We start from the raw sequence: 72,089 nt of genomic DNA, 5'->3' as shown, positions 1-72,089 counted from the left end.
TAGGGTTGCAAATAGCTAGACTTGGGCTCACGGGCACTCGAGACCGGTGAGTCATATCCATGAGAGGACGTGAGAGCTTCCCATCTACTATTTGTGGATGACCAATAAGGTTGGTGAGTCCGGTGGGTAATATCCGTGACTCTAGTGTGAAGGATACCAGAAAGGATCTCGGGATGGGAGGAATGAAAGTATCCGGATCTGACTTGATACGACTGAGTGGATGACTTGCATTGGGCTAGGCTTTACCTTGACATGCGCCAATATTTAGACCAAATGGTGATGTGAGAGAGCGGTGACCAAAACCCCAACCATGGATTGTCCGAGAGGGATGCAAGACCCAATTCCCCTCGGTATTGAGTGACTGAGACTTACCTAAATAAGTATGGTGCTATGACTTAAAGCATGTCTACTATCGAGACTAGCATTCATAGAGTTAGAATCATATTTACATCATGTGTTTCATATCATATTGCATCATGTTATGATTTGTACTTATATGCTTATGAATTATGGAATAACTACTTCGCTGAGTTCTTTTGAACTCATTCCTTTTGTGCAAATGTTTGTTAGACTATCCCGCAGGTGTTGAAGACTCCAATGGTGCACCCTATGAGACGGACTAGGATTCCACATACTACCCTCCGGGTGGTAGCTACCATGAAGATCAGGGTTATCGTGCTGAGGAGGATTACACTGCGTACCAGGGTTAGCCCTACTGTGGTGAGGGAGCGGTTGTGCTGGGCTTTCTTCATCCACACTTATGAAGATATAATTATTAAGATAGAAGAAACCCTTGCTTAGTTCCCCACCCCCCTGGATTTTGTTAAACACTGGGATATGTAATTAACTTTCACTGAGTTACTCTTTAAATGTTGGATTGTAACTCAACTTGATTTTACTACTTTCCGCTGCCATTGAGAGAGTGACTTCCGCTCATTTTTTTCTTTCTTATAATCATACTTATACACTTGGTATCTTTTATTTCTGCACTCTGATTATCTGTTTGTATCTTATTCATGATATCTTTTAATTATTGCTTTTACCTTGATTGTTATTGTTCATGATTTTGGAAGAAGGAACTCTACCTCAGACCCACAAGAGATGGAAGGAGAGGTATATTGCATGCAAGGTCTCATCAGGATACATCTCCTATGTTTGGTCGTTCCTATCCCCGCAAGATATCAAGAGGTTGAATGATAAGCCCTCTTTAGGAAAGAAGGAAGAACGTTTTTTCAACATTTTCCTAAAAGGAGAGGGGGGGCCCATTCATGGTTGTGAGATGGACTATGAAGCTTCCCTTATTCTGTGGGGGGGGGTGATGGCTGGTGAGCCCCCTAAACCCTTTTTCTTTCCCCATGACCGAGATCGAAACTATATACATCCGCTTACTAAGAAGTTTTGTCTTTTGTAGTTCCTGCTATGTAGATTGACAGAGAAGCCCTGCTCCAGAGGTACAATATGTGAAATCCAGCCCAAAACCTAAATTAGACACCCTATTTGTTTTGGATGAAGAAGAACGTGTTTGATGTTTGACCTTGAAGTTGGACCTTGAGTATAGTGTTGATATGTTTAGAAGATCCTAGAAAGTCAAGTAGGATTTCTCCCTTAGTGTAGATCTAAAGGCCCGAAGAGAAGTGAACGTCAACTATGGGCCATAGCAGTAGAAGACATGGTGTTCAACTCCGAACCCATGGAGTTAGACAAAGATGCCCCATACTTGAAGACCTTGGTTGATTTAGAAAAGAGACTACGCCTTGATGAAGAGAAGATTGGTTGATGACCTTAGAGTTTGGTTAGATATGATTCGAAGCCATTTTTCCATGCTAGGTAAGTTGTAGTTTATGTGTTTAAAGTTTCGTTTGATTCTGAGTAGTGAAAGGCCCTCAAATCCCTGTTTCCGGCTAAGTTGACAGTCTAGGTCGACTGCATGGGTCGACTGGGCTAGTCTACCCAGCCAATTAACCCAAAGATGCTGAACTCGAGCAGAATCTGTTGTTTAGGTTATATTGCTATATATACCTCATAACTTCGTGATTTTAGTATCCCTAGCCTCCAAAACACTTAGAGAACGAAGGGAACTCATCTCCAAGCCTCCATTGGTGTGGAAGAAGCTCTACATTCAACTCTCAAGCTTTCTCTCTCTTGTTTTTCAATCAAAGGTTAGTAATCTTACTTCTATGTTATTGATTCATTCTTTCCATGATCTTTCTCTTCTCTAATCTGAGATCATGAGGAAGATATTGCATCTCTGCAATCATATCTTCTACAATCTCTTCTCATTCTATATGCTATGATTTCATATTCATTCTCAACATGATTTTCATGATTTCTTCTTAAACTATGATCATGTTCTTATTTTGATTTCTTCTAGCATATTAGATGCATCTCTATGATCACTCTTACTCTTGATTTACTGTGTTCATGTACTAGAATGAGATCTCATCATCTCTAGTTCATCTCTTTCATTCATAGCATGTTTTCAATGAAAACTATGATTTTTACCAAAATAGAAAGTATGATTTCAAATTAGTAAGTAATCATTTTAATCGTTGTTTGATGTCTAAAATATGTTTTTTAGTCGTAGACTACTGTGTTAGACATTCTCTCCAAGTTTCGTAGTATTCCGGATTGTATAGAATAGATTTCGGATCAAAATACTATTTTTGGATTCGGATTACTCTTGGGCAGACTACCTGGGTCGACTGGGTCAATCAACCAGCCAATCAACCCGCAGTGACAACAACTCCGTTTTTTATCCAATTTGACTCCAATCTTTTGGAATTGCTTCCTATAACCTATATATGTTTTGTCAAGCTTGTTTAGGTGATTTTGGATCTGTTCTCTGATCTCTTATTTGAAGACTATAAGTCCGGATTACGAGGTGAGTATTCCAATTCACAATATACCTATTTACATGTCTTTATGTATTATGATATGAATGCATGATTTAACTACTGTTGTTTGGTTTTCTTTACATCATGATACTTCTGCAACTACAGTAGATTGTCCACATTGTTAATTTCATATTAAAATTGATTATTGATTATGAGTATGTGTTATGGACTATGATGTGGATATGGATGTGAATATGACTTGTATGGAATAATGATGTGATGTGGATGCCTAGGTCGTAGTTGTGGAATGGGTAATGCCCTATTGGTGTTTCTGTCTTTGGACATCAGTGGAAGTGGTATGGGACGCTTTCCTATGGTGCCCCTTGACTCTTTCCCTAACTACTGGTTGACATACCTAGGATTGGTCTAGCAGTGTTTGGCTAGGAATACCCCTGTTATATCAGACCCAATTCGGAAGGGTAATGAGACCGAACGACCCGTGGCAGCAATGGGGAATCATGGGCGCTCAAGACTGGTAACCAACATGTGAGGGGATATGAATCACATTGTGGGGGCCATTTATGGGTAGGGTTGCATATGGATAGACTTGGGCTTATGGGCGCTCAAGACCGGTAACAAACCCGTGAGAGGACATGAGAGCTTCCCGTTTACTATATGTGGATGACCTATAGGGTTGATGAGTCCATATTTGAGAGAGTCGAATACGCTGACTCAAGTGTGAAGGATACCGGAAAGGATCCTGAGAGGGGAGGAATAGATGTATCTGGATCTGAGTTGATATAACTAAGTAGATGACTTGCATTGGGCTAGGCTTAACCCTGACATGCGCCAGTACTTAGACCAATGGTGATGTGAGAGAGCGGTGACTTAACCCCCAGCCATGGATTGTCCAAGATGGATGAAGGACCCTTTGCCAACCGAGATGAGTGAATTGAGACCTACCCAAAGAAGTATGGTGCTATGACTTAAAGTATGTCTGCCAATACAGACCAACATACATATATAGAGTTAGAAGCATATTTGCATAAATTGTTTCATATCATTGCATATATGTTTGCTTGTGAATACATGTGAAGATGCTTATTGTGTTTGGTTTACTTGCTAAGTTCTTTTAAGCTTACCCTTTGGGGGACTTGTTTTTAGATGACATTGCAGGTACGAAAGAGAACCCGTGCCCCAGTATGGAGGACCTTTCCGTACATGGTACAGCTCCGGATGTCCTTGGACAAGGTAATGAACAGTGAGGCAGCCAACACTCGCATTTGGGTTGCACTGACGACTCCTATTGATGGCAGCCGGCTGTCACATCCTCCCAGCCGGTACTGTAACTGGCATACCCGAGAGTGTGATCCACAGCCCGAAGACAGGTACCGAGTAATCAACCTCCCACATATACAATAACATGATCGTGAACAATAATAATCGATGTGCGAAAGATAAACCATAGATCCAAATAAGGAAAGAATGAATCATATATAAATCAGAGTACTAAATATAATCAGAGTGTCTAAATCAAATAAGTAAAGTGAGGCGAAATACCACTCTACAACCAGCGGAAATGTAGTTCTAAAAGAGAAGAAACAGAATGAAATCTAATCCCAGTAGCAGGTACAATAGGTAACTAAATTGTTCTCAATCTTATAGACAATATCCCTATAAGTATAAATCTCATAAATGGCACAAGGGCGCTTCCACTCTATGGTCGGACTAAGCATCGTACGGAGCATAGCCACTCGCGGAATCTTCAGTGTAATTGTCGTAACCGCAATCACTTTCCTGGAGATATGCCTCTTCTCCTTGCGCTTCTTCATACGAGCAATCATGATACTCGAAACTCCGTAGAGTAGTCTAACAAACATTGTACAAAAGGAATGAGTTTCAAAGAAACTCAGTAAGGCAGTTAAATCCATAATAACATAAATGGCAGGATTACAAAACAAACATAAATGCAATATGGTATGAGACAAACAATGAATGTATGAATCTAACACTATGTATGCTGGTCTCTATTGGCAGACATGCTTTAAGTCATAGCACCGTACTTCTTTAGGAAAGTCTCATTCACTCATCATCAATTGGTAATGGGTCCTTCATCCCTCAGGATATTCCATGGCTAGGGGTATAGGTCACCACTCTCTCACATCACCATTGGTCTAAGTACCGGCGCATGTCAGGGTTAAAGCCTAGCCAAATGCAAGTCTTCTACTCAGTTACATCAAGTCAGATCCAGATACGTCCATTCCTCGCCCCGGCGATCCTTTCCGGTATCCTTCACACTAGAGTCCTCATAGTCCCCGACTACGGACTCATCAACCCTATTGGTTATCCACATATGGTAAACGGGAAGCTCTCACGTCCTCTCACGGGTTGGTTACCGGTCTTAAGCGCCCGTGAGCCCAAGTCTAACCATATGCAACCCTACCGATAAATGGTCCCCACAATGTGATTCCTGTCCTCTCACGGGTTGGTTACCGGTCTTGAGCGCCCATGAATCCCCATTGCTACCAAGGGTCGTTCGGTCTCAATACCCCTCCGATTAGGGTCTGACATAACGGGACATCCTAGCCAAACACTACTAGACAGTCCTAAATATGTCATCCAACAGTTTAGGAAGGTGTCCAAAGGGCATCTCCGGAAACATCCCATAATATTCCCGTAGTAGTCCTAGGACAGAAGTGTCAAAAGGACACTTCCCCTTTCCAAACCATACTTAATCATACACAAACATAAATCCATAACATCACATATATGGTAACTTCATATATGGAAAGAAATCAATAATTACATTCAACTTGTGTATAACTGGTAAGTAAATCATACATGAGTCAATTTAATATAAACAAGTAATGCTACTGATATCAAGAAAGTACCACAGTAGTATAACATTGTAAGAATCTAATTAAAGAAATAAATTAACAAGATTCAAATATAGAAACTAAGATATGCAATTTATGTTGTTAAGGAAGTAACCATCCTTACCTTTTATAACTTGCAAAGGAATCTTAAGAAATCAAGTAAGATCTTGACAAACTTGAGAAGAAGGTCCTAAACAAGTGTATACAATATATTAGGAAAGATCCCTAATAGAAAATGTTGGAAAATGCCAAGTCAGCATTTGCCACATCAGTCTCAAATCAGTTTTGATGATGACAAACACTCTACTAATGTTTCCATGAAGATATGTTTTTTGTCCAGCTCATCACTGCAGAAAATCTCGATGTAAATATCCGGTTCAAAGAAAATTCCGGAGAGTCAAGCTCAAGATCAAACCATCTTAGACAAATAACCAAAGTCAAGAGGAGAGCATCAAGATCACTGATCAAGATCAAGTCAAAGACCAAGTCAAAGATCAAGACTTAGGCTAAATCAGGGCTTAGGACACCTTTGCATACACACACATGTAAATACATCCATAATATGTAATTCATGTTACTAGAGTGACCTAGGACGTGTTAGTCAGGTTTACAGCGCTTAGGATTGTCAAAACGATCTAAAAATCCAAGCCATATCCCAGCCCAAAGTTGTTTAGAAAAACAGAGCCCAGACGGATGTCCGTCTGAGCAGACGGACGTCCGTCTGTTTTCAGAACTCTGTTTCTCAGAAACAACAGAAGGTCAGACGGAATTTTCGTCTGGCAGACGGATGCCCGTCTGAACCAGTCCAGGGCAGACGAATGACCGTCTGAGCAGACGGACGTTCGTCTGTTTTCATAACTCTGTTTCTCAGAAACAACAGAAGGCCAGACGGATGCCCCCGTCTGGCAGACGGATGCCCGTCTGAGCCAAACTAGGCCAGACGGATGACCGTCTAGGCAGACGGACGTCCGTCTGGCCCAGATTTGACTATAACAGCTAGTTTAAAGAGAATATCTTCTACAGCTGTTTGTAACGGATACCTTTGAGACGGATGACCGTCTGGCCAGACGTCCGTCCGTCTGCCTGGAACAAAATCTCGCAATGATTTTATATCCGTTGGGGAAATGGGGAAAGCAGTAACTTGGGGTCTATAAAAGCCCAACCATCCCCATTTGAGAATTATCCTTCTCCCCCATCTAGCACATATTCACTCACAAAGTGAAAAAGCAAAGTTTTGGTGTTTTTTGCATTTTTGCTGTCCTCCCAACTCCGGTTAACTTTGAAGGATATTCCAAAGTTGAAGCTTTCACTAAAGCAAAGTCTGAAGATATTGAAACCGCTGAAGTATATTGACTCTTGGTTCATTCATTACATCACTTGCACTCAAAGGGTAAAGGGTTACTCTCTTTTGATAGGTAATATCTAATACTTTTCATATTGTGAATTGGTTATTTTAATTCTAGTCTAGGTTGATTAGAATTCATTGTATTGGATACTCTTGTTCGTAAACGAAGATTGTATTGGATACTCTTGTCTGTGAACGAAGATTGTAAAGGGTACTCTTGCCCCGAAACGAAGATTGTAAGGGTTTGTTTCTCTACCCACTGTATTGAAAGAGATCTGTTAGTGGAAATACTCTCTTGAGACTAAGAGAGGAGTGGACGTAGACTCGTAGAGTCGAACCACTATAAATTTTGTGTTTGTGATTGCTGTTTGTCTTTAGATTTCATCTTGAACTGTCTACTCATTTTGAAATTGCAACTAAACCAGAAAATTGGTATAAACCACTAGGTACAACCTAATCACCCCCCCCTCTAGGTTGCACCAACAATTGGTATCAGAGCGGGAGCTCAAATCGAGATTAAAATCAATCTCAAAAAGAGTAAAAGATCATGGCATCATTGTCTAACCAATTCTCCTCAAGACCCGAAGGTTTAAATACCTCTAGACCTCCATATTTTGATGGAGAAGGGTTTGCTTATTGGAAGAATAGATTTGAAGATTTTGTTTGTGCTATTGATATAGATGTTTGGGATATAATTGTGTATGGACCAAATGAGATTACCAAACTTGATAAAGATGGTAACAAAGTCCCAAAACCAAGGATTGAATGGGATGGAATTGATAAAATTAAATCCTAAGCAAATCACAAGGCAAAAATGTTCCTACAATGTGCTTTGAGTGAAAAAGTATACAATAGGTGTGGTACTTGCAAGAATGCAAAGGAAGTTTATGAAAAATTAATAGTTACATATGAAGGAACAAACCAAATAAAAAAGATAAATTTGGATGTTTATATGCTTCAATATGAAAATTTCAAGATGTTAGATAATGAGGATATAACTTCTTTGTTTACTAGATTTTCTAACATTATAAATAAGTTGCATAGCCTTGGCAAGGAATTTGCAAATGAAGATGTGACAAGAAGAATCCTACGAGCTCATGGGATCTCTACTTGCACATGAGGCAGAACTTGAAGAAGACCAGAAGTATGAGGAAAGCCAGTCAAAAGAACAAAAGAAGAAGTCCATTGCTCTTAAAAGTTCCATCAAAGACGATGAAAGCGATGAAGACAACAGTGACTCCGACAGTGATATTGCTCTTATCACAAGAAAATTCAGGAAATTTCTAAAAGGAAGAAAAGAACGGTTTCCATTCAAAGGACAAGGATCCAAAGAATTCAAAGGTAAAAGCTCATCAAAAGGTAAAATTTCATCTACTAACAATCAGGATGTTATTTGTTTTGAGTGTAGAAAACCAGGACACTTCAAAAAGAAATGTCCTACCAAAGGGAAAAAGAAGGCTTACAAAGCCGAAGTAGTCTACACTACAAGTGATGATGAAGAAGAAAGTGAAGAGTCCGATGAAGAAAAGATCAACTTAGCCTTGATGGCCAGCTCACTTGAAGAACAAGATCATGAGGTAAGTTCCATATATGATAGTCTTGACTCTACGCTTGATGAAAATGATATAGATAATATTGATGAAGAAGATCTGGCTAGTGGCTTTGAAACTTTATACAAGTTCAGCAAGAAAATTGAAAAGAAAAACAAAATTCTAGAAGGAGAAGTAATATCTCTAAATGAAACAGTAAGCAACTTACAAGAGTACATAAGAAAAATAGAAAAAGAAAATAATGTGAAATCCACAAGTGAGGAAGAAGATCTAGATGGTCTTCTAGGAGAAGTACATTATCTCAATAACACCGTAACTGAATTACGGGAACATATTGAGAAAATAGAACTAGAAAATACAGATTTAAACAACTCTCTTGTGAAATTCACAAATGGTCAAAAGAACTTAGATAGCCTTCTAGGTAACCCCAAAAAGAATCCCCAAGACAAAGAAGGACTAGGATTCAATAGTGAAACTGAAACTCCTAGAAAAGGTAAAGAAGTTCGTTTTGAAAAAGGAACATCTAGTAAGAACTCTTTACTCACATCCAAAAATACTCAAGGAAACATTCAAGGTGGGAACAAGACTCAACCTCAAACAATTAGAAGAAAAAATGAAAAGAAAAATTACTACATTCAAAGTAAAAGAGTAAATGAGAATCAAAAGAATGGACAAAGGAATAATCAAGGACAAAATTATCATAATCAAAATTATTTAAGAAGAAATGATAGAAATCAAAACAACTATAAACATAGGCAGCAAAAATTCAAAAACTATCAAAATGTCCAAAACCAACATCATCAATTTTGGCCAAACCAAAACCAAATGATGTTTAATTATAATTGGCCATATCCCTATTTTGCACCCTATGAGCATATTCCTCAACCTTCATATATGTCACATATGCCTAGAAGAAATGAAAATATTTTCAACAATACAAACAAGATAAATAGACAAAGAAGTCAAAACTTCAATGGACCAAGAAGACAAAAACCTCAAGTCCAAGAACCGTTTGATACTTGTGATCCAAGGTTTCAAAGACCAAAAGGATATCAACCTAGTTGGTTCAACATGGAACCAATAAGAACTAACCAATTTGGACCCATGTAGACGTGGGGACCAATGCACATCTATCCTTTCCTCTGTAGGTTTGCTTAATGAATACCCAAAGAAGTGAATGGTACATTGATAGTGGCTGTTCCAAACATATGACATCAAATCCAAAGATCTTCACAAAGCTTAGATCATATGATGGAGGATGCGTTACCTATGGAGACAATAGTAAAGGAAAGATTGTTGGCATTGGTCAAGTTAATATTGGAGGTACATCTATCTCAAATGTATATCTAGTTGATAAACTATCATATAACTTGCTTAGTGTAAGTCAATTATGTAGTATAGGTTATAAAGTTACCTTTGATGTCTCTTCTTGCTATGTGAAAGATATGAATGAAAAATTAATCATTAAAGGAATTAGGAGAGACAACATCTACACTTGTGTATTCAATGAATCATCTCTTAGTATGTCTCATGTCTCTTAAAGAAACTCTAATTTGGCATAGAAAACTAGGTCACATAAATAAAAAAACAAATTGAAATCATTGCATCAAAAAATTTAGTTAGAAATCTTCCAAAAATGAAATTTGACAAAAACTACTTTTGTGATGTATGCCAAAAAGGAAAACAAACTAGAGTATCCCATAAGTCCAAAAATATAGTCTCTACTAGTAGACCACTAGAACTACTACATATGGACTTATTTGGACCTATTTCCATAGCTAGCCTTGGTGGAAAATACTATACTTTTGTCATTGTTGATGACTACTCAAGGTATACTTGGACTCTGTTTCTAAAACATAAAGATGATGTTTTTGAAGAATTCAGTATTCTTATTAAGAAAATTCAAAATCATAAAGGATACCTTATAACTACCATCCAAAGTGACCATGGAAGAGAATTTGATAACAACAACTACTTTGGACAATTCTGTGACAAAGAAGGCATAACTCATAATTTTTCTGCTCCTAGAACTCCCCAATCAAATGGAGTAGTAGAGAGAAAGAATAGATCACTTCAAGAAATGGCCAAAACCATGCTTAGTGAATTCTCAATGCCCAAATACCTTTGGGCAGAAGCCACAAGTACTGCTTGCTATGTCTTAAACCATGTGATAATTAGAAAATTTCTAAACAAGACACCATATGAACTCTATCATAATAAAGTACCTAGAGTTGATCACTTTCAAATATTTGGTTGTAAGTGCACTATATTAAACACTAGAGATCCTAAAGGAAAATTTGAAGAAAAAGTCGATGAAGGAATTTTCCTAGGATATTCTCAGAATAGTAGAGCATATAGAGTACTAAATCGAAGAACCCTTGTTGTGGAAGAATCCATGAATGTCACATGTGATTTCTCTCCACCTAAAGATAAATATAAACCTTTAATTGACGAGGAAGATGATGGAAGGACTGAATAGGTCATTAGGGAAAAAGTGGATGACCAATCATTAGAGGAATCTCGAACCATTCCAGAAGAAAATAGAACTCACTCTCAAGAATTACCTAAAGAGGTAGTTCCTTGGAAAGATCATCCTCTTGACCAAGTCATAGGAAACTTAGGTCAAGGAATCCAAACTAGATTTAGAACCCAAAATTTCTGCAACTATGTTGCATTCATGTCAACTATAGAACCCAAGAATGCAAAAGAGGCCTTAACTGACAATTATTGGATTATGGCCATGCAAGAAGAACTAAATCAATTCGAAAGAAATGATGTTTGGGAACTCATTCCAAGACCTCGAGACCATACCATCATAGGTACCAAATGGGTATTTAGAAATAAACTTGATGAAAATGGTCAAGTCATTAGAAATAAGGCACGCCTAGTTGCCCAAGGATATAATTAACAAGAAGGCATTGATTTTGATGAAACTTATGCACCCGTAGCCCGACTAGAATCCATACGGATGTTATTAGCATTTGCTTGCTATAAAAACTTCAAGCTGTATCAAATGGATGTGAAAAGTGCATTCTTAAATGGATTCATTATGGAGGAAGTCTACGTTGCCCAACCTCCGGGTTTTGAAGACTCAAAATTTCCTAATCATGTCTTCAAACTAAAAAGAGCTCTTTATGGACTCAAACAAGCCCCACGTGCTTGGTATGAACGACTAAGTAAATTTCTAGTCCAAAAAGAATTCTCAATGGGTAAAGTAGACACCACATTATTTGTAAAACATAAGAAAAATGATATTATAATTGTTCAAATATATGTAGATGATATCATATTTGGTGCTACCAATGAATCCTTATGTCATGAGTTTAGTACTTGCATGCGAAATGAGTTTGAAATGAGCATGATGGGTGAATTATCTTTCTTTCTTGGTCTACAAATCAAACAAAATGAAAATGGCATCTTTATCAGTCAAACAAAGTATATTAAAGAACTCCTCAAGAAATTTGATGCTACCTCTCAAAAGGCAAATGGAACTCCCATGAGCACATCTTTGAAATTATCAAAAGATGAAGATGGGACACCTTTTGATGCCACCAAATATAGAGGTATGATTGGGAGTCTTCTATACTTAACAGCTAGTAGACCAGATATCATGTTCAGTGTCTGTGCTTGTGCACACTATCAGGCTAATCCTAAACAATCCCATGCCTGTGCCGTTAAAAGAATATTCAAATATTTGAAAGGCACATCAAACTTAGGACTCTGGTATCCCAAAAATCAAGGTTTTGACCTATTAAGTTTTTCGAATGCTGATTTTGCTGGTTGTCATGTTGATCGGAAAAGCACAAGCAGTACATGTCATCTACTTGGACCCTGCCTAGTGTCATGGTTCAGCAAGAAACAAAACTGTGTTGCTCTATCAACAACAGAGGCAGAGTACATTGCAGCTGGAAAATGCTGTGCACAAGTCATTTGGATGAAACAAACCTTGCTTGATTACAAGATTCAACTCCACAAATGTCCCATAAAGTGTGATAGCACTAGTGCCATCAATCTAAGCAAAAATCCTGTGCTTCACTCCCGAGCCAAGCATATTGACATCCGACATCATTTTCTTAGAGATTGTATCCAAAAGAATGAAGTCATTCTTGAATTCATTGATACAAACCATCAATTAGCCGATATTTTCACAAAACCCCTCAGTGAAGACCGCTTTGTTGACCTACGCCGAGAATTGGGGTTACTTGATCTCTCAGAGTAGCATAATCCACTCTATTCGCTCTCAAACTCCATCTTCTCAAAGGGGTAGTTCAGCACTTCAGACGGTCGTCCGTCTGCCGAGACGGACGTCCGTCTGACTACAGAGTCCAGACGGAAATTCCGTCTGGCTCACTGTGTTCACAAATACACAGACTCGTAAAACAGACGGACGCCCGTCTGGTTTAGACGGACATTCGTCTGCTTTTTTAAAACCCACAAAACCCTCTCCACGATGATTTTTTTTCAAATCCCTCACTTCTCTTCTTCCTCTACTCCCTCCTCACGGTTTCAAATGGTTTCAAATCCCTAATTTCTCTCTTTTCTCCCCATATCTCTCCTTCACCTTCCTTCTTAAACCCTCCAACACCCTGCAAACGACACACCTTCCAACAGCACCATCTCTCTCTCTCTTGCGCTACTCACGCTTTCCCCCTTGTGTGCATCTCTGTTGGTAAGTTTTCAAATTTCTTTATCTTTCTATTTTTCTCACGCTTGATCTATCACATACCCTATACGTATGAGGTGTTTATTGGATTTCTTGCTTGTTTGTCTCTTATTTTTATGGTTGTCACATGAGTTCAAATTTTTTTTTCGTTTATTGTTGGGTCATTAACATGCTGTCATACTGCAACTCCATAGTATGCTTGCACTCTCTTATTGACCCTTCTTATGCATTTTTACTTCTTCCCTTTCTTTTTATAGTAGTGTTTTTTCGTTTCCAGCTTTGGTATTTTCAAGCCTTAAAATTCCCCTGTTTTTTTTTCTTGGTTCTCATCCTTTATCTTTCGGTCTATCTTTGTGTTCACTTCGTTACTCTGAGCTCCTTGTTGAAACCATATTCTATGGAATACCTATTGGTTAAAACAAGTCTCAAATTGAGTACAAACAACCTACAATCTTCACCCCTATGAAGATTACATGCCCTTAGGGCTCCATCTTTTATTTTATCCCACTTCACCCATTCGCTGTGTAGTGTGTTTTTCTTATACTTGTTGTTATCTTGTTTTTCAACAGATATCCCATGCCTCGCCGTAAGCATCCGTCCGCGGTGGTGCCTCCACCTCTAGCACCCATTCTCCTCGCTCTTCCCGAAACCCACCTCTTGCGAGCCCACCTAGGCTAGACAAATGGTTTCGTGATGCACAGGCTCAACACCTGTACCCTAGAGTTGCTGCCCGTACCATAGAACAAGGCTCCACTGTTGACCTTGATGCCTTCTCCAAGTTCCCCATCAAGGACACGTTTGAAGCCCTAGGTTGGGAGTCTATGCTTCATGCTGAGGAAATCCCCTATGCCCGCTTGGTCAATCACTTCTATGCAAATCTTCGGCATGCGGGAACAAATGAGAAACCTCACAGTCACCTCCTATGTCAAAGGAGTGGACATCACTCTCACTATTCCCTCTTTTTACCAAATTTGTCAGCTCTCCACGGAGGGTGCTCTTCGTTTTTGGACCTACAAAGATACACCTCCTGAGGATGTCCAGATAGATACTGTCTACCAAAGCCTTCTCCCACCTGAGACCCCTCCTCGCTACCACGTGGACATTCAAGAAACAATGTTCACTGAACAAGCTAAGGTTGTAAGCAAGATCACTCAACGCAACGTCATCCCTAAAAAGGGACATCGTTCTGACATTACTTCCTTTCAAACCTATGTTACCTATTGCATAATTCATCATATTCCTCTCTGCCTTCCATATGCCATTCTTTCTTACATGATCCAGTCAACTGTGATTGGGAACAAATGTCTTCCTTATGGCAGTCTACTCACCAAAATATTCAGACACTTCAACGTTAGCTTTAAAAATGAGGACCCTACTCCACCTGCCTCCCGAATAGACAACAAAGGCATTGTTCCCTCCCGCAAGCACACTGCTGCCCAAGCACGCCGAAAGAGCACCTCTCAACCCATGGATGTCGAAGGCACCTCAGCTGGCCCACAACAGCCATCTTCCTACTCTTCCTCCACTGCCTCCCGGTTTCAAGCCCTTGATTCGCGCCTCACTAATATGCAACAGCACTTCGACACCCGCTTTGACTCCATCAGCTATCGCTTGGATACTAGTGACAGCATGATTGCTCATCAAACAATCATGATACACCATATGATGACTCACCTTCAGATTCCCCCTCTCCCGTCACCAGGAGTCGCCGAATCTGAAGGCGCCGATGACGATGAGGACGGTGTTGAGGAAAGCGATGAGGACGCTGACGACATTGAAGGCGATGGCGAGTGGCGATGGTAGTGGGAATGATGATGGGAGTGCCGATGATGCAGACGGCCGTGACGCTACTGACTAGCTGCCATGTTTACTTTCTTTTTGGGTTACTGTTTCTGTTTTTTTATGTTGTTTAGATGAACATTTGCTGCTGTTATAACCTTTCTCGGTTGCTAACACATTATGTTTACTGTTGTTTACCTTAATTATAATATTCTCTGCATCTGTATGTCTCTTCTCTCTTCTTATTTCCTGTTTTCTTGCCAGTGATAACAGCGGGATCCTCCTGTTTAGGGGGAGTTTCATACGTAGGGGGAGCATGCCCTGCTCTTGTTTTTCCTCCTTTTTGTTTCTGACAAAGGGGGAGAAATACAGCCCATAAACCCTTTTAGTTAAAAGATTTGGTTTATATAAAATACATATGATGGGTTATATGATGCTTTCTAAGAGTAATAAGCACACTTCATGCTTATATAATCATCCAAATACATAAATGGAAATGTTTCACGATTTATATCATTTTATTCCTTGCACGTTGTCATCATCAAAAAGGGGGAGATTGTTGGAAAATGCCAAGTCAGCATTTGCCACATCAGTCTCAAATCAGTTTTGATGATGACAAACACTCTACTAATGTTTCCATAAAGATATGTTTTTTGTCCAGCTCATCACTGCAGAAAATCTCGATGTAAATATCCGGTTCAAAGAAAATTCCGGAGAGTCAAGCTCAAGATCAAACCATCTTAGACAAAGAACCAAAGTCAAGAGGAGAGCATCAAGATCACTGATCAAGATCAAGTCAAAGACCAAGTCAAAGATCAAGACTTAGGCTAAATCAGGGCTTAGGACACCTTTGCATACACACACATGTAAATACATCCATAATATGTAATTCATGTTACTAGAGTGACCTAGGACGTGTTAGTAAGGTGTACAACGCTTAGGATTGTCAAAACGATCTAAAAATCCAAGCCATATCCCAACCCAAAGTTGTTTAGAAAAACAGAGCCCAGACGGATGTCCGTCCGTGAGCGGACGGACGTCCGTCTGTTTTCGAACTCTGTTTCTCGAAACAACGGAAGGTCGACGACGGAATTTCCGTGCGGCGGACGGATGCCCGTCCGAACCGAGTCCAGGCGGACGGATGACCGTCCGAGCGAGCGGACGGACGTCCGTCTGTTTTCATAACTCTGTTTCTCAGAAACAACAGAAGGCCAGACGGATGCCCCCGTCTGGCAGACGGATGCCCGTCTGAGCCAAACTAGGCCAGACGGATGACCGTCTTGGCAGACGGACGTCCGTCTGGCCCAGATTTGACTATAACGGCTAGTTTAAAGAGAATATCTTCTACAGCTGTTTGTAACGGATACCTTTGAGACGGATGACCGTCTGGAACAAAATCTCGCAAAGATTTTATATCCGTTGGGGAAATGGGGAAAGCAGTAACTTGGGGTCTATAAAAGCCCAACCATCCCCATTTGAGAATTATCCTTCTCCCCCATCTAGCACATATTCACTCACAAAGTGAAAAAGCAAAGTTTTGGTGTTTTTAGCATTTTTGCTGTCCTCCCAACTCCGGTTAACTTTGAAGGATATTCCAAAGTTGAAGCTTTTACTAAAGCAAAGTCTGAAGATATTGAAACCGCTGAAGTATATTGACTCTTGGTTCATTCATTACATCACTTGCACTCAAAGGGTAAAGGGTTACTCTCTTTTGATAGGTAATATCTAATATTTTTCGTATTGTGAATTGGTTATTTTAATTCTAGTCTAGGTTGATTAGAATTCATTGTATTGGATACTCTTGTTCGTAAACGAAGATTGTATTGGATACTCTTGTCCGTGAACGAAGATTGTAAAGGGTACTCTTGCCCCGAAACAAAGATTGTAAGGGTTTGTTTCTCTACCCACTGTATTGAAAGAGATCCGTTAGTGGAAATACTCTCTTGAGACTAAGAGAGGAGTGGACGTAGACTCGTAGAGTCGAACCACTATAAATTCTGTGTTTGTGATTGCTGTTTGTCTTTAGATTTCATCTTGAACTGTCAAATCATTTTGAAATTGCAACTAAACCAGAAAATTGGTATAAACCACTAGGTACAACCTAATCACCCCCTCTAGTTCCCCCCCCAAAAAAAAAAAAAAAAAAACACCCCAACCCCCCCAACCTAGAGTTTTTGTACTCATTGGTCGATTGGATTGGTCTACTGTTTCAGTCGACGAATCAATCGACCAATGGAGACAGTGGCCTACAAAATCAGAGTTTTAAGAATAAAGAACCGAATTTGGTGGTTCAAAAGGGTACTAAACAAGGGGTAAACTACAATAGTAGTATCCTAACATATAGAAGACCTCAAAACACTAATCGAATCAAGTTTTCAAGTTACAAATTAGGAAACAAAAAGTTACCATAATTAGATCAATCATGGTTCTTGAAGAATTCAAGATACAAATCATAGACAAGAACAATAGGAGAATGAATCATTGATTTTGATAAAGATATCATGGAAGGCATACTTAGATCTTCAAGAAAATAGATCTAAGAACATGAATCTAAATAAGGAAACAAAACTTACCATAGATGTATCAGTCATGATTCTTGAAGAAAGCATGGTATGATAGAGGAGAAACAACTAGAGATTGATAGATCATGGATTATGTAAAGAAAACACAGCGATTGACTACTAATATGATCAATATAATAGATCTAAGAACATCCGAATTTAAATCAAAGAAAACGAAGACGAGATCATGATTTAGATCATGATTCCTTCAAAAGCTTACAATGATCATGATTACGGACATTGCTTTAGCCTTTAATCCTTAGGAAGATCATGAGAGATAAGTTCAGAGATGTTTGCAACAGAGAATGCAGCATCTCCTCTACTGTCTCAACTCAAAAAGGAAAGAAAACAAGGATGAAGAAGAAGAAGAGAGTGTAAACATACCTTTTTGTGTAAGAACACGAGTTTTGACGAAGATCTATCAAGATAAACACCAAGGACGCAAGGGAGATGACTTGCAGGGGTCTTTGGTTCATTCCAAAGAGTTTGGAGGCAGAAAATACGAAGTAGACTCGAGATTGGACTTAAATAGAGTAAGCAATACCTAATTACCAAAGACAGAACCCATTGGTCGAGTGGATTGGTCGACTGGTCCAGTCGACCAATTAGTTCAGCAAGTTCAAAACAGGGAATTGAAGGCTCAGAACAAATCCAAACATAAAGGGGTTTTGCACACACACCAAGTGACTTACCTAATAGGTAGAAATGCCTTCAAACCATGATAGAGAACACTCCAAGTCCATCAACTAATCCGATCTTCATCAAGATTCAGTTTCCATAAATAGCACATTGTCATCAACACTCATGGATTCAAAGCTAGATACCAAGTCCTCCACTGGGATGGCCCAAAGCTGACTTCTTGCTTTACTTCGGGTTGTCAGACCTACAAACAACAGGGTTTCCGGGTCAAGGTTAGGGCTGGGTTTCACAGCCGGCATCGTTTTATTCGTCGATGGGATTGTGCGCTAGATGTTGATCTGAAGTTTCAAGAGCATGACCCTAAAGCGAAGAAGATGAAGATTGAAGAAGAAGAAGAGCCAACTGAAGATGTGGATTAAATTCTCTTGTTTCTTCTAGACTTTTATTTTACTTGTATTAGCTTAGAGCTTGCTTTAGATTTCGATCTACCTTCCACATATGTTGTGGGGTATATTTCCACTATACTCTACAGTTGTCTTTTGATTTAGTATCTTGTTATTCCGCACTCTGATATTCTTTAGTGATCCTTCTGAGATCCTTTCTTGACTTTTATTAGTAAAATACTTGAATACAATGATTTGTGCTTGCTTTTGATTATGTTATTGTGATAAATGGATATGATCGTTCCTAAACTTGATCTTCGGGGCTGTGGATCACTCCCCCGGGTAACCCAGATAGGGTATAGGCTGGGTGTATTTGGGCAGGATGTGACACAATCTCTCTCAAACGGATGCCAAATTGGAACATGAGAAAGTCTAGGAATCAAAGAATGATTCCCCTATCCCCTCCATTGAGCTCCCCCAGCTGGTGTCGAGGATCCCTGTCGACTTAGAGTTGAAAACCTTAGAGGAAGTTCTCCAAGAAGTGAAAAAGGAAACCGGTCTACCGGCGGCATGGGAGGAGGAAGAGAAGAAGGAGGAGGACCCAATCATAGTTTCAAGTGAAGAACGTCCTCAGACTTCTCGCAAGCAAAGAGCCGGCAAGGACAAGGTTCGCAAACGACTGCCGTCACCTCCCAGGACGAGAGGTAAGGAAAAGAGAACAAAGATTGGTGATGCTGGAAAAGGTCCGAAAAGCGATCCAGCCGGTATTCCAAGGTCATCCTTCCCCGGGAAGACGGATAAGGAAAAAATTACCCCAGACACTACTCCGAGAACCAGTAAAGTCCCTTTTGAGCACAAGTTCCCTCTTGGGTACGGGACCCCTGCATCCTATTTAGAAGTTGTTTCTAAAGATTTGGATTTTGTTTTCTCTACTATGACAGCAAGATCTACCCTAAGAGATAGAATTGTTGCTTTGCAGAGTTCTGATCAAGATTTGTAAGAGAAGATTGAGAAGATTGCTTGAAACCCGGAATGGACCCTGATTTTAATACGTCTATGAATGGTACTTTATTGTTTAGAGGTAGACTTTGTGTGCCAGCTATTAAAGAAATCAAGAAGGAAATTTTGAAAGAAGCACACCATTCAATCTTTACAGTGCACCCTGGAAGTACCAAGATGTACAAGGACTTAAGGGAACATTTTTGGTAGAATGGTTTGAAAACTGATGTTGAAAATTTTGTTGCCAAGTGTGAGACTTGTCAACGCGTGAAAGCCGTTCATCAACCTCCGTCTGGATTGCTTCAACCCCTTCCTATTCCTAGTTAGAAGTGGGAAGATATCTCTATGGACTTCGTGACTAGCTTGCCTCGGACAAGTAAAGGAAATGACACTGTGTGGGTGATTGTTGATAGGTTGACCAAATCAGCCCATTTTATCCCTATGAAGATCATTTACACCTTGGATAAGCTAGCTAGGCTTTTTGTGGACAATGTGGTTCATCTGCACGGAGTGCCTGTGAGTATTGTTTCTGATCGTGATCCTAGGTTCACCTCAAGGTTTTGGAATGGTTGCAGAAAACCTTGGGAACCCAATTGAATCTGAGTACAGCTCATCATCCATAGTCTGATGGACAATTTGAGCGGACAATTGAAATCTTGGAAGATATGCTTAGATCTTGTGTGGTGGATATGGGTGGAAATTGGGATGAACACTTAGCTTTGGTTGAGTTTGTCTATAACAATAGTTATCAAGCAACAATAGGCATGGCTCCATTTAAAGCTTTGTATGGTAACACTTGTAGAACACCGTTGTATTGGACTGAGACCGGTGAAAGAAGAGTCTTGGGTCCGAAGATGATTGAAGCTACAAGTGCGATGGTTGACATGATTAGAGAAAGAATCAAGTTTGCCCAGTCTAGACAGAAATCTTATGCCGACAAGAGAAGAACCGATTTAGAATTTCCGATCAGGGATAAAGTTTTCCTTAAAGTATCACCTATGAAAGGAGTGACGAGATTCAATGTGAAAGGAAAGCTTAGCCCTCGTTTCATTGGACCTTATGAGATTTTGGAAATGGTTGGACCTGTCGCATACCGCTTGGCCTTGCCCCAATCTCTTGCTGGAGTTCATAATGTGTTTCATGTTTCGATGCTTTGAAAGTACATAGAGAACCCGGAACACATACTACAGCAAGCACCTGAAGGATTTAGTGTCGATCTTTCTTACAATGAAGGACCAGCTGAGATCCTAGACAAAAAGGACAAGCAATTGTGGAATCGCACCATTCCTTTGGTGAAGATTCGGTGGAAAAATCACACCCCGGAAAAAGCTTCATGGGAAAAAGAAGAAGACATGAAGGAGAAGTTTTCTCATCTTTTTGGAAGCACAAGTACGCTTTCAATTTCGAGGACGAAATTTCTTTTAAGGGGGGGGGGAGAATGTGAAATCTAGCCCTTTCCTAACCCTGACCCTGACCCTGACCCGAATCCATTGGTGTTTGTAGGTCCGAAGACCCGGAGTAGTGGAAGAAGAAACTTGTGGGCCCTCATACTCGAAGATTCGGTGTATGAATCAAAGCCTATGGATATTGACAGTGATGCCCCTTACTTGGATATACTGCTAGTGTTCACTGAGAAACTGCACTTAGAAGGGGGGGAGCGTAGTTAAAGTATGGGATGCACTTCCGATCTCGTTCCGAAGGTATTTATCTATTCTAGACTTGTTGATTGACTTGTAGGAGAAAACCCTACTCAATTTGGATCAGTTTGGCCTTCCATTTCTCTAACTAAAGTTGTTGTTCAGGCTTGGTCGACTGGCCAATCAACTAGTCAGTTGACCAGCAGATTAATAAATCTGAAAATCACAAAATTCTCTATTATTTTAACCCTACTTTATGGGAACTCGTGAATAGAAGCCTAAACTAATCATTGGCACTCCAGAGCTCGAGGAGTGAGCTTCCCAAAGCCCTCTATTGAAGTTGGTGAAGATTCTTGGTCTCAATCATTGCATTCCCTCTTCATTCACATCCTCAAGGTATGATTTCTCTCTCTCATTCTCTAATCTACTTTTTCCTCCACTCTTTCTCGCTATTGATGTGAAACCCAGCCCTAACCTTGACCTGGAAACCCTTTTGTTTGTAGGTCCGACAACCTGAAGTAAGGCAAGAAGTCAACTATGGGCCATCTCAGTGGAAGACTTGGTGTTTGGCTTAGAATCCATGAGTGTTGATGACAGTGTTCCATTTATGGAAACTGCACCCTGATGAAGATGGATTTAGTTGATGGACTTGGAGTACTCTCTAACTTGGTTCGAAGGCATTTCTACATACTAGGTAAGCCACTTGGTGTGTGTGCAAAACCCCTTCAAGTTTGGATTTGATCTGAGCCTTCAAATCGCTATTTTGGACTTGCTGTCCTGATTGGTCGACTCATTGGTCTACTGGGCCAGTCGACCAAACAATCGACCAATGGGTTCTGTTTTGTTGAGTTAGGTCTTGGCTTCTCTATTTAAGCCCAACTTCGAGTCTAATTCGTCTTTTGTGCCTTAAAACTTCCTGGAACGAACCAGAGCTCTCCTCAAGTCATCTCCTCTGCATCCTTAGTGATTTTCTTGTCGGATCTTCGTCAAATCTCTTGCATTTACATCAAAAGGTAAGTGATCATCCTCCTTTCTTCTTTATCTTTGATTCTCCATAGTTTTCTTTCCTTTTCTGTTTGAGAACAGTAGAGTTGATGTTGCATCTCTGTTGCAACCATCACTCTACTCATCTTCTCTCTTTTCCTAAGGATTTAAAGTTTGATGGATGATCTTCATCAAGATCATCACTCGCTTTTGAAGGAAACCATGTATTCATCTTCTTTCCTTTTTTAGATTCAATGTTCTTCAACCTTAGATCTATTTTTCTAGAAGATGTATACATGTTTTTCATGAAGTCTATAGCAGATTAGTAATCCATCACTATATAGTTTCTCGTCCATGAATTTGCCATAATTTCTCCAAGAACCATGATTGATCTAATTATGGTAAGTTTTTGTTTCCTACTTTGTGACATGAAGACTTGATATTCTTAGGGTTTTGAAGTCCTCTATAGACCAATACACTATCCTTGCATATTCCCTCTTGTTTGTGTCTTTTTGAATCACAAAATTCGGATTTTGAATCAGGAATCTCTGATTATGTCAGTCACTGACTCTGTTGGTCGACTGAGTCAGTAAACCAATCAATCGACCAATGAGGACAGTAACCTCATATTTGGTCTGTTTTGGATGATTTGATCTCTTATCTTCTAGGTTTCTTTCCTAATATGATATATATACTAAAGGACTTTCTTTCCAAGTTTAGACAAGATCTTCCTTGATCCCCAAGATCCTTTGTGAAGTAATTAAGGTAAGGATAGTTATTTCCTTAATTACATAGATTGCATGATTTAGTTTCCATATTTGAATCTCTTTGATTTATTTCCATAAATAGATTCTTATATTGACTTACTACTGGTGCAACTACTCTATTTACCGTAGCATTACTTGTTTATGTTAATTAGCTCATATATGACTTTACTTGCCAATTGTATGTGAGTTTAATCATGTGTTTGATTACTTTCCATATGGGGAGTTACTATATTTGTGAGATGATTGATTTATGGTTGTGAATGATTAGGTATGGTTTGGAAAGGGGAGGTGTCCTTTTGACACTTCTGTCCTTGGACACCTACGGGAATATTGTGGGATGTTTCCGGAGATGCCCTTCGACACCTTCCTAAACTATTGGTTGACATACCTAGGGCTGTCTAGTAGTGTTTGGCTAGGATGTCCTGTTATATCAGACCCTAATCGGAGGGGTATTGAGACCGAACGACCCGTGGTAGCAATAGGGATTCATGGGCTCTCAAGACCGATAACCAACCCGTGAGAGGACAGGAATCACATTGTGGGGGCCATTCCTTGGTAGGGTTGCATATGGATAGACTTGGGCTCATGGGCGCTCAAGACGGTAACCAACCCGTGAGGGGACATGAGAGCTTCCCGTTTACCATATGTGGATAACAATAGGGTTGATGAGTCCGTAGTCAGGGACTATGAGGACTCTAGTGTGAAGGATACCGGAAAGGATCGCCAGGGGCGAGGAATGGACGTATATGGATCTGAGTTGATGTAACTAAGTAGAAGACTTGCATTTGGCTAGGCTTTAACCCTGACATGTGCCAGTACTTAGACCAATGGTGATGTGAGAGAGCGGTGACCTAAACCCCAGCCATGGAATATCCCGAGGGATGCCGAACCCACTACCAAACAGCGTTGTGTGATGAGACCTTCCCAAAGAAGTACGGTGCTATGACTTAAAGCATGTCTGCCAATAGAGACCAGCATACATAGAGTTAGAATCATAATGCATTATATGTTTCATATCACATTGCATCTTACTTTGCTTTGAAATGCTGCTATTTATGTTATTATGGATTAACTGCTTTACTGGGTTTCTTTTGAAACTCACTCCTTTTGTGCTATGTGTTGTTAGATTCCTCTATAGGTTCTAAGTATTATGACTGCTCGTATGAAGAAGCGCAGGGAGATGAGACATATCTTCAAGAAGGTGATTGCGGTTACGACGATCACATTGAAGATTCCGCGGGTGGTTATGCAACGTACGATGCTTAGTCCGTCGATAGAGTGGAAGCGCCCTTGTGCCATTTTTTAGATTTATACTTATAGAGATGTTCTCTATAAGATTGAGAACGATTTAGTTACTCATTGTACTTGTTATTGGGATTAGTTTTAATCTCTTTTCCTTTTCTTTCTCAACTACTATTCCGTTGTTGGTAGAGTGAGATTTCCACCTCACTTTACTTTATGATTTTGACATTATTGTTACCTTTCGTACTCTGATGATATATGACTTTATTCCTTCCTTATTTGGATCTCTCATTTATACTTTGCACATTGATTATTTATGTTCATGATTATGTTATTGTCTATGTGGGAGGTTGATTACCTCGATACTTGATCTTCGGGGTTGTGGATCACACACTCGAGTATGCCAGGTAGGGTACCGGCTGGGTGGATGTGACAATTGAGACTATGGTTGAAGTGCTGCAACCTTGCAAACACTTAGCCATGTGTTTCCCCTTTCATCTCCATTAATTTCTTTTCATTCTTGCTATGCTATGCATTCAATATAATCGATAGCATTGCATTTCTATGATTCTTGTCATTCCAACTTATCTTATTGATCTAAACTGATGTGTAGATGCATGCTAGGTCTGATTTACTACTGATTTATGATTCTAGTATAGTTCTTATCACTTCCTTAGGTGATTCCCCATCATTCCTTACCATTGCAACAAATTCCATTTCAATTCTTGATGTTTAGCATATAGAACATAGGGTTTCAATTTGGGTATTCCTAATAGGCCATTGGATCATGATAATTTTCATTGTATAGTGTCCTTATATTGCTATGATCATTCCCTCCAAGTTTCGAATCGATCTGAGACTCGGAAGATCGGTTTCGAGCCCAATTTCCCTATACTGCCCTTTACTGATCCTCTTGGTCGACTGGTCAGTTGACCAGTCAGTCGACCAAAGGAAAACAGCAAATCAACATTTGCTCATTTCGCTCTGTTTGATCTCCGATTTGATTGTTTCCTTCTCTAATGTTGCATATATGTTGTTTAGGGTTCAAGCTCTAAGTTGGGGACTATTCTAGGCGGTATTTGCTATTATTCCCGATTCGATTAAGGTAAAGACAGTTATACCCATATGACATGGACTATCTGTTTATTCAATGATGATTGGCAACTTGATATGCTTTGCTTATCAATTCTATTTAGACATCATATGACTACTGTAGTTGTCTTTTAACAGTAGTAACATGTTTAATTACTCTTGTATGTCATGCCTATTTAATTATTGTTAATTACATTACACTTGAATTATGCGATGTTATGATATGACTTTCAATATGATGATGTATCATGTATGTGTGATATGATGAATTGAGAATGTGATTGGATATGTATAATTTGGGATTGAGGAATGTCCTATTGACATTTTTGTCCTTGGACATCGGAGGGAATAATATGGGATGTTCTCCAAAGGTGTCCATCGACGCTTTCCCGAATTATTGGATGACATATATAGGACTTGTCTAGGTGTATAGCTAGGATGTCCTTGTCATATCAAACCCGAATCGGAAGGGTATTGAGACCGAAGTAGTAGTATGGTTTGATGGGCGCTCAAGACCGGTAACCAACCCGTGAGAGGACATAGACCATATTACGGATGCTCGAAAGGGGCCATTGTTGGTAGGGTTGCAAATAGTCAGACTTGGGCTCACGGGCGCTCGAAGATCGGTGAGTCATATCCATGAGAGGACGTGAGAGCTTCCCGTCTACTATTTGTGGATGACCAATGGGGTTGATGAGTTCGGTGAGTAATATCCATGACTCTAGTGTGAAGGATACCAGAAAGGATCGCCCAGGGAGAGGAATGGACATAGCTGGATCTGACATGGTATGACTGAGTAGATGACTTGCATTGGGCTAGGCTTTACAGTGACATGCGCCAAAACTTATACCAATGGTGATGTGAGAGAGTGGTGACCTAAACCTCAGCCATGGAATTGTCCGAGATGGATGCAGGACCAAATTCACACCGGAGAACCCAAGATACCTGATGGTTGAGGGAAGAGCGATTTCAAACCTACCCAAGGAAGTATGGTGCTATGACTTAAAGCATGTCTACCATAGAGACTAGCATATGTTGAGTTAGAATCATAATTGCATCATCTGTCTCATATCATTTGCATCATGTTATGACTTGTATCATATGGTTTATGTATTATGGATTAACTGCCTTGCTTAGTTCCTTTGAACTCATTCCTTTCTATGCATTTGCCTTGTTAGACTATTCCACAGGATTTGAAGAGTCCAATGGCACGTCCTTCGAAGCACCTTATGATGAGCCACACTACCCTCAGGATAGTGGCTACTATAAAGATGTGAGGGTACCGAAGAGGACTATGCTGCACACCAGGATTAGCCCGACACTGGTGTTGGAGCAGCTATACTGGACTTCAATTATTTATACTTATGAGGATGTGTTTTATGTGATCGAAGAAACATTTGTTTAATGTTACATTTTGAATTCTTATTAAGACCAAATCTGTAATTTAATCTTCTTGATATACTCTTTAGAAGTTGGTTTTGTAACTTAACTATTTGCTACTATCTGCTGCCGTATGAAGAAGTGACTTTTGATCACTCTCTTTCTTTCCTTTTGGATTCTATATATATATATATATATATATATATATATATATATATATATATATATATATATATATATATATATATTGGTATCATGTTTCTTCCGCACTCTAATTATCTGTTTTATCTTATTCATGATTCTTTATTATATGCTTAAACCATGATTATTATCGTTCATGATTGTGTTATCGCGTATGTGGGAGGCATGGTTGCTTGATACTTGATCTTCGGGACTGTGGATCACATACCCGGGTATGCCCAATGGGGTACCGGCTGGGTGGACGTGACAAAATCCGTAGATCATACCCCGTAGACATTCAAAATTTGTAAGGGTAGAAATGTACTACAGGATGTAGGAAAGCCTTTCAGTAGAGTCATAAAAATTACCAATGCTTCTCGGCGAAGCTGTAGGTGTTACTCAACGAAATCTGCAAGGAAATCGCTTGCGGAGTCGTAGAAAAGTCATCTGCGAAGCTGCAAGAAAGTCGTCTGCAAAGCTGTGAAGCTTGCAGGGAAGTCATCTGCAAGGCTGAAAAGTTTGCAGGGAAGTCATCCGCGAAGTTGAGAAGCTTGCAGGGAAGTCATCCGCGAAGCTGAGAAGCTTGCAGGGAAGTCATCTGCTAAGAAACAATAAACATCTCTGCTGAGAAGCAGGAAAGTCATCTGCTGAGAAGTAGGGAACATCTGCTGAGAAGCAGGAAAAGTCATCTGCTGAGAAGCAGGAAAAGTCATCTGTTGAGAAGCAAGGAACATCTGCTGAGAAGCAGGAATCATCTGCTGAGAAACAGGGACCATCTGTTGAGAAGCAGGAAAGGTTATCTGCTGAGAAGTAGGAAAGTCATCTGCTGAGAAGGAGAAGCAGGAAAGTCATCTGCTAAGAAGTAGGGAATATCTGCTAAGAAGCAAGAAAGTCATTTGTTGAGAAGCAAGAAACATCTGCTAAGCAGGAAAGTCATCTGCTGAGAAGTAGAAAAAGTCATATGCTGAGAAGCAGGAAAAGTCATCTGCGAAACTGAGAAGCTTGCAGGGAAGTCATCTGATGACTCATGAGTGTCGTAAACATCTGTTGAACAACTATCTTCCCATGGACAGGTGTCCGAGATCTGTAAATCAACTAAACATAGTTTCGCGGAAGCTCATCAAGGGATACTTTGAGAATTTTCTTTCCTCCGAACCCAGTCCTAACAAATTAGCGACTTTTCTTCAAGTTTTGTAGCAGAGATATGGGTGAAGGCGTAGTCGGAGATTTATCGAGGCCAAACCCATGAAGCCGAAGAGAAGTTTTCGTCGCCAAGGACGTTCAATATAGATATGTGCGCCGGTATTTAGCACCTAAGCAGCAATGTTTTCTACAATCAGCCCCCTAATCCAGGTGACTGATAAAGCTTTGTCGTTGAGGATATGGTGGACTACACCAGATCCTGGGCGAAAGAGATCAATGCACAGGGAATAGATGGTTCAGTCTCCCGAAGAAGATCACGTACCAGCACCCCTCCACAATCTCCTCCTCTAAATTCATAAGAGACCTATTACAGGAAGATGACTCAGGAAGTATAATATCCAGCCCTATTCTAACCTTGACCCTGACCCGGATCCACTGTTGTATTAAGGTCCGAGGACCCGAAGCGGTGGAAGAAGAGATTTATGGACCATCCTGATTGATGATCATGATTTGGAGACCGAGCCCATGGACATTGACAATGATACCCCTTGCTTAAATGCATTGTCAGTGTTTAAGGAAAGTCTGCGCATCGGAGAAGATTAATATGATTGATGTACCAAATGACCTCCTGTGCACAATCCGAAGGTATTCCCCGAAACTCGACTTCTTGATTGAATTGTGGAAGAAAACCTCACTCAATTTGACCTTGTATAGCCTTTCAAATCCCTACTTGAAGTTGCTGTTCTAAACCTGAGTTTTCTGGTGAAAACATTTTGGTCGATCATTTTGGTCGATACCATCGACCAAGGACCATCGACCAAAATGTCCCAGTCTGCCAAGTTAATGATTCCATGGAATATTCCTTTTCTATTTAATATGACCTCGAGCCTTGAGCCTTGAGCCTTTTGCAATCATTTTTCTCACCTGGGAACGTGGGGAGAGCTTCCCAATGCAGCTCCTTGGTTAGTGTGAAGGGTATCTCATCAAAGACACTTAGTTTATCATTGATTCTTGCCTTCATCTTCTACACTAAGGTATGACTCTTCATTCCACTCTCTATCCTACCATTTTCTACTCTTTTCTATTGTCATCTTGCTGATGGGACATTTGGAATGGTGCTGCAACCTTGCAACCACCACTCCAAGTGCCTACTCATGCTCAATCCATGATTCCCTTAGCCATTCATTGATGCTAATGCTTATATCTCATGCCTAGCATATGTGTTCCATGATTTACCTATTAACATCATACCATTTGATATCAAACTGAGCTATAAAGTGTATTATGTTCATGTTTAACATTGCCATATGATTCCAATCGAATTTCTATTAGTTCCTCTAGCTATTGCATGCTATTCCTCATCAATGCAATCAATTCCAACTCATGCCATGATGTTTATCACTTGAACTTGATAGCTCAAATTGGGGCTTTTTAATTAGACCATTGGATTGGGTTAATTCCTTGATTTATAGTGTCCTACTACTGTTGTTAAGTATGCCTCCAAGTTTCAGATTGATCCGAACACCGGAAGACTCATTTCGGACCAAAATCCCCAAAATCCACTATTCTGCCCGAGGACTATTTTGGTCGATCATTTTGGTCGATACCATCGACCAAAACCATCGACCAAAGTTGTTGCTGACAGCAACCTTGGTCAGTTTTGACTCAAATGACATCCGATCTTCCCGACTTCTTTTCTAACTTATTATTGATGTTTGTTTAGGGCCTTAACACTTCTATTGGACTATTCTTGGTATTCTCAATTCATCATCAACTCATCCAAGGTAAGGATGGTTATATCCACAAACAAATAAGTCATCAAATATTGAACTATGCTTTATTCAAAGAATGAAGTCCCTAAATTTCTTTCAATCATTATGATACTGATACATATGTGTTGGAACAGTAATTTTAAATCTTTATACATTTGTTGTGTTACTCTATCATTTTGATTTGCTTATGTTTATAATGATTCGTTTCAATATCATGATTTGAGTACTATTATGAATATGCATTGGATGCATGAGAAATGATGAGATTTGATGTGTGATTGCTTACGTATGACTTGGGATTGGAGGGTGTCCTACTGACACTTCTGTCCTTGGGCATCGGAGGGAATAGTATGGGATGTTCTCTGATGGTGCCTATCGACACTTTCTCGAGTTATTGGATGACATACATAGGAGTGTCTAGTTGTGTGGCTAGGTTCATCCTTGTCGTGTTAGACCCAAATCGGAAGGGCATTGAGACCGAACAACCCGTGGTAGTGTATGGTTGGATGGGCGCTCTAGGCCGGTAGCCAATCCGGTAGGGGACATAAACCATGCTACGGATACCTGAAAGGGGCCATTTATTGGTAGAGTTGCATATGGATAGACTTGGGCTCACGGGCGCTCAAGACCGGTAACCAATCCGTGAGAGGACGTGAGAGCTTCCCGTTTACTATATGTGGATGACCAATAGGGTTGATGAGTCCGAAATCCGGGATTTCGCTGACTCTAGTGTGAAGGATACCGAAAAGGATCGCCGGGGGCGAGGAATGGACGTATCTGAATATGACTTGACCGACTGAGTAGATGACTTGCATTGGGCTAGGCTTTACTGTGACATGCGCCAGTACTTGACCAAATGGTGATGTGAGAGAGCGGTGACCGATTCCCCTTACCATGGTTTTTGATGACTTTACCGATCTTCCCCGAGCATTCCCAAGATATGGAAATGGGAGAGTGACTGACGACCCAGAGAAGTACGGTGCTATGACTTAAAGCATGTCTACCTTAGAGACCAGCATTCATAGAGTTAGGCTCATATATGCATCATATGTTCCATATCACATTGCATTATATGTTCTGAATGTGTATGATTTCTAATTATGGAATAACTTCCTTGCTGAGTTCTTCGAACTCATTCCTTTTGTGCAAATGTTTTAGATTACATTCCAGGTACCGAAGATTACGATGGCACCTCCTATGAGGCGGACTATGATTCCACATACTACCCTCCGGGTAGTGGCGTCGGTGAGGATTCGTTTATTGGAGCCGAGGAGGATTATTATTCGCACCAGGGTTAGCCCCACAGTTGTGCGGGAGCGGCAGCGGCAGCGCTGGGTTTACTTCATCCGTACTGTTGAGGAGATTACCATTAGTATAGAAGAAACCCTAGCATAGTGCCCCATTCCCCTGGTGTATTTGTGGAACCATTGGTCTTGTAACTAACTTATCTTTGAGATTATCTTTTGACACTTAGACATGTATTTGACATTATCACACTTCTTTTCCGCTGTTCTGAGAGAGTGGTTATCATACCTTCTCTCACCCTTATGATTATGCTTCAATGTTATTGCCTTCCGCACTCTGATTTATTTAGTCTTATCTTATTCATGATATTTAGTATTAACTGTTTTTACCATTGATTATTACTGTTCATGATTGTGTTACCGTGTATGTGGGAGGCATGGACCTCAGATCATTGATCCTTGGACTGTGGATCACATCCCGGGTATTCCAAATGGGGTACCGGCTGGGTGGATGTGACAGGAAGGCCGTCGCACATCACATGCGTCCTGACGAGGAGATACACTCGAGGATAACGCCATGAAGAAGAAAGCCACAAAAGGAGTACATTGAACTTCAGATCTAGGAATCCCATCTGGTTCGTCAACCACTGGGTTAGCCATAGATCTGGAAATCAACAATCCTTAAGCTCCCTCCACGCTTTTGGCTCATATCTAAGCAAAGGAACAACAACTGAACTTTTTGTTGACTCTTCCCACAGACGGCGCCAAATGTTGGTACAAGAAATATGATCTTAGCTCCATGGTTCGCTCTTGATCCAGTCCTCTATTCTGAGGCCAAAACAAGGTGAAAAGTGGGCCGCCTCTGAGGACGGGAAGCCACCTCCGAATATCAAGTTAGTCCAGGCTAGCAAAATGGTAGACTGCATTGAGGAGTGAAAACCCCCAGAGCTAATGAAGATCATGCTCTTGAAGGGTTAGAAAGCTGAAAAGAGTAGTGGCTGGAGTGTGTAGAGCTTACCCTCATTCCCACTTCTAACTGGTATATATTAGATTCATACCTCCAGAAACGGCCTGCCTGTCCTGCTGGAAGACGGTGGTGGTCTCTGACTATTACGGCCTCCAGGTGCCGTCCAGGTGGTCCCCTCAGCCATCAAGGATGTCTAATCAAGGTGCCTTGCCCAGTTTTGTGGTGTGTCGGAGCCTCCAAAAAGGAACAAAGATATGGTGGTCCCAAGGCTTGAGAAGATTATGGTCGTGTAGTATCTTTGATATAATTGAATTCCCATACAGGAATTGGATCTAAGCAATGTGGGCCTTGTGCCACCTAGACCATCCCTGTCCTTGCTGGAGATGATGAGCTAGCCCTGGCCCATTAGCTGTTCCAAGACCGGTCCAAGGTTTATCCTTCTGGGCCGAAATGGTCGTGACGACAACACGCACACATGTCAAACAAGACTATCAACTTCACTGAAAATGCAGATTCTCCATCAGCCATGATCAAGTTGTAGTTTTTAGCTTTAGATTCAATAAAATAGTCCCAAACTTCTCTCAAAAGCTTTTACAAGTTTTAGTCTTCAAAAGACCTTTGAGTTTCAATCTTCTCTAAAAAGATCATACAATACAAGTTTGTTCAATTTTCTTCAAGAAGGTTAAATGGAAGGTCTGAGCAGATTGAATATACGAGTCACTTAGTAGCTTTAGCACACCACACAACCGAACAATTAGAATTGCTATCCAACCAACAGGAAACTTTGAGGGAAACAGGATGACTTCATATGTTTTTGAGTATTCATTCTTAATGGTTCGTGAAGTAGCAAGGAAGTTTTTCTGCTTAAGGCAGCAAGAATCATGAGAACCATATGGGAAAGCCTTGTTCGAACTAAACAAGGTCGACTAAATACATACATAATAATATACCGATTAGAGCTACGAGCCAAACGGTGATTGACTTCTCTGTAGGTTCTCCTCTTGTCACACACTTTGGTTTATCTAGTTAGTGTTCTTGGTTGAGTACTGCTCATCACTAAGTTTCCATTTTAAATTTTTATGTAAAAGCCACTCCAACTTGAGAGGGAAAACTTTTCTCTTGGGTTGTTCACCTAAAATATTAAAAAGCATATTTACAAAATTTCTCAGATTGAAACCTTCAATTTCCTTCCCTTCAATTCTCTTGTATCCAGAGGAAGCCTTTTATTTCCCTTCTTACTTACAGGCGTAACGAGCCACACTGTTAACCATGCAATGCAAATATAAAAAGGCCATAGCGACATATGGAAAACCCAGATCATCTAGTCTTCAAGAATTGTTTCTCCACCACCGAAGTCACATTGTTCTCTTAGCATAGTGAGTTACAAATATGTGGCAAGTTTTCTATGCACTAAAGAGTCTGATTATCTAACTTAACCAGGTGGGAAGAAAACCTCCCTCTTCAAATAATTTCTATAAAACAGAAATTGTACATCAACGGACACAACACCTACAGCGCCAACATGCTCAAAATCTCTAGGAAAAAGAGCGAAACTCCACAAGTGCACACGCAAAGTTCTGTTCCTCTTGCTAAGGATCAAAATTTCAGATCAGTCGTCCATGTACCTTGCACACTTGGGTGTTTGGTAACATGCCTCGTCTTCAGCTTCACCACTTTCCTTCCTAATGCATTCCTCAGCCTGGTGGCGTGTAGAAGTACTTCTTCTGGGGTAAGATTCTTCACGCATACCACACGCTCATTCTTGTTTTCTGTAAACATTAGAGAAACTGAAGTCAGCATTGAGAATTATTGATAAAAAAAATTTGGGTCGTGAGGGGTCAAAGTTTCAAGCAGCAGAACAGTCAAACATCTAAAAGCACCTTCTACTATATTCTCAGAAGTATGGAAAAAGACGATTTTATAATTGGTACAAAAATGGTAAATGCATCAAATATCCTCTCCACTTGTGATATACATTGAAGAATAACTTGCACTCACCCAAAAAACAAAAGAGAGAATAAACTGCACCAGCAGTTCCATGATAATTGTGGAACGGCTGCACCGTCTTATGTGATATGTCCCCAGGCTAGCACCCAGAGTGAACTACTCCAACTTGGTTGGTGAGGAGTGAGATGAGGAACTCAAAGTTCTTATTGTGAGGTCAAAAAACATTTCCATGTCTACCTTTCGTCGCACAGGGTACCTCAGTTGCCTACATTCGGCATTCCAAACAATTCTTGCCTATCCTTTCATCCCCTCAGAACCTTTACAGAAACACAGCAACAATCCTTTTCCCAACTAAACGAAATCAGCTACTTGGAACTTATGAATTCCACAAATTCTACTTGGCCCTCTCAGGATGCATCTGCTTTTCCCTGTAATAATTAGTTCTCAGAACAGAGCAGAAAGAGCAAATAGAAAGTCCTTTAACAGAACGGAGTCATTCTACACACAGAACACTTGACACTGACTGAAAGAGAGAACTAGAGATAACAGGTAATCTGACAGAAACATTTACGGATTTCAGTTTTATGGGTGACACAATCTTGCCTTCAATGTTTGGATTTAGCCTATTCCACCAAATGATGCACATCTCAACACCTACATCTGCAATAAGAACAGGAAGAAGACCATGTATGGCAGTACTAGCATTCTACAACCCTTTTAAGACAGTGTCATTGAATTGCTTGAACAGGTTGTTCAACTTAGTCATGGTTCAATTTCAGTTAAGGTTTGATTCAAGTAATAGTTTGTAATTTGGCCTGCATACCCTGCCCACAATTGCCTAGGGAGAATAGTGTTATTTGTTTATCTTGGAGTTGTTTTCCATTGTAATTAGGATTAGGATTTAGGGTTAAGGCTTCACTATAGATACACCAATCAAGGGAGCCGAGTGAATAACCCAGATTTTGGTATTTTTCTGTGCAAGCTACTGCTGCCTTCTTCGTCCTGAAATTCTCAGTTTAGTGAGCGATCTAGAATCAGGTTGGATTGAAGTTGGTATCCAGTCTATTGCTTGTCGCTGTGAAGCCCAGAAGGTTTGAACTAAAGCTTACTATGTTGAGGAACTCCTTAGCACCAAGATTCAAGGTTCAGATTTTGAGTCTCCATCAGTTTCAGCCATTAACAAAGCTGCTGCCAAGCCAGTTCAGCAAAGCAGTGAGTTAACTGCATTAACCAACCCCCAACTCTGTTCCTAACCTTTTCCCAAACCAAGCTTCCGCTTCATCATTTTCATCTCAGAAAACCTCACTAAAACCACCCACAGCCTGAATCCATCATTAGAATTCCTTCATAATCAAGCCAAAGCATCAACATATCACCGCCTCTACTTGATCCAGCCTACACACCAAATCATACCCTAAAACGAATCTCTTTCTTGGCATACCAACTTCTCAACAACCCAAACTCATTACACTACATTACAGCCCCAAATAACCATCAGTTCTCATCAGATTGCAACCACAGCACCCATCCACAAACCTCCAAATTAGATATCCTATGCAGTCCCAATCACACATTAAAACCCTCCTCGCCAAAAGCCTAAGTTTCCGGAACCAAACTTCCCACCATCAGAACTTGGATCAATACACTTTTCCATCCCCCCACACACCATCCAAATCCCAGCTTAGATTCCAACTGGAATCCTTGAATGTCCAATTTCTTTCTTTTTAAAACCGAAAACCCTAATCTGTCCAAGTTGGTTCATTTGAGATCTTGGTTCATTGATCCTTAGTTCTACCTAAGGTTACATCCCCAAACATTGATGACAACGTACTGTCGTACTGTCATCTTACGTTTTCAACTCCCAAATCTCTACTCAAATTCAGATGTTATTTTCAAGTTCCGATGTATTCTGAACTTCTACAATAACTAAGCCTTTTCCCAACTTAAATGGGGTTGGCTACATGGATCCCTGCAAAGAAAAAAAGAATCTTACAAACAAAAGTCAAAATGAAGGGGCACACAACTACAGTTATACTCAATCCAAGCTACCTGTGATTGGTTACATGGATCCTTGCTCTCAAGTCAGTTTTGTTCAACATCATGCTTGAGCCAAGACTTAGACTAAGGCCATTTCAGGCCTTGGCCTAGCTCTTTTAACACCTTCAACTGTAACTCCTCCAAACTGGATAATCCAGAAGCCTCCATTAAACACAACTGTGCCACCTTGGATGACTTTCTTGTAGCTTATGTTGAACCAGATCGTTCCTTATTGAATCCATCTATCTCATCATCCTCATCTCTGCCACACTTGACTCATCCATATGATGCTTTTTAATCTCCCACCACTGCATACTGGACATCATACCCAATCTTATGACTGTCCACCTTCCTTACTGATGATAGATTCTACATATCTAAAATGACCACTTTGCGGGATCTCTATCTCATCAACTTTTGACCCCACTCATAGCATAGCATGCCTCTATTAGTTGCGGCAACTATGGGGCATCGCATTTATTTTTGGTAAATTGGGACAATGATGCTTCTCCTCCACCCATCTCCCATTCTTCCAGAATCTCATTGACCAGCTCAGAAACCAAGAGTCTAGGATCTGCTACAAATTCTTTAGTTCTTCCATACTGCTGTTGGGACCATCTAGGCCTGGAGAATTCAAGTATTTGCCCCAATTACTTGAAATGGTGAAGCAAAATTCATGGAAAGAAAAAACATTGTCTCAGTCAATTCTTTGTATTTCGCTTGTTTCAATCCAACCAAAATAATGGTATTTGAATGAATTAGATCCTGAAATTTAATATGCAGCTAATCCAAACCTTGACATCAATGTCAAAATTGCAACATCATTCTGCCATGCGGCTCAAATTTGTGGGACACCATGGTAAGCTTATCCATATAAATCACATGTACCAACTACAGGTCATAGATGGAAAAACTTACTGTAGAAGGCCTTCAGATGGGGATGTTGACCACGAATGAGTTCGGTGACAACCTCTAGCTGAGGATTGCTCTCTTTAAATGCTGGCAAATGAGACTCCATAAAAGCCCTACAATATCAAACTAAAGTCAAATGAGTTGGAGAGATGATGGCAGGAAAGCACGAGTCAAGAGATATGGAGAGCATTCAAAAACATAAATACAAATAAGACATATCTCACTTTTGATGGTTTATCTTCCTGATACAGTAAGTGATTTTAACATTCAAAAGCCATGCATGAATAGAAGTGCCTTAATCTAGGACAATGAAGACAACTCCCCTTCATTTTCCCAAAACTCATACCAAATGCAAGATTCCATACAAAGGACGTGGCATCTTAAGTTTGTAACGAACATTCAAAAGCATCAAGTTCAACTTATTAAGCCTTCGCAATCCAAAGATTAGGAAGGCAATTAATGTCCTTTTAAGTATAATTTTTCATTTCATTATTCTGACACAAATGTTTTTGCAAGTGGTATCATTTATAGAATATTTCTACTTTACTACCTCAAAATAATAGAAAACCCATACAAATGTCAAGACCCATGGATTATGGCCAAAATTTTATTTTTATCAGTTAAAAGGGGCACTCTAATAAGTACATGCTCATAAGCCCCTAAGCTGAGGGGAGTGGGTAAAAAAGTCATTTGATTTTGAATTTAGAAAAGCAACTCTACAACCCACCACACCCCAATCGGCATCTTGCCCTACAGCCCACTGCCAGTTGCCCCCCACTGATCATCTCTGCCCTGCAACACCAATACCACCACCGCCCTTTTTCACTCTAAACCCCGTCACTGACCTATGCTCCTGCACATGAAATCAAGTTTGAGTTCTTGCCAGACACCACTCTTTGCAAATCAATACAAGCTCCATATTGTCACTTCAATATCACCACTGATATTTGACTAAACTATTCAAGTGTTTCAAAGATTAATGCCTTTCTTGTTGCAGTTGCCAGGTTCAGATTCACCTCGGGCTTAATTTACAGTCCGTAGTGAATTACCATTAACCACTAGATTGTTATTCATGACTCAAGTTCCATGTTCATTCGTGTCTCCCCACTTCAGAACCCATGCCATCATCCAAAGTTCACATTCCCAAGCCCTAAAAACTGATTCCCATGTCAGATTCGTTAATCAATCTTTTATATAATTCTTCCTCACTTCCATGATGGGATGAGTTTCCGTTGCTGAATCATCATTTTGGTACCATAAATTCTACAAAAACATATGAGTATTGCCAGAGAAAGTTGAAACCTTGCCTCAAATTGCTAATTTGAATCCACTTCTGGAGATGGCATAGAATGGGACCCAACAATCAGGCTCTGCAATGCAGTTCCATTCATGGAGATGAGAGGTTTAGGTTTGCTTGATTTGTGAACATTTCCGATGGAATAGAAGGTGTCCTTCCACCTCATCTTCACATCCACATTGTTGGATTTCTGGTTGAAGCTGAAAGTGGAATGTTCTTGTTAGAGAACCAGTGAATGTTGAGATGGAAGCTGGGTGAAGGGATTTCACTTAAGTGTCATAAAACTCATTTACACCAAGATGGCTACCATAATTTCTAATTCCAAACTTTATTATGTAAAATTTACCAAATGGTTTTCATTTATATTTGTATCCAAAATGTTTTTCATCAGTGAATTTTCAAAATAGGCTATAAAGCATATGAAAAACAAAGAACCTTAGTAAACCAACCAATAGCATAGTTGGATGTGACTCTCTTTTTTATGCGTATAAGTTGGATGTAACTTGATGTCAATGTTTTTCAAAAAGGTAATATTGAATGTGCCAGGAAATGAAAGATTTTCCAAGTAAAGAGAAAACATAAAACAGTTCACTGAAGGCAGTTCTCTAACGTTCTTCTATGTCACCTGGTTTCTAGCATTTTCTAATACACTAGTTTTTAGGAGGGTGGGCTCAGTTTTGGTGAATGCGAGCATTGCAATAGGGGATCGGGGATCACTATTTCCATTACTTCTTATAGTGCTTAATTTAGGATGGTAAAATTTTAGGTGAAGAGATCTTCAATGTGACCTAGTAAAATCAAGATCTGAGCTTTCATAAGGGAGATGGTAAGAGCCAACCTTAGCTCCTCCAGCAGAAACAGGGTACTCCATTGAAGCATGGATGAAATTTTGTCATAAAGACTGAGATTTAGCAAAATATTTGGGTCGAGGTTAAAAGATAGCTCATGTCAAGGAATGCAGATTCAATAAAAATTTCACAGGTTTAGCCAATTTTTATTTTGACTCATTTTGAATCATATTAGTAGAGAACAATGCATATAAAAGCTCAATTCCAATTGGCTTAGGTCAAAATGTAAACCCATTTTATAAGTTTTGGGTTGCTTTATCTGTCAATAGGAACAGAAGAAATAAAAAGATAAATCCACTTATATTTCTTTGTGGAACAAAGTGTAGCGACTACTAAATACTCCAACAGAGAGGATTTGTCCCAGAACTCTATGTGGTTCTAACAAAGAGTTGGACGAGTGGTTATGCAAGGATATCTCAACCTTAGTAATACTTTTGTATTGGACAATATTGTAACATTTGCAGAGCTGTACTTGTAACATTTTAAAATTACGTTATATTAAATGATTTATCTTCATTCCTAATGCATATTTTACTTGTTTGGAATATTATGTGTTCTACTAATAAATTATGTGTAGAAAACATTATATAGAAGAAACTATACAGCAGGGTACAATATAGACTGCCAAGGTGGAGTACAACTTTGGTGCCATTTCTTTTTACAATTCAACCATGCCAATGTGTTTAAATACGCTTAACTAGGTTTTCCTTAAGTCTGGACTAAAATACAACCATCTGACAGCATCAACTGGTCAACCTAAACTTGCAGAATTCCAACTGAATTTCTATACAACCAAAAATGTTTCAAAGTTGAAACCGAAAACCTCGGTGAAAATAAGGCCATTGGACTCAAAAATTGGCAAGGACAGACTTTCTTTTCGGTTATAGGAACACGATGTTGACAGACAATCTTTTTCACATAATTTATGCACACAATTCTATAACAAACAAAATTTGCCAATTGTGATTAGCTTATTCCTATAACATAATATCTCTTCCATATGTTCAAATAAAACATCAAGTAAAATACACACCTGATGCCGCGACTACTTCCTCCCCAATCAGAGTAGCTCACAATCAACTTTTGGAGTTGCCACATACCTCTTAGAGCCATCCACCAGTGAATGTTTTACCTTCAAACCGATGCAGAGAAATCTTGCTGAAACAATAAAGAAAGTATTTCTTTATAAATAGCCCAATGCCTTTCTCAGACTTGAAACATCAAGTGCAGAAGCATAACACTGAATACATAATCTAAAGGATCTCAATGACAGATCTAGAATAGGATATTTTCGCTTGAGGTTCCTCTGCAATGGTGGACAACTGAGTCAAAAACAGGTTAGATGCATTTCGGATCAAAACAGATACAGATATCATAGATGGCACATAGCAAGTTTGGTAGGAAATCAATAGGAACGCAACCCAAATCATTTCACTAAATAGCAATTCTTCATTAGTTCCGTTTATTACTGCCCACCTGGCTTACATGGAACTAACAGGGTTTACAGGTAATGGATACAAGAGAAATCTTGTATCTCTGAGAAAGCTCGAGTCGTGTTCTCATTCAATGAAAACAACCATAAAAATTAAAAACACTTAACATCAATCAACAGAAGAGAGAAAATTTGAGGTAATTCGAAACAATTTGGAACATTTATTTGAAAATGTGGTCAAAGGAGGTCTCAAATTAATCTATAGAAACTGATTTTCCGATAAGTATGTTTACCAAAAAGTCAAGCACTTTAAGCCTGAAACCCAAGGAAACAAAAAAAATAAGCTGCAGAGAAGAGAAGAGAAGAGAAGGAGAGTGAGTTTACCTTCGGCTTCGAGGACTTGGTAGTATGGGTGTCAATCGGTACAGTACTGAATAATGAAAACCAGAACCGTACCATACCCAATTTAAACGGTACGGTACGGTTTCAGTATTTGCAAAAACGGTCCGGTACGGTTTCGGTATAAAATCAGTATGAAAAAACAGTTTAAACACAGTTTCTAGTGCGGTACAAAATCGGTACGGAAAAACAGTTTGAAATCGATTTTATAACTCCTCGATGATTTGATTGTTAGCTTTCCATCTTTCTTTGTGTTTGCTAGATCCTTTGCTTTACCCCAGAGGATAGCATACAGTCCAGCCACAACAGCAACCGCACCAATCAAAATAACTAATAAGATTATTGAGTCACTAGACTCACCACAGATAACTACATCCATCTAATAAAATAAAAATACCTGGTTATTAAAAGTTAGCCATTAAAAAGAAGTATCCAAGAACTTATTAAATCTGTCACTGCTTTAGCTAAAATACCTGAAAGTATTCACGTCAGACTAGAAATCCTTATTCTTTTGCATCATTCATGTGAAGGCTGAAGCCCATCACTCAAAGCCGTGGTAACTAGTTAGAAATTCTTTAAAACTCATATTTACAAAAGTTTGAGTACACACTACAGTAGTAAATACATGATATTCAAAAATTCAATTTGACTAGATACATATAGGAAAACTACTAATGCCCATAAAAAATAATCAGAAGCTCTACTAGCCATGGGTACCCATAAGAATATGCTTCTATCTCTAATATTTTGGAAGATTAGTTCTCACATAATAAAAGGTAAAGGAACAATAGCTAGCAAGCCACATAAGGCCAAGCAACAAACGATTTACAGCTATCTTTAATTAAGGTTGATTAGATTAAGTAAGAAATTTCAACTACTGCTTGCAAGATCCAACTTGTTGAAAGAAACGATTGCAGTAGAATGGCTTATTGATCCATGATCTCAAGCCCTCTATTTATAATTAAGTGGAAAGTAGACTATTACAAGGAATAGAATTTCACATGAATACAAACTCTAATTTAACTCCTATACAAACTCTAATTGGACCCCTAGTAGAATCCTACACTCCCCCTCAAGTTGAAGCATAGATATTAGTCATGCCCAACTTGCCTACAATAGGAAGGAAATCTCTTTCTTTCAAACCCTTAGTGAAAACATTTGCTACTTGATCTCCAGACCTTACAAAAGGCATGCAGATAAGCCCTTGTTCCAACTTTCTTTTGACAAAAAACCTATCAATTTCAATGTGCTTAGTTCGATCATGTTGCACTGGATTATTAGCAATACTAATAGCAGTCTTGTTGTCACAATATAACAACATAGGGTTTGGAACTTGGACTCCAATATCTTGCAGCAAGTCTTTCAACCATAGTAGCTCACAAACTCCACGAACCATAGCTCTATATTCAGCTTCGGTACTAGATAAAGCTACCACATTCTGTTTCTTACTTCTCCAAGTAACTAGATTACCTCCAACAAAGGTACAGTAACATGAAATTGACTTCCTGTCTAGAGATCTAGCTCAGCCTGCATCAGTGTATGCTTCTACTTTTAGATTATCGGTGGGTGACAGAAGTATTCATTTTCCAAGAGTTCCCTTCAAATACTGTAGTATTCTGGTAACAGCCTTCATATGAGCTAAATATGGATCATGCATGAATTGGCTCACTATCCCTACAACATAAGCGATGTCTGGCCTGGTGTGGGACAAGTAAATAAGCTTCCCTACCAACCGTTGGTATCTTCCTTTGTCCACTGGTTCTCCCTCTTTTTCTTTAAGTTTAGCTCTAGCTTCAATAGGGATAGGAATACACCCCAACATTCCCACTTCTGATAATAGATCTAGGACATACTTTCTTTGGGATAGGAATATACCTTTCTTTGATCGAGCCACCTCAATCCCTAAGAAATACTATAACTTCTCTAGATCTTTAATTTCAAACTTTCTGCCAACAAAGTCTTTCAACTTTTGAATTTCTTCACCATCATTCCCTGTGATGACAATATCGTCTACATAAACAATAAGAAGTGTGACGTTAGTACCTGACTTCTTGACAAATAGTGTATGATCAGCATTGCTTTGCTTGTACCCAATAGAAGTCATTGCCTTCAAAAGGCGTCCAAACCAGCATCTAGGAGACTGTTTTAACCCATATATTGACCTCTTCAACCGACAGACTTTCCCTGCAGTATTGCCATCGAAAAAACCATGTGGGATTTCCACATAGACCTCTTCTACTAACTCCCCATGTAAGAAGGCATTCTTTACGTCTAGTTGGTGCAAGTTCCAGTGTTTGTTCACAGCTACAGACAACAGAACTCTGACAGTATTTTAGTTTCGCAACAAGGGCAAAGGTCTCCTGATAATCAATCCCATAGGTCTGGGTAAACCCCTTTGCAACTAGTCTAGCTTTCAACTTGTTGACTGATCCATCTATATTTTGTTAAATCACAAATACCCATTTGCAGCCCACTAGTTTTTTTCCTGAAGGAAGTGTAACCAGCTCCCAAGTGTCATTTTTCTTCATTGCCTGCATTTCCTCTACCATAGCTTCCTTCTATCTCTTATCAGCATAGGCTTCCTACCAACTTTGAGGAACAGATACAGATGACAGAGAGGATATAAAAGCACGGTAGGAGTCAGGCAAAGAGTTATAAGAAACATATTTAGCTATGGGATGTTGAGTACAAGATCTGACCCCTTTTCTAACAGCAATAGGAAAATCAGAAGAAGATACCTCAGTAGAATCTGATTCTGGAGCAGGAGACTGAAGTTGTAACGTATCACCTTTCTCCACCTGCTTTAGCCGGTTGTATTTCTTCCTCTGATAAGTCTGCACCTCCTTATTCTGGTCAATCTAGTTTTGAAAGACCCCAACAGTGTGTCTCACAGGAGTGGTCTCCCCCTGGCTAGGTTCTTCACATGGTTCAGAAATCGAAGGGGGAGGATTAGAGTCCTCAGGTATACTGGCCGAAGTCTCCCCCTGGTCAGGAAACTCTTCTGGGACTCTTAAGTTGTGTTGGTGTGTGATAGAAAGATCTAGAGTCGGAAAGAACATCACTCCTCTAGGACTCTCCCCCTGGAGAGGTGCATAGTAAGGGCAAAACTCATAAAAAACTACATCTATGGATACAATGGTTTTCCTTGAGGGAGGATAATAACATTTGTACCATTCAAAATCCTTTGTTCTATCAAAGCGTCGGACTTCTAAATTTTCATAGGGTCCTCCCGGAATTCCTTCCAGAGCCTGTTGAATAATTTTTATGGATTCCTTCATTTCATTAATTCGTACTAAATATGCAGCGTAGGCCGCGGGGAGCCAGCTTACTCTGGTAGGCTGTGATTCTGGCATAACACACACATCCAAAAACCTTTGGGGGAATAACAAAAGAAGAAGCTCCTTGAAGAATCTCATTAGGACATTTAAAACCAAGTATTCTATTGGGCATCCTATTATAAGGTAAGAAGCAGTGAGTATAGCATCACTCCAGTATTGGTCAGGTACATTCATAGCAATCATAATGGAACGGGCTATCTCTAAGAGATGTCAATTCTTCCTTTCGGCAACCACATTTTGAACAGTCATATCAATGCAACTGGTTTGATGTATTATGCTAGAGCCAGAGAGATATCTTTGAAATTCACCATCAATATACTATGTGCCATTGTCACTGCGAAGGATCTTCACAGTGGCATTGAACTGAGTTTTAATCATATTATAAAAATCACGAAAACATCGGAAAACCTCATTTTTTTTGTTTTAAAAGATAAATCCATGTAGAACGAGAGTGACAATCAATAAAAGTAACAATGTACCTATGGCCAGTAATAAACACACGTCGGCAGGGACCCCACAAATCAATATGAATTAGCATAAAATGAATAGGTTTTCTATTATGAAGAGAAGGTAAATAAGTAGAATGAGTGCCTTCGCAAAAATGCAGGCCTCACAAAAAAATTTATCCTCATTACAAGAATAAACCAAATCAGGAAATATTTTCTTAAGAGTTCCTAGAGGGGGGTGACCTAGCCTACGGTGCCACTGATGAAGGTCTAATATTACCAAATGGACCGGATTAGAAGATGTAGTCAAAGCAGACGTAGATTCTCCAATCGGCTCGAGCAAATAAAGTCCATTGTCTAGTTTACCACGTCCAATCTCCTTTCCCGTGACCAGATCTTGGAAGACACAATAAGATGGGAAAAAAAATCACTTTACAATTCAAGTCACGTGTGAGACTACTTATAAAGAGCAAGTTAGTAGAGAAAGAGGGAACATGTACAACTTTAGACAAAGAAAGTGATGGAAAATGCTGAATGATCCCTTTTCCAACAATGGAAGAATAGGAACCATCCACAATTCGAACTTTATCCTTCCTAGAAGTTGGAGAATATTGTAAGAAAGAGGTGGATAAACCTGTCATATGATCTGTGGCTCCTGTATCAATGATCCAAGGAGTAGAAACTGAAGAAGCTTGAAAGCTTGTAAAAGTTTTACCTGAAGTAGCAAGGTAGGAGTTGGTATGGGTAGTAGAGGAAGCAGTGGTCGAGGCTGTACCGGCAATAGAAGAATGCAGAATATGTCGCAGAGTAGCGAACTCTTCCTGTGAAAAACCAATGTCTGCAAAGGGTGTGGTGGAAACTATCTTAGAAAGATTAGCCTTTGGTTTTCCCTTTCTTTGTGCTCGTTTTTGCTCAAAATCAGCAGGCTTCCTATGCAGTTTCCAACAATTTTCCTTGGTATGATATGGTTTGTGACAGTGCTCACACTTGACAATATCCTTAGCCGGATCAGATTTAGTGCGAACAGACTGTAAAGCTAATTTCTCCATAATAGGAGTATGAAACATGGCTAATCGACGACTTTCCTCACACTGAACAAGAGCATAAGACTATTCTAGTGTAGGAAAGGGAAAACAACTTAAGACTTGTACTCTGATCTGATCGTACTCCACGTTCAAACCTGCCAAGAAATCATATACTCGAATCTTATCAATGTGCTTCTTATAAGTCGCCACATCATCTGGATTAGTGGGGTGATAACCCCCATAATGATCCAACTCTTGCCAAAGAGATCACAACTCAGCATAATAGTGGGCCACAGTCAGTTCCTTTTGGGTAGTCTCATGAAGCTTATTTCGTAGCTTATAAACCTGTGCATCATTCCCCAACTGTCCATATGTTTCAGTAGTAGCCTTCCAGATTTGGGCAGCAGTATTAAGTAATAGATATCCACGGGCAATATTTGGAATCATGGAATTCAAGAGAAATGACATAATAAGAGTCATTCGAGATCCATTTATCCTGTGAAACGCCTGTGGTAGTAGGTTTGATAGTGGTGCTCGTAATGTATCCAACAAGTCCTCTTCCAGCAATAGTCAAGTAAGCAGATCGGGACCAAATCAAATAATTTGTCCCATCAAATCTTACCGAAAGAGGATGAAGAGTGGGGTAATGTTCAGGGCCGGTGGGACCAGTAGTACCATCGATAGTGGCCATGTTGAAAAAATTGTTTGCAGTTCTTGAGTCTTCACCTTTTGAAAAAAAACTAAAACGTCGCAGAATGCAATAACCAAACAATGATATGATCAAATCTCCTTTTTTTCCTTTTTCCATTTTTTTTTTTTAACTAAAACAAATCAACTTTGAAAAATATGAACCCCTGAAACATCTATATATATATATATATATATATATAACAAAATAGGATTTCAAACCGGAGAATTAGAGAACAAATTATGGTTCAGAAATGTGGTATGGTTTGGTCCAGGTGGGCTTAATGGGTTTTTAGAAGGGCCAACTTAAGAAGGGAGACGGGATTTAGAAAGGGTTACCTAGTTTGATGGTAGAGGCTGTGATCAGAATCGGAAGCAAAAACTAGAGAAACGACGAGAACGAAAGCTAAGGTGAAGGCGATAGCGATGGTGGCTTCTCTTCTTCTTTCTTCTCTTCTTCTTTCCTTTTCTTCTTGGTCGAGCCCACTGTAGTGCAGAGAAAGAAGTTGGTTGCGATGGATTTGCGAGGGTTTGCGATCGATGCAATCTCTAGCTGAAGCAGCAGCAGCAGCCACCTGTGATTCTGTTTTCCAAATCGCAAGAAGCAGCAGCAGCCACCTACGATTCTGTTTTCCTAATCGCAACAGGCAGTGGTCGCAAGAAGCAGCGGGAAGCAGTGGCGGTAGCAGCGGCGGTTGTGGTTCTTCTTCTCTTCTTCTTTCCTGTTTTTTTTCTTTTCTTCTCTGGTCTTCAAGGTGGAACTGAAACAATAGTGCAGCGGTGCGATGGGTTTGAAAAGGGAAAAAATTTCTGCCAAACGATGGTTGCAGAATTAGGTTGTAGAAGAACAAGAAAAAACTGCAAAGGGTTTTGGAGAAAAAAGATAATTTGCTGTGAGTTTATGGGTTTGAAGAAAGAGAAAAAAATAGAAGAACATCCTAATCGAACTTAGGCTCTAATGCCATGTTGAAACAAACAATTGTAGTAGAATGGCTTATTGATCCATGATCTCAAGCCCTCTATTTATAATTATGTGGAAAGTAGACTATTACAAGGAATAGAATTTTACATGAATACAAACTCTAATTTAACTCCTATACAAACTCTAATTGGACTCCTAGTAGAATCCTACACAACTACAATGCCAAAATAGCATCATCATCATGACCCAATCCCTATTAATCTCAAAAAGGTATTCTCAGGCTTCTTCCAGTAAAACCCTTGTAGAAAAACAGGTACAACATTGCAAATTGCTATGATAAAATCAATGAATGCTTCCCCATCCATTCCATTACAATAGTTGGCCACCACCACCCATACACATCCACCAGAAAGTAGTTCCAGACAAGAAACTCCGGCAGGAACCGTGGTCACACACATGTAACAAAAACTGTAAAGACCCTTGTTAAAATGCAAACCAGAAATCTCCGAGATGAAACCAGTAAGTAAAAGAAGTGAGGCAGTTAACATCCAATTTATGATCCTTTCCCTGTGTTGTCTAAAATGTAGAATAACATGTCCATAATGGAGTCCAATTAAGCAACTAACAATCGCCATTACCAAACTTAATAGACCTTCTGGATCAAACGGAGCTTGACACCATGAAGGTGCATTGCTAGGCAATGGCCCATAATCTGGAGAATTGATGGCATTCAAGAGAATATAATCAACGTTCAAATATGTAAGGATGAACTTAGAAACTCCATAATTGAACTTTCCAGAAACTAGATCCAAGTATATGCAATTGGATTCAAGAAAACATTAATGAGGACCACCACCAGCAAACTGGTTTGAGATAATACTCAAAAAAGAGAACTTACACACTACCACCCTGACCTAAACTTGATGAAGAAGGCATAAACAGCAGTTGAAATCAACAGATAGTTCAACAACAATGAAAATGAATTCATTCTCGCACTTGAAAGGTAAAACCCAAATTCATAAACAGTAAAGTTACCCAACATTAATCATGCCTACCTTATCAAGAATAATTCAAAAAGAGACTGAGAATTTTCTAACAGAGAGATTATATATATAAAAGGAAATTTAGAGTCCAAGGAGTTAAAAGAGTACCAAACAATCAGCTCTAAAGCTCAGATAAAGAGAGGAAATATACGGTCGGAAAGGGTAGCTCGCTGGCTCCTGACTGCTGACTGCCATACCTCAGGACTCAGACTATGAGGAAGAGAGTAGCACAGGAAAGAATTGCAGGTACTGTTCAGTCTAGTCGTATGATTCATAAAACAAAGAAAACAACTCAAATCAGGGTACTGCTAATAAATTGAGGGAAAAAAAAAAAAGAGACAAATTCTATACCCACTTAACTGTTACCCCCGGCGTTCGTCTCAATCTCTCTAGTCTCTGACTCTCTAATCTTTATTCCTTTAGTCGCCCACTCAGCACTCGCCCTTTGGCTTTGGACTTCGCCACTTTGGCACCTGTGCGGCTCGATCTATCTTCTCTGGTAGAGATTCTAGAGAATCTTAGGGATTCATGATGAGAGTGAGACGAAGACAATGAGAGATTGAGAGATTGAGAGATGAGAGAATTCTACTCTATCTTGCTGGTAGAGATTCTAGAGAATATCAAGGATTCACTGATTCAGGATGAGAGTGAGACAAAGACAATGAGAGAATTAGAGATTGAGAGATAAGTGCAGTCGAGGTCAAGCAGATTGGGAAATAGCAAATAGGGCAAACGTAAACTAGAGGAACTTTACTTTGAAATTACAATTTAACCCTAAATTCGGTACGAAAATCTGTACGAATGGTACCTACCGTCGGTATACAAATTCGGTACGGTTCCAGTTTGTACCAACGGTATGTACATCTGAAACCTGTACCATACCGTACCGAATTTCAAAATTTGGTTTCGGTCTATACTGTACCGAACTTTGAACGGTCCGATTGGTCTGGTATTATGCGACGCGGTTTGGTACGGTTATACGGTTCTAGTACATAGTTGACATCCTTACTCAGTAGGGCAGCACGGCTCGCTATTGAAGCACAAAGATAATTGAGAAATTTTAACGCCACCCCCTGAGTTGTTCCTGAAATTAATGCCACCCTTGAGTTATCTATTTTACCAATCAGACCCCTAAGGGTGAAAATATATCAATGATACTCTTTACAGTTAAGAAATGACAATTAGGTGCTGATGTAAGGAAGTTAAATTTCCTCCTCTACCAAGCATAATCTTCATAAAGTATAGAGATATGATTTGTGAGTAGTGTTTTTAAATTTAGGAGGTAGGTATAATATTAGAAATGGATAAATAAAGCTAAATAAGACTAAAGATCATAATAATAGGGGATCTGACTAATAAATTGGATAACTCAAAGGGTGACATTAATACTAAATGGTAACTCTAGGGGTGGAACTGAAAATTTTTCAAAATAAAAAGAAGAGTTTTTTTTTTTATGGTGCCTACTTATTTTGGGCTAAAACTCTTAATTGCCTACTATAATGGAAAATGTTACAAGCTGTCCACTAAGCTTTTTAAAAAATTATAAAGTAAATTACAAATTGCACGCTTTAGTGAGGCTTAAACTCTACGTTGCACGCTTTAATGCTTAAATTATAAATTACACACTCTCAAAATTACAAGTTGCACGTTTATCACTTTCCACCCAAGATTCTGTTAAGTTAGGAGTGATGTTCATATTACCCTCATTATGGTATGATGACCAATGTACCCCTATTTAAACCCTCTCACACCCAACCCTTAGGTGGTTGAAGGGAGAATCTTCTACCTACACCTAATTAAAAAAATAAATAAATAATTAACGAAATAAAGTCATGAATGACGACTAATAATATTAACAAAATTTTGGTTGGACTGGGCTGGGCCATTTGTGGGTTTCAAGATGTCAAATTAACTAGAATAAGGACTTGGTTGGGCTGCAAGCCTTGTACAGCAGCTATCTATACCATTAGCAGGGACTAGGGAGGCGTTAAAGATCCCCTTGACACAAATCTCTCTGCTCCATCATAATATCATCATATACATGAATGAATGATTTTATTTTTTTGCTGATCATACTTCTTCTATGCTTGATGATACCATAATTCAACCCAAATGGAAACGAAAGAGTAAAGCTGCTTCTCCATGTATTCTTACAGAATTCCGAATATGAAAAAGATGAACTGAAAGAGACTACCTTATCCAAATATTCTCTATATAATAATACATAAAAAGGAGAAAAGCCAACAAGGGTGGGAAATGTTGATTGTTTGGGAGCATTTGGAAGTTTCTATGAAGGAAATTGGAAGGAGTGGGTTTCTTTCATAAGTAAATTAAATTGAAAATAAAGAAATTTGTATGGTTTATACTCTGAGATATATACTATAGACAATCAAGCTCGACTGAACATCCACCTCAGCAACTTCCAAGTGGCCTTCTATATTTTTTGGCTACTTGGGAAGATGATGTGACAATTTCAACAATGGGATATATCAATTACAAATGATGTCCATCATTTGTTAGTTTATTTCTCCATTTTGAGTATGTGTTTTATATTATTGAGAGTCTTTGTCTGTTATCATGCGGATATTTTTCTTGTGATTCTTCGATCATAACATGTGATATTTTTTAGATGGAAAAGATCACAGCTGTTTGAATAGAAATTTTCTACTTATAAACATATAGTTTTAAAGCTAGAGAAACAAAATTGAACAAAACCTAATATTTTGTTTGTTCTCCATGGAGGTAAACCTTTTGGCCAAACCACACACATATGAATAGAATTAGTTAAATTGAAAATTAGTATCTTTATGGACTTGACCAAATTTTAAAACCACCCTATGCATGTGAAATGGATCTTGAAGAAAATGTGAGGTAACCATAAGAAAACTGAGTGCTGAACAAATTTAGAAAATAAAGATTAACCTACGTTAGCCCTCCTAATTTGACCACATAGTGTTAGGTTGACTCTAATCTTTTCTTAGAATGTTTTAATTTAGAGGTTAAATAATTTCTTTTTCCCTTCTCACTTTTAGGGAGAAATTAAGGATTAATGATCTCACCTACCAGAAAAATTAACAAACCAGGTGTTGGTTTTCTAGAAAGAATTTGGTGATATGAAACTAACATGATTACATTCCAAACCATGTTGGGTTGGAGCTTTGGTCTTAGTTATTAATTAATTAAGCCATGTATGGCAATCATATAGGCACTAAGCTATTAAGCATGAAAAATGACAGGTAGAGATAGCTTAGATACATGGACATGGATGGATAGCAGGAAAGATAATTAAGAAACGTATCTCTTTTTCCATGTTCCCCATCACACTAATAATAACTCTAACAAGTAGGTTGGTGTGGGGGAGCAGGTGAGAGGAATCATCACTAACTATAGGACAGAAAGAAGGAAGAAAGTAATGCAAAGAGATGACTGCTTCCCCCTTATCACCAATAACTCCAATAATTCAGTGTCTGGTTTTGTACTTCTCAGTGAACAAAGTAGGTGAGGTGTTAACCACACCATCTCCCACACGGAAGTTAATACAACCTACAACCCTAACTTCTCATAATTGAAAATGCCACTTACCAAACACTTCTCTTCCTTTAATTTAATATTTTATTATTTCTTTTTTGTCGACCATCAAAATTTTTCAATAAAAGCTTTCCTTCACCTACCAGAGGCAAAAATATATTCACGTATATTCCTCTCTTCGTAGTAATGTCTTCTTTAATTGAAGAGTTCTCCAATAAGTGTTTAATGAATTATAAAACTCCCTATAACTCATTAGTCATTAGATATTCATTGAGAAATTCACTCCAAAAAGAAAACCCAAATACCATAAGAGAGAGACTTTGCTCTCTGTATACATGTCTAATTATAACTAGTTTAGATGACCATACAAATGTGAAATTGATTAATAATATATAAAGATTAAGAAATTTTAGTGGTTATATACTTGTCATTGAGGTGTCCCATCTTTCTCCATGATGCAGAACCTTCCACGGTTTTTTTTTATTTTTTATTTTTTATATACTGAAGAAAAACAGTAATGACAAAAATTAAAACTAAAATTTAATTGGGTTCATATCCTCTACAATTCTCACCTCCTACAATTTCCTATAATTCCTATCTAGGATTGTGACAATTGACAGTTAATTATCCAAGGGTCATGATTAATGTAAGAAAACAGATCAAAATGTAATAAGAAGGGTAAGGATCTTGTTCTTGAGAGCAAAATACCTAGGCATCAAACTTTAATCCATACTAAAACAGCAGCAAAGATGATAATGAACCAGCACACATACAAAACCATTTATACATGCCAGCAAAAACTTTGAATTCAATCGAGTAGGTAACACCTTATAACAACCAAAGGCATCAAGGCAACAGTTAGGTAACAATAGGCCACCTTTGAATGGTCTGCCATTCACATACCAAAGTAATGTTAGAGCCAGTGTTAATCAAAAAAGAAAATTGGAAGAAACTATCAGATAGCAATAGTTGCAGGTAATGAAGATCCCATCATTTCTTCTTAGTTAACGATCTCCATGGAAACAGATATTCTCAATAATGACAGTGTTGTCTCTACTTAGTTAGTTCTATCGACTCACTTAATTTCCAGAATACAAAATTTTCCTACATAGATTAGGAACTATGCAACACAGGTACCAATTTCTCTCTGTTTTGCTGCTTACCATGAAATGAACTGCAATTGTTGCTGTCTTGGTTCTCAAGAGATATACATAGATATTGACATTGTTATTATCCCGCAGCAATCGATGGTGAATATTTGTCTGATGAAACAGCAGGAGACCTATCTACAATGTTTGATTTACTTTACTCTGATAACCTTTTTATATAATTGTAACAAAGTTATTCATATCTTTTGAATCTAAACGTGCATTTAGGTGATCTTTCATCTTGTCTTTTGTACCCAACAATGTGTATATTATGCTTTCACAAACATTCTTCTCAATATGCATAACATCCAAATTGTGATATGGTTACTATATGGGGAACAGGATTATGACATGGGAGCTTTCAATAACCTGTCTTCTTCCATGTCAGCCCTGGGGAACCTTGACAACTCAGCCTCTCATTGCCACATGTTGGAAAACAACTGGATCATCCATGGTGATGGGGCAGATAATCTATGTGACATGGATGACTTATGGTAGATCAGAAACAGTATCACAAACAAAACAGAGGCATCAAAGTATGGACCTTCTGTTATCTGTTGTCCTACTGATGATTCAGCTGCAACTTGGGTTTGTAATTTTCAGATAACCCACTGTTGCCCAAGTCCTTTGACGTAAATTTTCTCAACTGCATGTCAAAATTCATAGTTACAAAGACATTACTTTCCAACTAGAATCTGTACATTAGTACCTTCTTGCCCCAAAGAAGATTTGCATACGAGGGTGCATTTGTGCGAGGTGATAGTAAAATCACATGACCCTGTTTCACCACTGTCATACCATACAAGAACTACACACTTCAGACACCCCTACTGGCTAAGCAACCACAGTCCACACAACTGGCTTCCCTGTCAATCTGTTGATTGAAGATATGGCATTTGGTACAGAATAAAGTAGAAACAGAATAGAAATAGTACACCTGCCCTGGAAGTGTACTGACCCTAATTTCTCAATGGCCTATGAGTCCCCTGGTTTGAAGGTTATGTACCCTTTTCACCAGGGAACTTTTTAGGATTTGCCATCAACAGCAATTATCTTCCTTTAACATATTACTTCATCATGAGAATATTCTTTAATTAGGACAAGAAAATAGATGTGGAGGTACTTCAAAGATTAATTTAGATTCACAGGAACTAAAGATTAGAAATTGCTAATCACCTCTCTAGAAACAGCATATCAATAACATTCACTAACCAAGTAAAGAATTATGAATTTTCTTCCTGTTAACATTTAATAACTAAGAAAACTGTTTCCTATTTACAACAAAGCTGCTAGTGTTGATCGTCCTTGGTCATATAAAATCTGAATTCTTGGGAGGATCAGTTCCAGCTCTGCCAGGTCCTAAATTCAGATATGATTTGTGAAGATGGTGCTCACTCCAATTATGGTTTCATCACTCTCTTGACAACAGATGAAGTCATAGGTCTTCAAGTATGATGAAGCTGAAACATCTAGCTCTTTCTTATTGTATTTCTATCTAACTTAGTCTGAATAACTGAAATAGAGTTGGCCTTTCCAAATAATTTGCAGATTTGCAAGGATAGGCACGCTAACCCACAGATATGGGAATATCTGCAAAAACCTCTTCAAAAATCAACAGCAAAAATGTGAACAGAGATTGTTCCTTGAACATTGTTGATCTTCAAACTGAGAAAGAAACAAAGTCATTTTGTCAAACAGCTCTCATTCCCAAATTTTATCATAGATGCCCTTGATCCCATCTACCATCTGGTTTGGAGTTTAATCTATGTAATTCAGTGACAATTGTATCCTCTTGGACCAAGTTATCCTCCCTCATTGGAGGCTTCATTGGGAAATGGAGTGTATCAAGAGACACTTAGCAACACATACTAAAAAATACTAACACTTGATTATATCTAGAATGCAACAGCTTCAATTCCTAGTAAAGGCAATTCTATTATTATCACTTGAACAGAGATTAGATTAACATTTTATTACATAAAAATAAGAACAGGAAGAAATCACCACTCCACCATTCCCACCCAAGTGATCAGAACATCTACATACAAACTTTAAACTTAAAGGCTAAATATGAAAAATTCTAATATGAAGACACAATAAGATATCAAACGAATACCACAGGTGAAAGTGAAATATGAAAACACAATAAAAAATTAGAAATATTTCTCCACTTGACGCATAATTTCAGTTGCAAGCAAACCAAAAACGAAAAGCATTTCTAAAAAATCTCTGCACTTTAATGATCTCAAACAATAGTTACAGATGAGAACAACAGAAAATCTGGAGAAGAAAATTGATCAGATAAGAGAAATGACGAATGAGAGAGAGGCTTTCTTACCTATCGTGATTTCTTCTCTTTGGGGTTTTGCCAACCCCCCCCCCCCCCCCCCCCCCCCAAAAAAAAACCCCCCCCCCCCCCCCCCCCCCCCCCCCCCCCCCCCCCCCCCCCACGACCCCCCCCCCCCCCCCCCCCCCCCCCCCCCCCCCGGGGGGTGGCCCCCCCCCCCCCCAACCCCCCCCCAATTTTGGGGGTTTTTCAAACCCCCCCATTTCTTATTTGCCACCGTACCCCCAAATCAATTTTGCTTCTATGGAGCGTCATTAATGCGCTCCACCGTGCAGCCGGCCGTCCGATTAGATCGGACGGCTGGCATCATCCTCCCATATAAAAAATGAAAATATATTAAAACCCACCTCATTAAGTGTGTGAACGCAGTTCGGTTCGGTCTGATGCAAACCCAGCGGTCCGTCTGGACGGTTCGAGTGGGTTAGTATAAGCTGGGTTAATACGTTTTCATATACTACACATCCAAACCCTATACGTATATACAATCCAAAACAGTATATAGGATTTCAAATTTTGAAATCAAAATATACGATTTTTCAAAATCTTTTGAAAAACACAAAACCCAAACTGTTCAGCTCCAAACCTCATTTTGTGATATTGATAGAAGCTCTAACGCATCTTGGAGAAGAAGAAAAAGAAGAGGTTGAACAAGAATCCAACTCGTTCCAGCATTTTTCGTGTTACACCTGATTTTGAAGAAGAAAACGCCCTAATTTCGTTTAGGGCCCTGATTTCAGAGAAAGCTACGATTCTTGAGGAACTTTGATCGCTTTTTTTTTTTTTTTTTTTTTTTTCTTTTTTCTTGATGGTTGTTGCTTTTGTTGGTAGCATCGATCTCTAATTCTGCATCTCCTTCCTTAGTTAGTTAGTTTCCATCACTTTTTTGGTCATCTTCGGTGGTTCTTGCCTTTTTTTTTTCTTTCTTTCTTTTGGATCCTCTCATGGCTTCCTCACCTACGATCTCTGATTCTGCATCTCCTTCCTCATCTACGGTGGCTCGGCAGCAGTTTGCTGCTGCTTTAACTTCATATTGCAAATTTGGATTGCCAGTGTGTGGAAATAGAACTGAAACATGATTACTTTCCAAATTAAATCAAGATGCTTTGTATCGGAGTGTCAACACCTTTACTTAAGAGCACATACAATACAACAGAATATTGTAGGAGTCATTACCTCAACGGAGGTTTGGCAGCACCTCGCTGCTTTTATGTTAATGTGTAAATATATTACTCAGTTACTCTGCTTAATGATCGGGCAACTAAATTTCTTTTCTATGCTGAATCATCTCCTGGAAGCAGCTGAGTTTCACGAACTTTTATGGCTCGCAGTGTGATTCGGAGCCAGATCAATTTAATACTTACCTGCAAGTTTGATTTTTCATGATTATTGATTTGAGGGCCTCAGTGCTCAAAGACTGATGTTCTTGATGCTTGTTACAGAATATCTGTTTGATTTTTCTACTCATAGCACTCTTTTCGTCTAAAGTTATTGCATATTAACTTGATCTCAACCTATGCAGTTTGGAGCAGGGCTCTGGATTAGCTTTCCGTTTTGTCATTGACGATCCAAAGATGCAAAAGAGATGGCAGATCTTGAGGAGGAGATAAAAAGATACAGTGATTTTCTGCTTATAGATGTTGAAGAAGACTAATTAAATCTGCCAAATAAAACGTGAGACTTGAAACTCTTTGAGGTTGCTCTTAGTTTTTCAAATTTGTTACTTGCGATCTTTTTTTTTCTTTAATATATTTTATTCTTATTTTTCGTCTTCTCATTTTCATATTTATTGTAGATTGGCATCTTTCAAAGCAACCTATGATCAATTTGAAGCAGATTATTATGTCAAAGTTCGTGATGACATCTATTTACGACCAGGTAAGTGCCACTTATGCATTGCAGATTGCATTTAACTGATTAGTTTGTTCATTAAGTTTTTGTTGAGGTCTATGCCTAGTAAGTTGCATATCTCGAAAGAATCACAGTGGCTTTAACTTCTTTTTCATTTACCCTCACCTAGTCGGTGATAGGCAATGCATATAGGTGTGCAATGATTGCATGGTGTACAAAAATCCAGTTGCAAATACTGGATGATTTACATTTTAAAGGCTGAGGGTTCAATTTGATACAATAAATTTCTGTAATGGCTGTAATTTTCTCAAGTCTCTCAGGATAGGCATGGGCTCTATGCATTTTCAATATTCAGAGTTGTAGTTCAAGTAAATATTTTTGTTTGATATTCTTTGAGTGTTTTTTTGTTGTTTTCCTGTTCCCGTATCCACTAAATAACTTGGTTCCTTCCTTCAGTCTGTTACAACTCCAACCCTCTATCTGTGGCAGTAAGCTTGTGCAAAACTAGAGCCTCTCCGTAAGATTGCGACTTCATTATCTTTTGTTGTGTACTCTAATAACAGTTAAGAATGTAATACTTTTGCATTCTTTTCCGTTGTTGGCTAATACATGCATATTAGAGTTAAACCCCACTATGTTAACGACACATTCTAAAAATCTGCATTAGTGTCTATACATACAAATATAGCCATAGAGAGGGGGAGGATTTCTTTGGTAGTAAAATCTGGTCTTCTAGAAATCTCTTGTCCGGTCCTGTAAGTTTTTGGGTGTTCTCTGTTCCTCATTATGGGTCTTGGTGGTTGGACAAGCAGGATGAAACTTTGCCAGCTCTACTATGCTGTCCTAATCTGCTTTTAGAACCACTCCAAACAAAAGTTGCTTCTCTCTTGAGATTTTATTTTTGGATGAGTGCCTAGGAAGTTGAATTCCTAAGCTTTTAATTATGGGACCTGGTCCTTGCTAATTGAGCTACTTCCTTGTGGTTATACCTATGTTAGGGCCTGGGTAATCTTGTTTCTTGCATCACTAGGAGAAAGTGGGGTCTGTAGCATTGTTTCTGACAGTAAAGAGGCTATTGGAGTCAAAGGAGAGCTTTTAGGCAATAATTGGAAGTTATATGCTGTGAATGATGGCATGACCTTTTGATATTAAATGTATGACAGTCACAGATAATGATAATCAATTAATTTGAAGGACTCCCCAGATCACTATAAATTGAAGCCCTCATAAAAGGTCAGATGAGATGCAATGAGGATGCCTCAAAGAAAAAGAAAAAAAAATAAAAAATAAAAAAAAAATCTCTTCTTTGCAACTTCCTTCAGATAATGTGTGGAGTAAATCAAGTTAGCTGTAGTTGTCAATGTTCCAAGGCAGGATAAGATTCATCCATGTATGTAAGATTGTTAGCTCAGTTATGAATAAATACACATTTTAGTGCAAATATTTTGCTATTTGAAATCCTTTCTTTTGACGCTCTTATTCTGGATGATGATCCCAGATGTGTATTGTTGTTTATGTTATGTTTTTCAGCAAATTCTTTCATCGCTTGTGCTATTATTCAGTTGGTGTCTTTAGTATTCCAGGCTAATATTATTTTGATGAGCAACAGATGCAGAGAGTGACAAAATACCAATTATAGCACATAAGCCCTTTGTGAGAGAACTGAAAAGTGAATTTCAATATTCCCATGTCTTATCTTTGTTAGGGAGATCCATTGGGAATGCTTATGACAATTGGCTAGAGATTTAGTTTTGAGGCTGTTTTAGTGTTACAATTTTGTGAGTGTAACTTTAACTCATGTTTATGAATATATCCCAATCACATTATATTAACTAGAGTATTTTGTACTGATTGAAGTGACTAATCATTCTCTTTCTTTGCCAAGTGATTGACTAATGACTTCAATCCTTAAAGAATGGTTTAGCAGCGGTTATATATGATGCACAACATTTTCCTTCTTGTCCAGTTGTCAAATGGAGAACTTTCTAAACAACACATTGGAAAAGAGCATCTACAATGGAAGAGCTGCTCCGTGAGGCTGATTTGGTGAGGTCTAATATCTGGTGCTCAACTGGGACATTTAAAGTGTTACTAGTATTCAATATGTATATTAGATAATCAAATGGACATGTAAGTAGCATTTGCTTCTGGTTTAGGGTTGGTAGACGTTTACTGTGTTTAAATGTTTTGGATATTAGTGAAGTTTCCAAACTTTTGTATGACCTTTCACATTATGGCAGATTTTCATTTGATCCTAATGCAAAGTTGGGCTTGAATGTTGCTTCATGCTTTTATACAAGGTAATCCACAAGGCATATACAATTATTGAATTCAGTGGTTCTTATAGGGTTGGTGACCTATACAATTGAAATCTCTTAAATAATCTACTCATTTTTTATGGTCTTTCGGTCTAAAATGTTTCGAGTAGAAATTTTACATAAGACTCCTTTGGTTAAATAGACATCTTTTTGTGTATGTGTGTCTATGAATTTTTATTGGTTCTAATTGTTCAAGTATCCAATTCAAGACATTAAGCTATGAGGTAGAGATGTCCAACTAGTGCATGAAGTCATTCAAGCTCCCGAAGTTTTCCAATCGGGGAAAAACTCCTCACTTGTTGCCCTCTTTTAAGGTGAGTACACAACTACATATGGCATGTGTAGCCCTTGTTTTGGGTGATCCATGTTCAACAGTGGGACCAATGGCGATATGGGCAACAAGGAGCTGGCCCAAGCCCTTCAATGCAACAGCCATCCTTGTTGCAGTTGTATTCTGGATTTAGGCTTGCTTGGACATGATCTAGTAGAACTATGATTGAACCTGAAGTTTTTGTTCTGATTGCAACCTTTGGCTTACTTAATAATAACAAGTGGGTATTGTCAAATGGGTGCAGAAATTAGTATTATTTTATAATTATCTGTAGTTTAACAGAGTAAATCCATGAGGAAAGCAATAGAAGTGTTTAACAGAGCAAAACAGATTTTCATTCACACCATGTCATTGTCTCAGTTTTGTAGAATTCCTTTTGTTAGTAAAAGCAATACTACACATTTCATTTGGGTCCGCTCTCATCAAATTGCTCTCTTGTTTGTAATTTCACATGTAAATTAGTCTTGGACTTGATGTTTATTTATTCTGGTGGATATCCAATAACATGACTTTTTTTTTTTTTTGGGTACAAATCTTCTAGTACATGATTCACGTTCATAAATTCTGAAAAGGTTTCCTACCATCTTCTTGTTATGGTTTTCTATGGCACACTAATTGGGATCCAGGTAGCATCCATGTTTATGCTTTCCTGCAAGTTGTTAATTTCAAGCTGAGATCAAATTGTCTTGCTTTCTTTCTTTTCTTTTCTTTAATTTTCTACGGAAAGAGCCAGTCAGAAAAGGACCCAAATCCAACAACTAAGAAACAAAGTGTGGGACAAGGACAAGATTCAGCTCATATTGATAATAATGCTGCACTATTAGGTTCTTATATTAACATATCAACTTTTTGAGCTCTTAAATTCCACGACAAGCCATGCCCGAGTTTTTGTTTCTTCAATAAGGACCACTTGAAATCTTTCCGTACAATGTATAGGTTGAGGTTGTGTCAATACAAATTAGAGTAAGGCATGAGGCCTCTTGGACTTTAAACATCAAGCTACCGATCCAATCTTAGACTCAGAGCAGACAATCTTAGAGGAAAAACAGCAGAGCTGAATAGCAAATGTCAAGTTATATCTTCACCTTATTGATTTTTTATTTTTTTTCTTTTCTTGGTGGTGTAAAAGAAAAATTCGGGGGTGGGTGGTGATTTGGTTATTTTCAGTTCTGATGCAATCTCTGTGTGTGTGTGACATACAACCCCCCACCCCTGCCAAAAAAAAAGAAAAAACAAAAAAAAAAAAAGATTGTATTAGTGAAAAGAGAAATGAGCTCTTAAATTCGTTGCTACATTGGCCAGCTTCCTGATGGCTCCACTGACTGTTTATATACTTTTTTTGCAGGGTCGCATTGATAGTCATCTTGTTGGTTGTCATTTATATTGTGGTTGCAGTTGTTTGCCATAGACCTACATTGCCTTCATGCCTGAACTGAGAAAGTGTTGATTGGGTTTGAGATAGCAGTTTCATCATTGCACAGATTTTGAAGGCTGAAGATGACATTGAAGATAGCATTTCTCAATGTCCTGTGTTACTTCATGTTCTGTTGTTGTTTGTTAAATTTGTGTGGTCTTTTTTCTTATGGAGATTTCAGCTGTTCTGCTTGCTGGTGGTTGGAATGGTTTATGGGAATTGGACAACACCGATGTCCTGATGTAGGTTTTCGGCTGTTGACATGTAGGGTTACAGTTGGAATTCCTGCAGTTTTGACACCTTGGTTCGTCATCCCACAGTTGGCGGGAAGGTCTGGATTTGATGTTTGTTATGAACATTTAGTTTGATATGAACATTGTATTCTCCTTGTTAACCAACTAGACTCATTGAATGTGTACAAATACTTTTGTGTAGCAAATCTTGTTTATGGTTCAAAAATTTCCATTCTTGAAGGCTGTGATACTAGGTGGGATCCGGATAATCCAAGATCATAAATATCATTTTAATGGTAGAGGATCAAATACCTTACTAGTGACATCACCTTCACCAAAACTCACCTTCATATGGTATTCTCTTGTCATTGCCAACGTCCAATGTTAGCCTCTGTGCCCAGATACGAAGACTTTTTAAACGGAATGATTCCGTTACGGAGTCGTTCAGTTTAAGCAGAAACCATGCCGTTTTATCTATAAAGGATGACGAAACGGAGTCGTTTCGTATAAAAAGGCACGATTTCGTTCGTCTATGGGTCTTATAAAATGGATTGGTTCTGTTTAAAAAGGAACCACTCCGTTTGGTAAATGAGTCTTCTGAAACGGAGTGGTTCTGTTTAAAAAGGAACCATTCCGTTTCGTCTGTGAGTCTTATGAAACGGAGTGGTTCCTTTTAAAAGGGACCCATTCCGTTTCGTCTATGTTAAAACGGGTTTGATACTTTTTTAATTACTTGGTAACACGGAATTTGATACTTTGTGTTCACAGTGATGAAGAAGGGTTGATTTCGTTTAAAATGGAAGTAGCCCGTTTGTTCTTTGTGTTCACATATATGAAATGGGTTAGTTCCTTTTAAAAGGGAACCAGCCCATTTGGTCTCTGTGTTCACATGCTGAAAAGGGTTGGTTCCCTTTAAAAGGGAACCGGCCCGTTTGGCCTCTGTGTTCACATGGCGAAAGGGGTTGGTTCTCTTTAAAAGGGAACCGGCCCGTTTGGTCTCTGTGTTCACATGCTTAAACGGGTTGGTTCCCTTTAAAAGGGAACCGCCGCCCCTTGGTCTCTGTGTTCACATGCTTAAATGGGTTGGTTCCCTTTAAAAGGGAACCGGCCCGTTTGGCCTCTGTGTTCACATGACAAAACGGGTTGGTTCCCTTTAAAAGGGAACCGGCCCGTTGGTCCTCGTGATCACATGCTTAAACGGTTTGATTCCTTTGGGGGTTGGTTCCCTTTAAAGGGAACCGCCCGTTTGGCCTCTGTGTTCACATGACGAGGGGGTTGGTTCCCTTTAAAGGGAACCCGCCCGCTTGGTCTCTGTGTTCACATGCTCGGGCCTGGCCGCCCGGGGGGTTGGTCCTTGGCGCGGGCCCCGAAAAGGGTTGGTACCTTTTGAAAGGGAACCGGCCCGTTTGGCCTCTGTGTTCAAATGCCGAAAGGGGTTCGTTCCTTTTAAAAGGGAACCAGCCCGTTTGGTCTTTGTGTTCACATGACGAAAGGGGTTGGTTCCTTTTAAAAGGGAACCAACCCGTTTGGTCTCTGTGTTCACATGACGAAAGGGGCTGGTGCCGTTTAAAAGGGAACCAGCCCGTTTGGTCTCTGTGTTCACATAATGAAAGGGGTTGGTTCCTTTCAAAAGGGAATCACCCCATTTGGTCTCTGTGTTCACAGTGATGAAATGGGTTGGTTCCTTTTAAAGGGTACCAACCCCTTTGGTCTCTGTGTTGACAGAGATGAAACGGATTGGTGCCGTTTAAAAGGGAACCAGCCCCTTTGCTATCTGTGTTCACATGATGAACTGGCACAGACTTCCCAATATTGGTGAATTGTAATAACCACACAACATACCATTAATATGTTCCATCACACTGTTATAGTCACTGAAATTATAAATTGAAGACTTACAATAATGTTTAAAGCCTGTTGTATCACTAATAAAAGGGAATCAATAATTTTTTTTAAAAACCATATTTTGGTTTCAATTATTTGTTTCAACACAGTCTAACTGTCATATGGACAATAGATATGAAAGATTATATAATTGATTTTGTACAATATCATATATTATAGGTGAAATTGTTTTGACAAGTACTTACAACCCTTGAAATACAATGTGATCAGTCTTTCACATAGATACAATACATTTTGTTAAAATAAAATTTCAGTAATACCCAACCACTTTACTCTTGTCCTCTTGTCTATGTTACAGTACTGACTTTGAACGTAGGGCGTTTACATTGTCCTCTACTATTGACATTGTCATACGACGTTGAAGCTCTACAATGGACGTACGTTGCTGCTTCACTGCCACACGTCTCATCTACCCAAATAAAAGAATGTGGATGCCTTACACCATTTGGGCACCTATAAAATCTCCGACCTGGATTTTTGTTGTGTTTGAAGTCAGCAGCAACATCCTCCCTTGCCCACAGTAGCATAATGGAGTGGGTTGCTTCATACTTGTAGATGACCCGTCTTCACAATAGCATCCACCCATTCCGGATAAATGATCACACAACTACACCAAATTCACAGGTCCACAAGCACATTAGTGAGTCAAATATGAAGATCTATAATTCTAACCCCTTTCTTAAGACAAAGTTTTATGATCAAGTATGTCAAAATAAAACAAAACAAATATGATCAAACAATACAAACTGCCAAAGATCATCGAAAGTCTTCAACCAATATCCTTCAATCAATGCAATGATACAGATAATGTCGGGATAATCTTTTTAATTAAAAAAAAATTGGTTCGAAAAAGCCAAATTCAATTTTACAAATGAAGATCCAATTCCATCAATCCAAATTCAATTTTACAAATGTAAATGTGCTACTTTCCGTTATACATATACCAACAATCCAAAATGTAAGCACAACTGAAATCCAATTCTACCAATACAACAACTCAGCTTGTAAGCACAAATGAAGATCCAATTCCATCAATCAGCTTACATCTAAGAAAGAAGAAGATATACTTGTCATTTTCCTTCTTGCATATTCTTACAAGGCCAGACTCATTGCCGATAGCAAGTCCAGGCTTCATGAAAGGCCCATCCTGTTGAAAAAGCCACAAACAGTAGGGGTTGAGAACAAAAAATGACTTGGAATTTTGACTTGAACAAAGAATCAAACTCATGGACATGGGAGTCACCTCATAGACATCAAGACCAACTCTAAACATAGGTTCTCTTTTAGATGCTCAACCAGAGCTTCTTCATCAACCACAGGGCCCCTACTACAGTTCATAAGGATCGCTTCCTGTAAAGAATATTGTTTGTCTCTCTAAATTATATGCTGCTCATACTCAGTTGAATCTTGGGAAAAAGTAGTCTGTATTGATAATTCACCTTTTTCATTGTTGAGAGCCTCTCTTTGATGATCAGATGATAAGTAGTTTTGTCCAACACAGGATGAAGACTTATCTGTAAAGAGCATAAACAAAACCACTTTATTAGAATTGGATTATCTGATTTTAGATTATTGGAAAAGCCCCAACAGTGCAAGTTTAACACTATGAAAATCTAAGTTTGTAAATATATGCACACTGATTGATTATCTAATATACATATTGAATACTAATAACACTTTAAATGTCCCAGTTGAGCACCAGATATTAGACCTCACCAAATCAGCCTCACGGAGCAGCTCTTCCATTGTAGATGCACTTTTCCAATGTGTTGTTTAGAAAGTTCTCCATTTGACAACTGGACAAGAAGGAAAATGTTGTGCATCATATATAACCGCTGCTAAACCATTCTTTAAGGATTGAAGTCATTAGTCAATCACTTGGCAAAGAAAGAGAATGATTAGTCACTTCAACCAAGACAAAATACTCTAGTTAATATAATGTGATTGGGGTATATTCATAAACATGAGTTAAAGTAACACTCACAAAATTGTAACACTAAAACAGCCTCAAAACTAAATCTCTAGCAAGTTGTCATAAGCATTCCCAGTGGATCTCCCCCAACAAAGATAAGACATGGGAATATTGAAATTCACTTTTCAGTTCTCTCACAAAGGGCTTATGTGCTATAATTGGTATTTTGTCACTCTCTGCATCTGTTGCTCATCAAAATAATATTAGCCTGGAATACTAAAGACACCAACTGAATAATAGCACAAGCGATGAAAGAATTTGCTGAAAAACATAACATAAAAAACAATACACATCTGGGATCATCATCCAGAATAAGAGCGTCAAAAGAAAGGATTTCAAATAGCAAAATATTTGCACTAAAATGTGTATTTATTCATAACTGAGCTAACAATCAAACATACATGGATGAATCTTATCCTGCCTTGGAACATTGACAACTACAGCTAACCTGATTTACTCCACACATTATCTGAAGGAAGTTGCAAAGAAGATTTTTTTTAATTTTTTTTTCTTTTTCTTTTTCTTTTTCTTTGAGGCATCCTCATTGCATCTCATCTGACCTTTTATGAGGGCTTCAATTTATAGTGATCTGGGGAGTCCTTCAAATTAATTGATTATCATTATCTGTGACTGTCATACATTTAATATCAAAAGGTCGTGCCATCATTCACAGCATATAACTTCCAATTATTGCCTAAAAACTCTCCTTTGACTCCAATAGCCTCTTTACTGGTCGAAACAATGCTACAGACCCCACTTTCTCCTAGTGATGCAAGAAACAAGATTACCCAAGCCCTCACATAGATATAACCACAAGGAAGTAGCTCAATTAGCAAGGACCAGGTCCCATAATTAAAAGCTTAGGAATTCAACTTCCTAGGGGGCTACTCATCCAAAAATAAAATCTCAAGAGAGAAGCAACTTTTGTTTGGAGTGGTTCTAAAAGCAGATTAGGACAGCACAATAGAGCTGGCAAAGTTTCATCCTGCTTGTCCAACCACCAAGACCCATAATGAGGAACAGAGAACACCCAAAAACTTACAGGACCGGACAAGAGATTTCTAGAAGACCAGATTTTACTACCAAAGAAACCCTCCCCCTCCCTATGGCTATATTTGTATGTATAGACACTAATGCAGATTTTTAGAATGTGTCGTTAACATAGTGGGGTTTAACTCTAATATGCAGGTATTAGCCAGCAACGGAAAATAATGCAAAAGTATTACATTCTTAACTGTTATTAGAGTACACAACAAAAGATAATGAAGTCGCAATCTTACGGAGAGGCTCTAGTTTTGCACAAGCTTACTGCCATAGATAGAGGGTTGGAGTTGTAACAGACAGAAGGAAGAAACCAAGTTATTTAGTGGATACGGGAATAGGAAAACAACAAAAAAACACTCAAAGAATATCAAACAAAAATATTTACTTGAACTACAACTTTGAATATTGAAAATGCATAGAGCCCATGCCTATCCTGAGAGACTTGAGAAAATTACAGCCATTACAGAAATTTATTGTATCAAATTGAACCCTCAGCCTTTAAAATGTAAATCATCCAGTATTTGCAATTGGATTTTTGTACACCATGCAAATTATTGCACACCTATATGCATTGCCTATCACCGACTAGGTGAGGGTAAATGAAAAAGAAGTTAAAGCCACTGTGATTCTTTCGAGATATGCAACTTACTAGGCATAGACCTCAACAAAAACTTAATGAACAAACTAATCAGTTAAATGCAATCTGCAATGCATAAGTGGCACTTACCTGGTCGTAAATAGATGTCATCACGAACTTTGACATAATAATCTGCTTCAAATTGATCATAGGTTGCTTTGAAAGATGCCAATCTACAATAAATATGAAAATGAGAAGACGAAAAATAAGAATAAAATATATTAAAGAAAAAAAAAGATCGCAAGTAACAAATTTGAAAAACTAAGAGCAACCTCAAAGAGTTTCAAGTCTCACGTTTTATTTGGCAGATTTAATTAGTCTTCTTCAACATCTATAAGCAGAAAATCACTGTATCTTTTTATCTCCTCCTCAAGATCTGCCATCTCTTTTGCATCTTTGGATCGTCAATGACAAAACGGAAAGCTAATCCAGTAGCCTGCTCCAAACTGCATAGGTTGAGATCAAATTAATATGCAATAACTTTAGACGAAAAGAGTGCTATGAGTAGAAAAATCAAACAGATATTCTGTAACAAGCATCAAGAACATCAGTCTTTGAGCACTGAGGCCCTCAAATCAATAATCATGAAAAATCAAACTTGCAGGTAAGTATTAAATTGATCAGGCTCCGTTTCACACTGCCAGCCATAAAAGTTCGTGAAACTCAGCTGCCTCCAGGAGATGATTCAAAGATAGAAAAGAAATTTAGTTGCCCGATCATTAAGCGAGAAGTAACCGAGTAATATATTTACACATTAACATAAAAGCAGCAAGGTGCTGCCAAACCTCCGTTGAGGTAATGACTCCTACAATATTCTGTTGTATTGTATGTGCTCTTAAGTAAAGGTGTTGACACTTCGATATCAGGCTCCATTTCAGTTCTATTTCCACACACTGGCAATCCAAATTTGCAATATGAAGTTAAAGCAGCAGCAAACTGCTGCCGAGCCACCGTAGATGAGGAAGGAGATGCAGAATCAGAGATCGTAGGTGAGGAAGCCATGAGAGGATCCAAAAGAAAGAAAGAAAAAAAAAGGCAAGAACCACCGAAGATGACCAAAAAAGTGATGGAAACTAACTAACTAAGGAAGGAGATGCAGAATTAGAGATCGATGCTACCAACAAAAGCAACAACCATCAAGAAAAAGAAAAAAAAAAAAAAAAAAAAAAAAAGCGATCAAAGTTCCTCAAGAATCGTAGCTTTCTCTGAAATCAGGGCCCTAAACGAAATTAGGGCGTTTTTTTTCTCCTTCAAACTGCTACTGCTTCTTCTTCTTCAAGAGGCGATCGAAATCAGGTGTAACACGAAAAATGCTGGAACGAGTTGGATTCTTGTTCAACCTCTTCTTTTTCTTCTTCTCCAAGATGCGTTAGAGCTTCTATCGATATCACGAAATGAGGTTTGGAGCTGAACAGTTTGGGTTTTGTGTTTTTCAAAAGATTTTGAAAAATCGTATATTTTGATTTCAAAATTTGAAATCGTATATACTGTTTTGGATTGTATATACGTATAGGGTTTGGATGTGTAGTATATGAAAACGTATTAACCCAGCTTATACTAACCCACTCGAACCGTCCAGACGGACCGCTGGGTTTGCATCAGACCGAACCGAACTGCGTTCACACACTTAATGAGGTGGGTTTTAATATATTTTCATTTTTTATATGGGAGGATGATGCCAGCCGTCCGATCTAATCGGACGGCCGGCTGCACGGTGGAGCGCATTAATGACGCTCCATAGAAGCAAAAAAAAAAAAAAAAAATAATATTTTTTTTTTATTTTTAAATTTATAATTTTTTTTTTTAAAAAAAAAAAAATATTTTTTTTTTTGTGATTCCCCCCCCCCCCTTTTTTATTTTTTTTCCTTTTTCGTTTTCCCCCCCCGTGGCATATAGTGTATCCGTTATTATTTAAAAAATGGTACTAACTATTTGCCACGGTAATTACCTTCTATGGTATATGGCACTCTTCTTTGTTTTCTGTTCATTGCACGAGCTAGCCTGGCCAGCTTATGTCCACTACAGAGAAAAGAAGTTTCACTTTTCAAAAAATCTCATATCACTTTCATACTCACAAAGTTAAAGGGAAACCTAAAACTATAATCCCAATATAATTTTAGTTATAATTTTAATTCAGTACTAGTAATTGACTCAAATCCTATTTCAATTACAAATATAATTCAATTATAATTTTATAGACCCACAAATACCCAAATCCAACACAATAGAAAAAAGATGTTGATGCCCTTGTGACTCTGATAGATATACCACAAATAACTATTATGCTTTACTTGTCTCCTTCAATCGTATATTCATGTCTGTCTCTTTTTAAAAGAATCATCATGCAACTATGCAAGTCCTTTTCTTTCGCTTAATGCAATTCTCCACGAAGACAATGAAAATGGTAATCTAGTTAACTGATTGCTAATATCTTACTCAGTGTTCATTTGAACAAGGAAAAGACAATTTTCTTGATTCGGATATCCCTTTATTTCTTGTTTCAATTTCTTCTGTTTTTTCTTCTCCCTTTTTTAATTAATTGAAAATTAAAGCTGAAGGAGATATGTATTGAAGTTATAAATTAGAGCAAATTGCACTGGCACCCCAAAATAGAGGCCTTAAAGTACTGACACCCCACTTTATGTTTAAAAAGTACAGAGACCCCAAAATTGAATTTTCATTAGATATATTTGTCTAATTTGTCGCTAAAAACCTCTCAGACACTATTTATTATAGGGATATTTTTTTAAATAAACAGTGATTTAACTATTTTCAGTGATAAATTTGACAAATATATCTAGTGAAAATCCAATTTTTGGGCCCATGTGCTTTTTAAACATAAAGAGGGGTATTAGTGTTTTAAGGCTCCCATTTTGGGGTGCCAGTGCAATTTTAGAAACTTGCAGTGTTCAGATGCCCAGAAGCTCCAGTACAAAGCTGATGCTTAGTGGAACTCTACCCGTCCTATTCTTGAAGATCTGTGTGCAGGTGTTGTTACTTGGGAAATCTTTAAGGAAGCTTTTTCCAAGAACTATTTCCCCGAGTCTGTGAGGGATGCGAAGGAATCGGAGCTCATGGCTCTTACGTAAGGTCCCCTTTCTGTACTTGAGTATCAACAGAAGTTTAAGGAATTGTTTTTCTTCGCTCCGGAATCCTTGAAGGCAGATAGAGCTAAAGCGAAGAAGTTCTTCAAATGACTGAGAGCCTCAATCAAGGCATATCTCACCATCTTGCTGATTGAGAGCTATGCTCAGATAGTGCAGAATTCGAAGAAAGTTGAAAAAGTTGAGAGAGAGAATTCCCGTCATCTGAAATCCTTGCCGAGTAGAAGTTCTAATTATGTTGAAAGGACTAACAGGAAGTTCACTAGACTTGCACCATATCCCACCTCGACATTTCAGCCCCAGACTATGGACAAGGTGTTGGGTGTGAAATCTAGCCCTAACCCTAAGCCGCAAACCCTATTGTTTGTAGGACCTAAGACCCGAAGTGAAAGTAAAAGTCAACTATGGGCCATCTCAGTAGAAGACATGGTGTCTGATCAAGAACCCATGGATATTGATGATGGAATACCATACTTACAAACCCTGTCTGAGTTGGAGAAGAAGCTGCTCATTGATGAAGGAGACTTTGGTGGTTGGACTTAAAGTCTATCTGGACATGAATTGAAGACATCCCTCCATGCTAGGTAAGTAGTATGATGTGTTGAAAGAAGCCCATCCAAAGATATTGAAGTTAGGCCCATTAAATCCCTAATTTTGGGCAAGCTGTCCAGGCAGGGGCAATTTGATAAATTTCTATTTTTTTAGAGTTTTTAAAGCTTTATTTATTGAAAATTTGTGGTGATGCGTCCAAAATCTGCTCAGCCCTTAGATCTCCTCGTGATGACCTGCAAAACGAAAGCGTTAGATGTGGCCCGACCGCGGGGGTCGGGAGTCCACCTCCGAAGGCTAAGTCAGTTGATGAACTTAATCACAAACGGCTCTGCTAGAAGCACAGAGCTAAGGAATAAAGAACTGGAAAAGGTGATCTAGATTGTAAGCCGTTGATAGTTTACGTCTATCAGTATGTATCTCGATTTGAGCCTGAGTCTCAGATTGTGTGTGTTTTCGATCCCCTCACCTCGTATGGTAGTGAGGTTTATATAAAGTGTACCTTCGAATCTCCTTCGTTGGATGCACTTGAGCCTTCTTCGAGTAGTCGTTGGATCTTAACAGTTAGATCCGGCGAGCAATAGACTTCTACTAGTTTGGACTAGTAGAGGACTCCTAAGATAACCTTTAGGTTATGTGACGATTATCCCTTCGATAATGATTAGCCGCAGCCGTCAATTCGAGTCTGCCATCATTAGGGTAATTAACCTAATCCATAAGTAGGATTAGGGCGTGCTTGTAGCTGAATAAGGTTTCTTCCTCAGCAAGCCATCTTTTGGATCCGGTTCGCTCGGGAGCGAGTCGGTTCCCTCTGTCTCGACCGGGGTCGAGGGTCGAACCAGGTATGAACCCGGTCTGATCATAATTTCTCCATATCACGAGCCCCCCAGACCAAGCGTTCGGTCGATCCCGAGGGCTTGGTTGTTAACTGGGTTCTTCGTCAGGCGATAGTCTCTGCGTGCTCCATTAAATGTCATATCACATTTAATGCGGTGGTCACTTTTCCTCGAGCGTTGTGAGGGTAAGGCCACGTGTCTCCTTGCAGTCAATCTGTCGTGGCTCACGTAATCCAAGCGACGGTTTCCGAACGCCTGTTTCGGATACGTGAGTTCAAACTTTCAAAACGTCTTTCAATCTCGATCATCGATTTTGAATCAATCTCGATCATTCAGATTCCCGAACACTCGTGCGGGTGTTTTAAAAGCGGCTCGTTGTCTTCGTAGGTTTCATTCTTCCTGTCTGGAATTTGAACCTTTGTTGTCTGCTTCGTGCCTTCTTGCTCTCAAGCTTTTATCTCACTGAATCAGTAAGTTTACTGGTCTTTTTCCTTTTGTAGTTTAC

At 38.9% G+C, this 72,089-nt stretch overlaps 1 protein-coding gene across 1 annotated transcript; it reads right to left on the bottom strand.

The window, feature by feature from the left end:
* Positions 1–33,042: 33,042 nt before the first annotated feature.
* Positions 33,043–55,418, bottom strand: LOC149029018 (large ribosomal subunit protein mL43-like). Its single transcript, XM_089140150.1, has 4 exons — positions 55,385–55,418; positions 40,112–40,236; positions 36,940–37,046; positions 33,043–33,806 (listed from the first exon to the last, which is right to left on the bottom strand). Exons 2-4 carry the CDS (start codon positions 40,189–40,191, stop codon positions 33,634–33,636), a joined length of 360 nt encoding a protein of 119 aa, XP_088996276.1. The 5' UTR covers positions 40,192–40,236; positions 55,385–55,418; the 3' UTR covers positions 33,043–33,633.
* Between the last annotated feature and the right edge of the window lie 16,671 nt (positions 55,419–72,089).

Source organism: Hakea prostrata, chromosome 1 (genome assembly GCF_041222555.1).
Source record: "Hakea prostrata isolate BN-2017 chromosome 1, UWA_Hpros_2, whole genome shotgun sequence".
Classification (NCBI taxonomy): Eukaryota; Viridiplantae; Streptophyta; class Magnoliopsida; order Proteales; family Proteaceae; genus Hakea; species Hakea prostrata.
This window is presented reverse-complemented; position numbering and strand designations above follow the sequence as displayed.

Excerpts from the sequence above, each read along its gene's own strand:
- LOC149029018 (XM_089140150.1), bottom strand. The coding sequence starts at position 40,191 with ATGGCTCTAAGAGGTATGTGGCAACTCCAAAAGTTGATTGTGAGCTAC. Across the intron at positions 37,047-40,111 it reads GGAAGTAGTCGCGGCATCAG|GGCTTTTATGGAGTCTCATT; the intron begins GTGTGTATTTTA and ends TTGATATTGTAG. Across the intron at positions 33,807-36,939 it reads CCATCTGAAGGCCTTCTACA|AAAACAAGAATGAGCGTGTG; the intron begins GTAAGTTTTTCC and ends TAATGTTTACAG.